This window comes from Rhamphochromis longiceps, linkage group LG3, assembly GCF_057381845.1.
Source record: "Rhamphochromis longiceps isolate RC_006_pf linkage group LG3, R_longiceps_female_GT1.1, whole genome shotgun sequence".
NCBI classification, from domain to species: Eukaryota; Metazoa; Chordata; class Actinopteri; order Cichliformes; family Cichlidae; genus Rhamphochromis; species Rhamphochromis longiceps.
This window is the reverse complement of record NC_140559.1, coordinates 25,110,882-25,179,619: the sequence shown is the minus strand read 5'-3', so window position 1 is coordinate 25,179,619 and position 68,738 is coordinate 25,110,882. Positions and strand designations below refer to the sequence as shown.

Below are 68,738 nucleotides of genomic sequence, written 5' to 3'. Positions count from 1 at the left end.
CATCAGGTCTACGCAGCCTGCAACTACTGTGATTGTTCAGTATTCCTCATGTGCATTGATCGTTACTTTTTCCCTACAGTTGAACCATAACAGCCCTAAAAGGACTCAGAAAAGTCAGCAAATTCAGCGATTGACGAAACTATGGATGTAAGAGGATGTACAAAGAATTGGAAAAACTTGAGAGACAAATGTGTTTATCCCCAAAGAAAACTGACCACAACAAAGACAGGGACCCAGAAGAGGAACAATCCCCATCTCTAACTTATGTACAGTGGGGCAAAAAAGTATTTAGTCAGCCACCGATTGTGCAAGTTCCCCCACTTAAAATGATGACAGAGGTCAGTAATTTGCACCAGAGGTACACTTCAACTGTGAGAGACAGAATGTGAAAAAAGAATCCATGAATTCACATGGTAGGATTTGTAAAGAATTTATTCGTAAATTAGGGTGGAAAATAGGTATTTGGTCACCTCAAACAAGGAAAATCTCTGGCTCTCACAGACCTGTAACGTCTTCTGTAAGAAGCTTTTCTGTCCCCCACTCGTTACCTCTATGAATGGCACCTGTTTGAACTCATCATCTGTATAAAAGACACCTGTCCACAGCCTCAAACAGTCAGACTCCAAACTCCGCCATGGCCAAGACCAAAGAGCTTTCGAAGGACACCAGGAAAAGTATTGTAGACCTGCACCAGACTGGGAAGAGTGAATTTACAATAGGCAAGGAGCTTGGTGTGAAAAAATCAACTGTGGGAGCAATCATCAGAAAATGGAAGACATACAAGACCACTGATAATCTCCCTCGATCTGGGGCTCCATGCAAGATCTCATCCCGTGGGGTCAAAATGATCATGAGAACGGTGAGCAAAGATCCCAGAACCACATGGGGGGACCTGGTGAATGACCTGCAGAGAGCTGGGACCAAAGTAACAAAGGTCACCATCAGTAACACACTACAACGGCAGGGAATCAAATCCCGCAGTGCCAGACGTGTTCCGCTGCTGAAGCCAGTGCATGTCCAGGCCCGTCTGAAGTTTGCCAGAGAGCACATGGATGATACAGCAGAGGATTGGGAGAATGTCATGTGGTCAGATGAAACCAAAGTAGAACTTTTTGGTATAAACTCAACTCGTCGTGTTTGGAGGAAGAAGAATACTGAGTTGCATCCCAAGAACACCATACCTACTGTGAAGCATGGGGGTGGAAACATCATGCTATGGGGCTGTTTTTCTGCCAAGGGGACAGGACGACTGATCCGTGTTAAGGACAGAATGAATGGGGCCATGTATCGTGAGATTTTGAGCCAAAACCTCCTTCCATCAGTGAGAACTTTGAAGATGAAACGAGGCTGGGTCTTCCAACATGACAATGATCCAAAACACACCGCCCGGGCAACAAAGGAGTGGCTCCGTAAGAAGCATTTGAAAGTCCTGGAGTGGCCTAGCCAGTCTCCAGACCTCAACCCCATAGAAAATCTGTGGCGGGAGTTGAAAGTCCGTGTTGCTCGGCGACAGCCCCAAAACATCACTGCTCTCGAGAAGATCTGCATGGAGGAATGGGCCAAAATACCAGCTACTGTGTGTGCAAACCTGGTATAGACCCATAGTAAACGTTTGACCTCTGTTATTGCCAACAAAGGTTATGTTACAAAGTATTGAGTTGTATTTTTGTTATTGACCAAATACTTATTTTCCACCCTGATTTACGAATAAATTCTTTACAAATCCTACCATGTGGATTCATGGATTTTTTTTTCACATTCTGTCTCTCACAGTTGAAGTGTACCTCTGGTGCAAATTACTGACCTCTGTCATCATTTTAGGTGGGGGAACTTGCACAATCGGTGGCTGACTAAATACTTTTTTGCCCCACTGCAGCTTACCTAAATTACCCCTCAAGCTCCACAAGGATTCTCAGCAGAAGTCTAAAACAGGCCTTAGAAGTTTAAGTCTGTATTGTGCTTGAAGCTAGTTGTTTGGTAACGTTAGTGGACTAAATTCAAATTCAAATTAAAATTCAAATTTTATTTGTCACACACACACACAACCATACATAGTATGACATGGGGGTGAAATGCTTGTAGCTGTACAATGCCCGACCATTAAATGACAGAAGAAAAGTTTTACAATATTTACAATTTACTACAAAAATTTACAAATTAACTTAGGAATTTACAGTAAAGAATGTGCAAATAGCAGAAGAGATTATAAAGATAAGGATTATAAATTATAGGAATTATAGGATTATAGGAAATGTGTGGTGGTGCGTGTGGTGACGTGTGTGAGAGTCCAGTCTTATAGTGACGTGTTTGGGAGAGTCCAGTCCTACACCTGGTTCAGGCCCCGAATAGCCTGGGGGAAGAAGCTCCTCCTCATTCTCTCTGTTTTGGCCTTAAGGGAGCGGAAGCGCTTCCCAGACCTCAACAGTGAGAAGAGTCCATTGTTGGGATGGGAGAGGTCCATCATAATCTTCCTAGCTTTGGACTTGCACCGCTTGGTGTAGATGGACAGCAGGTCAGGGAGCTCTGATTGAATGATGCGTTCGGCTGAGCGCACCACCCTTTGCAGATCTCGTCTGTCCTGCTTGGTGCTGTTCCCAAACCAGGTGCAGATGTTTGCCGTCAGGACGCTCTCGATGGTGCAGGAGTAGAAGTTCTTGAGCACCTTCAGTGGCAGATGGAGGTCTCTAAGTCTTCTGAGGAAGAAGAGACGCTGACGGGCTTTCTTAACCAGGGAGTTGATGTGACAGGACCATGACAGGTCCTGAGTGATGTGGACACCCAGGTATCGGAAACTGTCCACTCTCTCCACTGGCGTGCCACTGATGATGAGGGGTTTGTAATTCCTCGCCTGCTTTGTAGTGAAGTCCACGATCAGCTCCTTAGTCTTGCTGATGTTTAGGAGGAGGTTATTCTCCTGGCACCAGGTCTCCAGGTTCCTAATCTCCTCCAGGTAGGCCGTCTCGATGTTGTCGGAGATCAGGCCCACAACAAATTTCTAAGCTAGCGTTAGTTAGTGTTGCTAACTGTCGACTGTCATAGACTTTGTTAATCTTATACTAGACAAATTTACACATTATGACAGCACAAGGGTTAGTAAGAAAAAGTCAACTAGAAGCTATAACAATTCTACAAGTAACTCTTACTATTTACGAATGATTGCTATATAGAGTAAATACACAAATAGAAACATCTTTGTATGTACATAAAGTACATTGGGGTGGCAATATGTAGTCCTTTGTGTTTGCATTTGTGTACAGTACAGTCTAGTTTGACTGCTGTCAGGATGAAGAATCTGTGATAGTGTGCGATGAACATCACATTGTTTGGATTTTCACGGAAAACTTCATGCTAAGCCCTTCACAGTTAAAAAAGAAAAGAAAATGATTTTAATACATGAAAAAGTTACATAAGTGTTTCTGTGTCTACTTACGTTTTATTTAATTCATTTAGCTAATTATGTTTTGTGTCTCTTCTTTGTTGCTTTCATCTTTTGTGTTTTTTGTCTCATTTTGAAGTAAGGCCTTGGTTTACATCAGTTTGCATTTGTTGCGTGTCTGTTTTCTGTGAAGTTAGTTTTCGTCTGTTTGTGGTTGATTATTTTGTTTTCAGTCATTTTATTGTTTCTACAGTTGCATGCATCTTCCTGTTTCTGTCAGCACAAGTAGTTCTGGATCATTTTCTTTATATTTGTTGTTTTTCCAGAGCATTCTGTGTTACTTTGAAGCAGTCTGTTGGAGTGCATTTATCCTTTATTGCCTGATAGTGTTACAGCCAGCGCAGGGCCTGCTGTGAATTGGCCTGTCTGGATGTGTCCTGGCTGCTCTTTTGTCTTCTTAGCTGCTACTTTTAACATTTTGGAGGCCAGGTACAGGAGAGCTCCAGTATCAGAAACCCTTTACTTTGTAGCTTGTGAGCTATGCGTTTTGACTCTTGCTTCATGGAGAAGAAGGGATAATAAAAGTTTGATATTTTGATATATTTGTCCCTTTTCCCCCCCAATCCAGCGCCCTTTTTGTTACTTCCACCACCTAACAACAGGCCTATGGAGTAGGTGACAGTGATACGGATAAATAAGAAATAAATTCAAATATGAAAGACGGTAACTCGTAGAAATATGGATCAAAATCTGGTCCCCAGTTATAAATTCAAACCTCTCTGTCAAAAAGGATTCTTACCACAACAACATGCACACATACACACATGTGTTAATGCTCTCCAGCTGCTTTGAGGAGGAGATATGGGATAAACACAGCAGCTCATGTCAAACAAAACCTACATTAGCATCTTATTACAGGTGAAAGTACTCACACTGGGCGGAGATCCTAAAAACACAATCAGAAATGGCACCAGAACTTTTACAGCCTCTCCCATGTGTGTGAAAACAAATCATACTTTTTTATGAAATCCAATATTTATCATTTTAAACACAAGAAGCATACCTTGACTTTTCTGAACCAGAGTGAGTCCTATTAAGTCAACGGACATTGAATGAGTCCTTATAAGGAGTAATAGCCATTTTATTTTAGCTATTATTATTTTGTCATTAACGACTCAGATCAAGGTACTTCTGGCATCCTCAAAACAATGTCAATTATTTCAGGGGAAACTATAAAAATAGGCTACAAGTATCTAGGTTATTATATACCCAGTGCACCAATAGAGACCACTGACAAAGACCAAAGGAAGAATTGGTTCTTGAAAAAGTGGGTTAACGTCAAATATGGACCCAACGTCAAATGTTTTTGAAGAAAACTGTTTTTTGAGGCTAATTTGAATGTAATTTAATGTGTCTGTAGGGATGGACTAGATTTTTGCATACTAATCTAATTATGGGGCAATCCTTTTGTGGAGTCGTACTCTGGGAGGTCACAGCTCCAAAATAAGACGTGAGAAAAGTGGGAAAGCAAAGTGAGAAAAGCCCAATAGACACAAAGAGGGAAGAAAAATGACCGATGGGGAGTAATTCATCTCCTTTTATCAATCTTGACAGCACAACAGAGCGACTTTTACCCTACTGAAACAATACGACTAGTTAGAGCACTGCAGGACATGCCATTAATTAAAAGAAGAGAAAGCTATCCAACTATAACGTCAATACGCTTTATAAATGAAAGGTTATTCATCTAGTTTGAGTTTTAGACTAGCTCAGAATTGATAAATTAAGAAATTGTGGAGGCAAAGTATTATTAGCATTCGTATGTGAGAAGCCTTGCGATATAAAAACCATCAAAAAATGACAGTGCAGTCTAGTACCTTTTTAGTGTTAGCTTAAAAACTAAAGCTAAGCTAAAACTTATACAACTATAAAATAATCAAGCCTCAAAGCCAGTGATAACCAAATAGGATATGTATCATGAATAAAGTTTAAGTTCATATTTAAAGAGTATAAGCAAAATAAAAAGCTTGAGCTGTGCTTAGAGTATCACACAAATATTGGTCTCAGAAAAAAAGATTTGCTAACCTAGCTTCCTACTTTAATAAAAATTTGTCTTTATTTCTCCTTCTTTATCCCACATAAATTAAGTATCACGTATAATAACAGACATATTTTATACATATTCACCACATACAGATAGAAATCGAGCAGATTCACCAACTAAAGTTAGGAATCATCTTCACTGTTATGTAGCATTACGATGTTTACCAGTTAGCTACATTTTGATTACTTTAAATGTTTATGTAGCTTATTTAACTGTTATAGTGTATTCAGGTGGCTCAGAATAATCTTTTTAGCTAAAATAATTCACAAATTTACTACGTTTTTTTGAAGTGCCTTAACCTAACCAAGTAGTTTTTATAATATAAACATGAGGCCTTGATTATACTGTACAGGACATGGACAGTTAGAGACGCAGTAGCCCTTCTTGTCAATTTATGTTGTAAATTTATGTTGCATGTAGCACCTTGGTCCTGGAGGAACGTTGTTTCGCTTCACTGTGTACTAACTGTATATAGTTGAAGTGACAATAAAGCCAACTTGACTTGACTTAAGGGCAGGTTTGCCTCAAGTATGCCTCCTGGGGCACATGGGCAGCTGACACATTGTAATATGAAGTCTGCATGGTCACAGAAAATTGGCAGTCCTGCTTGTGTCCTTCTTGGGCCCAAGCAGACACTAGTGGACTTGTAGATTCAAAGTATAATCAAGGCTTAAACAGGTTTTTAAAAAATAAAAATAAAAACACTAATAACATTAGTGTTTTTATGTTACCATACTAGGACCTCAGTTTATGCTCACATAACCACAGACTGAAATGAAAGTAAAAGCGAGGTGGAAATTAACTAACTTGAAAACACAAAGGTCTCATAATGCATTTCTTTTTCTCCCGGTTCTCACCAGCCACCACAGTCCCAAGCTAGCGTGTCAGAGCATGATGCTAAAGGACATCGCACACATAACTGGGAGACACAGGAGAAATTTGATGAAGCTGCATTATAAAACGTGTTGGGATAAACACACATAGTTTTTGCAGCACCACCAAACTTCTTTTATGCTCCAGTAGCTACCTGGTGGTCTGGTGAGCAGATTTCAACAAGAACTTGTTTGTGAGAAACATCTCCCATCCTCCCAGACAGATTTGGAGGCCCTCAATGTGTTGCTATACCTCGCTGTGCATCAGTCCGAGCAGGACAAAAGCACTGGCGCCGTGACAAACGATTCAACAAACTGGTGACCTGCTGCTTTCACATTGATTAATGCACACACACACTTGTTCCCATGCTGTCTGCATGTTCTGAATGTTAATCACCATCCTTCATCCTCTGTTTGTCAGTCTGATGTTCACCGTACTCTGTAGAACTGGAAAGGAATTTAAAAGACTTCCAAAATCCAACAAAATTGTTCTCTGATGTTCCACAAGGCTCCATTTCTGGACCTCTGCTTCTTCTTTCAAAGGAATACAAGTATTTTTTTCTAGACTGAAGTAGTTAGGCACTGTATGGGTACATATCACCAAATATGAATTGTATTTATCAAAAACTATTTACCAATGTTCCCTTGCTTATCATTAAAATTTTAATGTTTATTTTTGATTGCAAGTCTTTACTTATGGTCTATTCTCTTTGTTATGCTAACTGTTATTATTACACATATGTATGTTTATATACATACATACATGCATATATGTATGTGTGTGTTCTTTAAATGGTAAATGGCCTGTATTTATATAGCGCTTTACTAGTCCCTAAGGACCCCAAAGCGCTTTACATATCCAGTCATCCACCCATTCACGCACACATTCACACACTGGTGATGGCAAGCTACATTGTAGCCACAGCCACCCTGGGGCGCACTTTAATTGTAGAGAAGAAATCTGCTGTTCTTTAACAAAACGTAAAACTCAAATTACAGGAAAAATAAACAGCAAAACAGAAAAATTAAGTAAAATTAACTTAAAAAAGCTTTTTTTTTTAAACTTTTATTAGTAACTGAGTATAAATGAAGGGAACAGTTAATGTAGCTTTCATATAAATTCTTATAATCCTATCCACTTTTACTGAAACATGTTTATTTGCTTATAATCTTTTGTCACTTTAAAAAAAATGCTTTGTTAAACTATCTGAGGCTGAAAAATTTAATTGGCTATTTACTTGGAGCATTTAATTGCATTTTTATTGTGCTCTCTTTTATAGTGTGGTAAAGTATTCTGTTGTTATTGTGCTGCTACTTTATCGGCACACATTCTTTGGCGGTTTCACTCCCTGCTGGTCTGGTTTTATTTTCATTCATCGCCACAGCAGAACAGTAAAGTCTCAGAAACATACGGTACCCAATAGCTTAAATTAAACCAAATTTGGGGGTCGTTTGTTTTTTGCCTGCATCTTAAACTGTATGACATATGCATAATATACTCTACATGCAAAATGACTGGAATCTGCTCTGGAGTCCTAGAACGCCTGCTTTTAGGAACAAAGAAACACATGTTAGAGATTTCTGTCTTGTTGCTGTCGACACCTTTTGCTGCTCAGCTTCCTGTCACAAAGACAAGCTTGTTAACAAAAAGGGCACACACACAAACAGCGCAAACTGTAAGCAGAAGGTTTGATAATAAAAATATCTTTAATCTCTTTAGTATCTACAAAAATCACTTTCTATACAGAATATTTTAAATAGAAAGCAGAAAGCCAAAGAGTTAAACGTCTTCATCAAAAAATAGTAAATAAGTCTTAACATATTGCTTATAATCTTAATTTTCAGCCTATTTCAGACCTTTAATTACAAGAGTTTCGTCATTTCAAAGTACTGGTAAGTTTCAAGTAAATATTTCTAAAATGGACAAAAAACAACAATGTGCCCTTTAAGTTGGATATTTAATGAAAAAGTTACGTGATTTTGATAAAATCTATGTAGTTGTACAACAGCACACATGGTTCCTCAGTAAGGCTTCATGATACCAGTTTGACTAAAGTGCATTGATTACGAATAAGGCAATGCTGGCAATTCGTACCAGTAAGAGAGAAAGCAAGAAAAAAAAATCAGTGGTGAGAGGCAGTGGTTCAAATATAATAACACAGAGAAAAGCTGTTAATAAGAAAAAAGCTACCATCAGAGTTTATGTTAAAAAGCTAATGCATTAAACAAAAACATCAAATCACAAAGATCACCCACTAACTTCAAACTGATTTTTTTCCAGACTTTAAAAAGTCGGCGGCTGCTTCTGTTTCTTTTGGTTGATGTAAACCTGCTGAAATAAAAAAAAAAAAGGCCTCTGGTGTTCCACAAGGCTCAATTATTGGATGTATGTGTTTGGACTGGCACTCTAAAACGACTGGATAGCTAAATATGAAATATGGCACAGATAACAGCAGGGAGCTTTTCTGTCCAGAGACCGTTGTTATTTAATATTGTTATTTATTACATTTTGGTTTTCTTAAGTCATGCTACAATCCCTTGATTAGCAAAGAAATGTCAAATATGTGGGGGAAAAGACTTCATAATTAAACTTAAAGATGTTTCTGTAGATAACCAAATTAAACCTTGAAGCAAAAATGTAGCACTTATTTTACAGGACACCATCACAGAACCTTCCTTTTTGATAAATGAACAAGCAGTGATATAGTTAAATTATTAAAATAATCTCGACTCAAAACAGTCTTGGTTAGGATGGCCCGTACCACTACTGAAAACGACCAGGTGAAGTCAGGAGGTTGAACAGGCTTTGCATCAGTCGCTCCAGGTATGACTCAAAACTAGCTGAGGAAGTCTATATTGACATAAAAGCGTGCAAATTGAGTAAACATGCCAGAAAATGAGCATCGATTGTTTGGAAATCTTTTCTGTACACGCTCATAAATCTTAGAGTCCATGTGTTTTGGGGAGGTGGTGTTGTTCTACAATGATGAAGGGTTTCTCCACACGATTACGACAAATGTTTCATGGGAAGCAATGTGGAGGGCAGATGTGAATCTAGAGTTTTGCTCCCTTCATCATTGAGATGTGAGCACATTTCCAGATTTACATGCAAAGTGGCGACACTTGCGGCTTGTAACTTCTTTTGGTTTGGGGGTTTTATGGGAAGCGCCATTTCAAGCTCTGACTTTGACACGATGCTCAGTCGTCCCTTAAATTCGAAAGACCAGCCGATTGATTTGAACTTTTCCCGTGTGACTTTGGCACAATTTATCCTCGTGCTGCTCTGCTCTCAATTCATGTCTGGAAGGATTTGTCTTGCTGTCATTTCTTATGGTTTTATTGTGCACCAAGCTCTTTGAATGCCCATTTACAGGACAACTGTTTATTTATTGTTTTAGGCAGGCTCTCTAATGTGGCTCCTTCTCTGTGTTTGCGATCATTCGGTCATGAACATACTTTGATCTGTTTTACATTTCTGACTGTAAACTCAAACTCTCAAAGTTTGAGTCAAAGTTTAGGGAAAAAACAGAAGTCACTTAACAAAGAAATTTGAGTATGAAGATTTTGTGGAAAGGGGGATATGATTCAGAGGTGGAGGATTTTATGAGATTCGAGCCTCGACGGAAGCTGCTGAGTGACTCCGACTCCAAATTCAGTCTGTTTGCAATTATGACTAAACCGGCTGGAAGGCAGAGAGTCAGTTTGGTTGAAGGAGACGTGCATTCCTGCGGGGCGGCGAACATCGGAGGAGCCGGGTCACGCCAAGGTGAACGAGACGGGGAGAACCAGGCGTCGTGCCCGTCGAGTGTCTCCTCTGATAGCTCACAGAAAACACTTTGTTTACCCCGTGAGGGAAACCCAAACCAGCTCTCCTTGTTCCCTGGGAGGTCAGAGGTCAGGGCAAGTCAAGATTATGAGGCTGATGCGAACAATCGGCCTCCAAACATTTTCCTGTATTGCCAACATCTGTGGCTCTGGGGTGAGGAAACTCTATTGATTCATTCAATCAGTCACTGAGTTCAAATCAAGTCCAATACAGCGTGATGACGCTTTCACAACTTTTGACCCAATTGCATGAAAGTAAAATGCAAGAAAAAAAAAGTAGTTTGGAGAGTTGTTGGCAGTTTGGCTGCCTTTCAGGTGATTCCACTCTGTTTTGTTAGGTTTCCTCTTTGAACTTGAGATTCAAAATTAGTGCTGTCAGCGTTAATCGCAGCAAATCTCCGTTAGCGAGTTAGCGCGGATCACCCCGTGCATGGGGCTGCACAGCGGCAACGCATTAGCGCGGTTAGCTCATTAACGCGTTAGCAAATTGTAGATCTAATGCTCTCGATTTAACAGGTCAGTATTATCAGTCATTACGACTCAAAAATGTAGTTCCTCTAATGTCCACTAGAGGCTGGCTCCAAAAATAAGTCAGTAACTGAAACCCTGGTTTAGTTAATAGCAACTGAGCAGGGGTGACTTTTTTTTATTAAATTAAATAAATATTTAAATGAGCTGTGTTGACTCCGGACTGTGTTGACTGTATATGGCTGCTGTGCAGTTAAATGTCCATATCGGCTAACAAGTCTGTGGTCTAGTTGTGGTGAATAAAATTTGAATATTTCATTAGCCTTTTAGCATTAATTAGCAGGTTGTGTTCTCTGTACAGCCTACGGATGAAGAGTGCTCGGTAAACTTGCTTGTGATAACGCTTCACTACAAATATGGAACACCAAAAAAACAACATGGCAGTCTTTAAATGTTAGCATTTAGTAACTGTTAGCTACCAGTTAATCTGCGTGAGGCGTAAACACTTTTTCATGTCCATGTCCTTGAATTTGAATTTCAGCATTATTCATTCTGACTGCAAAGGGTTACACTCATCAGCAATGATAACTTGGATTTCAGAGGATTAAGGCCCCCGTGTAAACTTGTTTGTCTTAAATTTTATCGAGGTGTATCCAGCTGAGTCCAGCTGTTTTTATGTGGATGCTCCTTTAGATGATCTAAATCTGTGGCAGATCTTGGGTTGCCGAGTCTTAGAGTCTTAGTCTACATGCCCCGCTCAGCCATATCGGAGGTACCTGAATATTTTGTGGTTTAAAGTTTGCGCATGTATATAAAATACAGATCCTGATTGTTTTTTATGATAAGAAAGACTTTTACATTTCATGGTTTTTGAGTCATTCACATTCACACATTGCCTCAGATTTCAAAGTGTGAGAAAAACATGCTGGAAGTTGATTAGTGGACTATTTAAAAAAAAAATATAGAGGTCTTGAAGAGTACTTGGTATATGAAACTACAACTCTCACAGCAATCATTTTATATCCCCAGACTTGGAACTGTAACATTTTTAGGCCAATTGGAGACGGCTGAGCAGACGGCCCATGATGATTTGAGTTGTGGTGACCCACATGTTGTAAACATCGTGAAGCTCTAATCTAATTTATGTATAAAATGATCTTGTGCTCTTCAGGTTTCAGATGTGGACGTGATCTGGATCTATAAATGCTCCCTTTGTGTTTCTCTTGAGGTAAAAAGTCTCACTTTTCGCGAACTCTCTTTTACATCTCCGTTTGCCTCCAGCTCTTTTTCTCTCCCTCTGTTCGACTCTCAGTCCACCAGAGACTTGAGGTCAGGCAGTCCTCTCAGCTTCAAGTCCAGCAGCATCTGACCGTAGGCTTTGCCCTGAGGAGAGACAGGAAATGTGAAAGTGTGCATGCTTCCACCTTGGAGTCGTTGAGCTTTACGGCTGTGCGAGGTGTTAAAAGAGTTTCTTTGATGTGCAGCAGAGAGAAAAAGAAACTTTACCAATGCCTCTGATAAACAATGAGGGGGAAAGAAAAAGCAGAAACAAGGGAGGAGAAAAGCTTTGATGATAAAGGACACGACCTTAAGTATGACGAGAGGTTTTCCCACCTTTTAGAGGGCCTGGAGCTGCTCTGCTGTCTCTACCTTACACCAGGGTTGTCAGACTCATCTTAAGCCATCGTTTACACGTACATTTTGATTTTAAGTGAGCCGGACCAGTGAAAATACGCTTTCTGTCATAACTGCATATTTAATCCCTGAGATATCCCAATATTAAAAAAGAGCCGGAATTTCAACCGCATGCATCAACCGATTTCTATATGATGAAGAAACACTGCTGTAGAAAAGAAATCTGTGTTCTAGAAGACATTAAAGTGTTAAAAGTGCAAGGTTTGGTTTTTAATTGATTGGGTTTACATCAGTGGGCGACGGAGGTCTTTGAACACAGTGATCAGAGCTTGGTGGAGACACGAAGTCACACAGAGTGTTGTTGTTAATTTGATATAAAGTCAGAAGATATTGCAGTAAATTTACTGGGTCTGTGTCATGATAGCAGCAGAAATATGTTGTCATACACAGTCATTTCAAACACTGGATCTGTTTTCCATCTTCTATTCTGAATAAACACGAGTTTATGACATTAGTAAATCATTGCATTCTGTTTTGAATTTACATTTTACACAGACTCAACCTTCTCTTTTGCCATAGACATACTCTTATAATTGTGAATGCTCATATTATATACTTGCAAATGGTCCCCAACCCCCGGGCCACGAACTGGCACTGGTCCATGAGTCGTTTGGTGCCAGGCCGTGAGAGGTGAAGCTCGGGCTGAAATGTATGGTTTTCAGGGTTTTTAATCATTAACTCGGTTTCCCTGGGTCTTTTCCCGTGTTGTAGTTGTGTGTCTTATTTTGAAAGAAATATTTATGCGTTACCATAGTGACCAGAGAGAATTGAAGGGCAGAGGGGAGGATGTTGCAGGAACTTAAATATTGGTTTTTGATCACAATTTCATGTACCCACCATGAGAACGTCCCTGTACTGACTCGGGATATGTGCGCCTGATCGGCCCTAAAATCCTCTGGGTGCTGATTGGTTAAATTCAGAGGAGGCTACCCTTCCCCGAGCTTGGTTCTGTTGGTGGTCATTTCCTTTTAAAAGGGGGTTCCTTCTCCCCACTGCTATCAAGTGTTGCTCAAAGAGGATCTCCTGATTGACGAGGTTCTCTCTAATCAATGAATCTTGTGGACTGCTGCTGCGAAACAATATAATATGAATGATATTTAAAACACTGGATCAAAAATAGGAGCTAGAAATGGATCAGTGGGGTGGTGCAGATATTTTGAGGGGAATATTACATCTCTGATGAAGTGCAGAGACAAAGAGAGAGCTAAAGCAGGATGAAGAAGGAAAAGCATTTGTTTTTAAAGTTTGATACTGCAGTTGAAACACAAACAGCAGACTAAAGGAACACCTCAGGCCATGGATTTGCTCTTGTATATTTACATTACACCATAGTTTGGAGATGTTCTTATATGAATGAGGGGCAGCCAATCCAAACTGAGTTGGCCTAAAGAGGGAGGAGCATAAAATGGATTCAGACAGAGGATGAACTGAAGGGTTCAAAACAATCCTTGTCTCTCACCCTGGACATGTGAGTCATACAAACATACCCTGAGATTGAGCTTTTTAATAATTGGTGTAAATCTCATGAGTGTGTTTTTATTTTTATTTTGTTAGTAATAAAAAAACAATACAGGTTCCTTCACAGCCAACTGAATGACGATGCAGAAGAAAAGAGATTTCATGTTGTTCTGGTGAAGAAACGTGAGAACCGCGATGGTTTTCAGGTGCATACAGACTGAAATTAAGACCCACTTTGAACCAGCTGCCCCCTTCCTCGCCCATTACATGAGATCTGGAGAGACTGAACTTTCTCATTAAACTTTTACAGGCAGTGAATGGCTGAAGAGGGAGAGGAGAGGTGGTGGAAGGTGGGGATATTTCTTTCTTTAAACCAACTGCTTCAGGGGTTCGGCCGAGGATCTGATTCAGGTTAAAGTAGAAGGTTTAATGTCATTAAGTGCCCTCACAGATCCAGGAAGGGTCTGTATGTATAGATGTGTGTGTGTGTGTGGCCATGTGATACCTGGGGGTCACTGCGCAGAGAGGCCACTCCTCCACCTCCCAGTGAGCTCTGCAGGACAAAGTTAAGGCCGTGGATTCCTGGCAGAGTGTATCTGTGAATGACAAGGAAGAAAAAACTAAAAAAAAACCACACTCATAACCATGGTAACCAACACTTTAAAACCACACACACGGTCAACCATATGTCTTAAAAACACACACACACACACACACACACACACACACACACACACACACACACACACACACACACACACACACACACACACACACACACACACACACACACACACACACACACACACACACCATGTGCTGGTTTGGCAGTTTATTGCACACGTTAATGTACCAAGCGGGCTTTTGATGTGTGAGCAGTTAAACGTGTGGTTTACTAGTAAAGTGTGTGTGTGTGCGTGCCTCTGTCTGTAAGCAGTTAACTGTGTGTGTGCATGTGTGTGTGAGTGTGTGTGTGTGCATGGCCTCCCACTGGGTTGACGAGTGCCGGAGGTGCACTAATGAAGCGTCTGCGGCGGCAGGGAGGCGTTTCAGGGTGCGAGAGGAGACGCAGGTCAGCGAGCTTTATGGCCTCCATCTCTTCATTACGCTAATCGCTAACACACCGCGCGCTGAGTCACCGCTCAAACATGTCCGCCGTGGCCCTATACATGCTCAGGTACAGCCACGCCCACTAAGCTAGTGCTGCTCGTCTCGTCAAGGAAATTCAACAACCTCCAGCCAATCCAATGATAATAATTACAAAATATACAATAAATATAATAAATACCAAAAACCTGCAGTTCCTCTAACTGTCACTCTGGGCTCGCTCCTAAATTGAGTCAATCCATAGAGCCATATTAAAAATGTCCAGATTTTAACACGGGAGTAGTGAATCAGGTTCATAACATCAGAGGTCAAATGGTGGCAACCGCAGCATTAGCTTGATACCTTAGTTTAACTTCTGGTGAATAGCACCCTCTCTGGCCACAAGTGGTAATGACAGTAGATCAGAATAGCTACTTTCAGCTGTTCCTTTATTAACGACTTAATAGAAGAGCCAGAGTAGGCGTATCCACATGTTTGAGCTGGCAGATGTTTATTTGAGGCAGGATTTTGTTTTATTTGAGGTTTGAGGTTAACCCCAGGTTTTTTTTTCTACAAAGGTGGTGTTGCTTCTTACTGGATTACATCACCATGGCAACTTATGCTGCTAATTGAATGGGCTAACAAACAATTTTACAATAACTTTGCTGTTCTGTAAGTATTATTATATAAATTGGGACACCTATTTGTGCTTGTGGAGGTTGCAGGTAGACTGAGCATACATTAGAATTAGGGCTGTGCAATATGACCAAAATCTTATATCCCGATATAAGAATTCTATCGTCCGATAACGATATAAATCACAAAAATTTTACATTTTCTGAAAATTCTGTGAATCTCGGGCAGCTCGACCTGCGTGAAGTGTTTCCAGCTGCGCATAGTGTACCTGGAGTCGAGTGTTTTAACCGATGCATGAAACTATACATTTTTAGACATAAGTTGTAACGGCCGCCGTTTTCATTGTCAGTATTCATTACACGGCGTCCTGCGGGGAAAAGCCTGTTCTAACGTTTGAGTCTAAGGTTTATTTTTTAGCACCTGGCGGCTCTTTTTTACTTCTCATCCGTAAATAATCTGCTCTTTCACGTGATTCAGTTTAGTTTGGAAAGTCTCAACAGGATCTTGAGCTTTATTGTGAAAGGTTTATGTGGAAAATAAACAAGTGGACGTGCGATGGTTTTACCGTCGTTGTTGCTAACGACAACGCATAAAAAACAGGCGCTTGTCTGTCTGTAGTGTGGTTATATTAAATATAAGAGAAAGAGAGAACTTCAAGAAATTAATAGAGCCACTACAGTGACCATCAGTGCCTTCAAATTGCATAAACTTTATTAATATAACAGCTCTTTTTTTCAGCCATACGGCACCTTTAACACTAAACTACTGTACAGAGCTTTTCCTCCAAGGTCTTCAAGGTCAACTTCCTGATTTATTGGAGGAAAAGTGACAAAAAAAAGATTGTCTATATCTCATCACATTTGACCTCTAACCTCTCTTTGAAGGTCAATAGGTTGATCTGAAGGTTAGAGTGATAATAATGTTATATAAAGCTATTTAGATCTATGTTCCTTACTGTCATTGTAGGCATATAAAGAATGTGTAATAAAGAATAAACATGTGGATTCTAAATATCATGTCACTTTTGACCTCCGACCTCTTTTTCAAGGTCAAATAAGTTCAAACTTTTACATCTTTTATCTTTAAAACTATGCTAAATATCTACGTTGTTTTTTTTCCAAAATTGACAACCTTTAGGAAATGATGCTGGTATTGGGCATTGTAAATTTCACATCACAGTTTGCATCCAAATATGACATCACATTTGACCTCTGACCTCATTTTTACATTTCACATCTGCCTTTTTTTCAAGTTGACCCCAAAAACAGCTGTCATTCATTACCTACTGTTTAGAAAGTTGAATATATACAACGTATATCGATATACTACAAAATCTATATTTGAATTCATGATTTCAGGTTTTTACCCTGGTAAATAGATACATGTCTTCCTGCTTATTTGAGCTGCTTGCGTTTAACTTGACTTTTATCTGCTTTAACAAAGGAATTTCTCAGCTTTGGGGTAAACAGAGTGTATCTTATCTTACACAAATTGTGTCTGCTACTAATCTAACAGGCAGCGGATAAACTGTTTATAATCTTGCAGAAAACTCGTCTCTTTGTGAGGAGTAAATAAAAACACTGAACCTTGAGATTCTTCTGTTTGGAGACAACCTGGTCATCCACCGCCTCCGGCTATCAAACACCAAAGCCCTGGTTTCTATTACGTCTCCTCTGCTGTGTCATTACAGGGTGATTACCTCGAGGAGGAGGGCTCTGACAGTGAGCTGTGTTCATGGTGTTGTATCTCAGTTTTAGTGGAAGTCATGCTCCTGGTTTCCATCAGTATGTTGTGGGCTTTTTTTCATGACTACAGCATGAGGGTTTCGGCCACAGCCATCCTTCAGTGTCTTCAGCACTCTGTTAAATCTTTGTCAGTGTGGTATTTGTGGGGTTTGAAAACGGAGCCGAAGGCCTGGTGATGATGTTTTAAGTAGGATTTTAGGTTTCCTCTTGTTATCCCGGCAGACACAACACAATGAACAGCTGTGGAGCATTACCAAATCAAAAAGCAACTGATCGGAAAGGCACAAAGCACTTTAGCTCATTTACCTAGCAACTGTTTTCATTTTCAACAAATCAGTACATTGTTAAATCTCCTTTTGTTTTGTTATTTTAAATCCTACACATTTAAAAGACTGACTTCCCTTAAAATGGAAAGGGAAAAACTCCCTTTTAACAGGATGAATCAGGCTCAGGGCCATCTGTCGCAAAATATTGTGGAAGAGAGTCAGAGATTAATAATAACTAATAATTAAAAGCAGAGAGGTGTATATACACATAGTGAGTGAGAAAGGTGACTGGAAAGGAAAAACTCAATGCATCATGGGAATCCCCCGGCAGCCTACGTCTATTGCAACATAACTAAGGGAGGATTCAGGGTCACCTGGTCCAGCCCTAACTATATGCTTTAGCAAAAAGGAAAGTTTTAAGCCTAATCTTAAAAGTAGAGATAGTGTCTGTCTCCCGAATCCAAACTGGAAGCTGGTTCCACAGAAGAGGGGCCTGAAAACTGAAGGCTCTCCCTCGCATTCTACTTTTAAATACTCCAGGAACAACAAGTAGGCCTGCAGAGCGAGAGCGAAGTGCTCTAATAGGGTGATATGGTACTACAAGGTCATTAAGATAAGATGGGACCTGATCATTCAAGAGATCATCCACCACTGTAGTCTTTTACTGACGTCCAGGTCTTTTTGCGTTGCTGAGTTCACCGGTGCTTTCTTTCTTTCTCAGGATTGACCAAACTGTAGATTTGCCACTCCTAATATTGTAGCAACTTCTCTGATGTTTTTTTTCCTGTTTTTGCAAATTAATTATGACTTGTTTCACCTGCATGGGCAGCTCCTTTAAACATTTGTTGTCTGTTCACAGCAAAATCTTCCAAATGAAAGCATCACACCTCAAATCAACTCCAGGCCTTTAATCTTCTTAATGGATAATGACATAACGAAGGAATTACCCACAGCTACCCATGAAATAGCCTTCGAGCCAACTGTCCACTGACTTTTGATCCCTTTAAAAAGAGGGTGGTTAAGGAGCTGAAACTTCTAAACTCTTCATCATCTGTAAATGTGGACACCCTCAAATGAATTGGAATATGTTTCAGTAAACAGGTAAAAAACCCACAAAACTTGTGTCAGTATCCAAATATAAATTGAATTAACTGTAGACCATATACTATGATGTATATTTTATCATTATTACCTCTTGAACAAAAGCTGAACATCTGCATCTTGATATTTTAGTTATATTTACATGTTGGAAACTGTATTCTAGTCTACTGACTGATTTAAAATAGTGGTGCACAGAGGCAAAAGTAAAATAAGGACCTGAGTGTATCTTTATTCCTCTGTGACTCTCACAACAAACAGCCTTTTCCCCTCCTGCTCACCGTGTGACGGCATTCTTCACTCCTGGCTTGATGAGGTGGGAGAAGTATTCCTCCACCACAGAAGAAGTCAGGTGTTTCTTCAGATAGGGGAAGTAGAGTGGATGGCGAGCTACGACTCCTACAGAGACAGAGATGCACAGATGTGGCGATTTTAATTTCTCTGGGATTAAAACAATCACTCGTGTTTTGCTCATTAAAATACAAAATCAAAAACAGGGCTTTACTATACTATGCCTGAATATTTTTCCAAACAAAGAGTGCTTAGAGCAGTAAACTGTAAACGGTTACTGTAAACCTTCGTCTTTATAATTGGCCTCCTTTTCGTCTTTCCTTTGAACACTGAACGACGTCACTGACCCTTTGAAGACATTTGAGTCTTGTTAAGGATTTTCTAAAGAACTCTCTAAACAACAAATGGGCTCACTTGGAAGATTTTAATGAAGCACGAATAACATCTCCAACAATAACCTGCTGAACCTTCAAGGACTTCTCAATCAGACTCCAAACTGACACACACAGAGATTCCTGGCCTCTCATTGGCTGTAATTTTGAGACAGTCAGATTTGTGTGGTGAACTGGAGGTTAGACAGGATTTAATTTAGTTTGAATCAGTGTTGTATATTTCTGAATATCATTCCTGAGGTTTATTTGTTCTCACCAATGTTAGCAGAGTCTCCTTTGTCGCCGCTCCTCGCGTACGCCAGCTCATCCAGTCTGTAGCTGTGTGGTCCACTGGGCAGGTCTGGGCAAAGAACAAAAAAAACAAAAATGCCTTCAAATTTCTTTCCTTGGCTTCTGATAAAACGCAGAAACCAGCTCAACGTCAGCATTTCAACTGAGGACTAAGCCTTCAAGTGACAATTAAAGAGCCTCAAGGGCTCCTCGACAAACCCTTGGACCTGTTAAAAGAGCTAACCTTTTCATGGACCTTTCAAATACCTGCAAAGACCTTTGATATGTTTTAATGACCTTAAATCCATTGTTGCATATATTTATGTTGAATGGTATTGTTATATGTAGTTTTTGTAATTGTTTAAACTGGAACAGCAGTTCTCCAGGTTTTCCCAAGGTTTTTCAAAGTTTTGGACTTTGGTTTGCTTTGGCTGCTTTTTTATTCATTTTCAGTACGGTCTTTGTATGTTTATCAGCCTGTTGCAAAAAACAAAACAAACCTAATTCGTTCCAGTTTATTTCGTTGATTCTATGAAAAACACCAACAATAACACGGGTTATAGACATGAAATAGTATTCTTGCACCAGCAAGGTGACTTCCAAGTGCTATTCACTGAAAACCTAGCATTTCTTGCTTTTGCTTTGCATTTGTAAAAAAAAAGTCAAGGAAGCTGGACAAAGAAAATTGTCCAGTATGGACAAAAGAAGAAGTGACAGACCTAAAAAACTAAATACCGCAGATAAACAGTATCAGAGAGTCATATCCTTTGAAAACAGTCCATTAAAGATCTGACACAGGACCTGACAGTCATCTGGACCATCAGTTGATCAATCTACTGTTAACTGAAGGCCCAGTTAACAGTAGATTGCCCAAATGGTCTCAGTGGAAGTGTGGCAGCCATTTTTAATGAAAAAAGTCTGAGGTGTGCTAGATTACCCTAGAACTGGACTGAAAATCAGTTGCAACAGGTCCTATGACGTGATGAATCCAAATTTGAAATGTTTGATTCAAATCGCTGTCAGTATGTACAGATGAGATCAAGAGAGAGGTTCAACAGTCTGTTGTACCTTTGTACAAGTGGAAAACACTGTGCAGGTAACAGATTGTAATGGTTTAGGGCTGCAGTTCAGTTGGAGATCTTGTTAAAATTGATGGAACTATGAACGCAGAAATGTGCCACCAGATTCTGATTCACCGTGCAGTACAAGCTGGAAAGCGTCTAATTGGTTACAACTTCATTTTTCAGTGTAACAATGATCCCAAACACACTGTCAATGGAGTAAAAGCACACCCTGGATAGAAAAACACACAGTAAAACATAATCAGTCATGGATTGTCAAGACCACAACATTATTGAAACAGTGTGACCCAGTCTAATGAATGAAAGGTGGCCAACATCCAAGAGTTTTGAACCTTCTTCAAGAAGGTTGGAGGATTATTCCTGAAGACAACTTAAAGAAATGACAAGAAAGCTTGGCTAAGAGAGCTCAGGCTGTGTTGAAGAATAAATTTGGTCATACCAAATATTGACTTTCAAGCTCATTAGAATTGTACAAACTCAGTTCTTGAACCTTGCTATGAACAGCTCCCACACTATTGAAGAACTTGTAAGTCCGTCTTAAGGACAGCTTTAAACCTCTAAACTCTCATTAATCATCCTAGTGCCTACATCTACAATATTACTACAACCACTCTGTAACTGACAGAAACCAACAACTCTGACTCTGCTTTAGCTGTCCATGTTGCCACCAATGATTTAAAAAAAAAAAAAAAGGACTCTCAAAGATGAGTGTCGGGAACTTGTGGATAGTCTGCAGGACACTGGAAAGAATTATGTCTGCTGTTTTAAAGATCTGATGTTCAGCCAGACAAACTGTACCTGTAACACTCAAAACACTCACTCTGTTAATTATGACCACGTACCTAAAATCACATTAAACCCATGAAATATGATTTTGTCCAATCTTTAATTTGTGTTTGCTAAAGTGACTTTGAAGTATTTCTTTCTGCCCACATGTTCTAATCAGTAATTAATAATAGGCAGATAAATTGCAACTAAACTCAGTCAGTGACTGATTTCTAAATGGAACCATATGAATAAATATTAAAACCAGAAACTGTCTTCTGGCTCTTCACTTGTTTTGGTCTTTGTAACTGGAGACTCTTCTCAGTCAGGAATTTATAAGAGTGTGTTTTTGTAAATAACGTTTCTCGGCTTCAGTTTGTATCTTGTCACAGCTTCGCACGAGTGTCCTAAATTCTGCTGTGATTGCTGTCCAGGGCCATGTGAAGGAAGCTCTGGTTGAAAGGGTGAAAGGATAAAAAGTGGCACAGCTTGTACTTCTTAGGAATCCCAGATTCAGACAGCCTCACAAACACAGAGCAGCAATCCTGCATAGCTGAACTGTTTCTCACAACCTCATGACTGATCTGAAAGTCTATTAACTTTTGCAGTTTGTTGAGGTTTTTTAACGAGATTTTTTTAAATACTTAAATCTTGATTGTGTTAAGTGGGCTTTGGTTTGTTGGTGTGGAGTGGTTTGTGAATCCAATGTTAAAGCATTTTGAATGTTCATTGCTTTGGCCAACACAGGGTGACTCCTCTGGTTCCAAACAGAAGTGCAATGGTACAGAAATCTATGAGGGAAATACTGTACTCACCTGATCTGTGACCTCTGTGAGCACCTAATGACTTTAAGGCAGTGGTCCCCAACCTCCGGGCCTCGGACCGGTACCGGTCCGTGAGTCGTTTGGTAACGGGCCACGAGAGTTGAGGCTCAGGCGTGAAATGTATGGTTTTCAGGGTTTTTATCGGTTTTCAGCGTTATTTTGTTATCGTTTTTATCGTTAACTTGGTTTTCCTGGCTTTTTTCACGTGTGTTATGAATAAATCTTCTTTTTTTCGGTACCGGTACTAGTTTTATTTTGTTGTATTTATCCGCGACACCTTAAAGGCCGGTCCGTGAAAATATTGTCGGGCACAAACCGGTCCGTGGCGCAAAAAAAAACCCCTGCATTTCCATGAAATGACGTCACTTCCAGTTTCAGGCAGGTAATGGCGGACATGCGACTGTTCGCGCTGACGTCTATTCCAACGTAGGAAGTGTTAGGAGACCTGAGCAACTCAGCACTTCCTTTGGCAGATCCGGATCTCATTATTTAAGTCTGGTTAAGTGAATAACAAAGAAGATCAGTCTTCTAAGTCCTCATCACTAGAATGGTGTGCATATGGAGACAAAACATTATGAAGCTCTGATTAATCAAGGTGGCATTTCAGTGGTAGCCATTCATTGCTGATGGCAGGTTAGGCTGATGATTTAGTTTGAACTGTATCTTGAAATATTGACTAAATAGAAGTTGTGGCTTAGACAACCAAGTGGCTCACCTGGCTAATTTCGTACCAAAATAATCCTTATTCAAAAGATCTGTTATGTTTTGTTGCTATTTTGTTGTTATTTGGATGCCCCCCCAAAAAATCTTAGCCATTATTTACATATACAGAAAATATAATGCAGGGTGTTGTTAACAGAGATATATGCCAATTCTAACTTGGTGATTGGCATATAAACATCTGGAAGTTGTTTGGACTCGTTCAAGGTCCAGAATATTCTAGTCATGATGCTTGGAGTTACACTTCTAAACAAACCATGGATCCTCCTCAAGGACTGGTTGAGCCCTCAAGGATCCCACTAACCTCAATAGCCCATTCATCCTCGCCGCATTGGTTGCTTCATGCGTCAATGTGACAGCATCACACAGCCACTTTCTTTTGTCCATTTGTAATCTTTTGCAGAACTTATGTGGAAATCTCCCTCTGTGAGTTTTGTGCTAACTGAGAAGGCCTGTACAGGTGGACTTGCTCACATAGTCTGGCTTCAGGCTGGTCTAATTTGAAAAAGCTGTGACGAAGGTGGCAAACATGCCAGGTTGGAAACCGTTCGTGAGGGTGAGAAAGGTGAGCATAAATGAGCCTTGGGAGTCTTAAGGCTGAATTTTCTCAGAAACAGAAACAAATGTGGAAAAAGTCTAAACACACTCACTGGTAAACTGGCCGATCAAGGCAGTAAAAATCTTACTCAAATTCGACATAAGATGACCTCAAAAAGTACCCTGAAGGACCTCTAAGTTCTTTCTTCTTGAACTTTTACATGTAAAAGTTCTCAAACTATCACTACAACCTCTTAAAGATAACCAAGAACTCTAAACATTCAACCATACTTTAATAATAAAGTAAATTAACCACTAAAAACAACAGGAAAGCCTGCTCTCTGATTGGCTGACAAGTGAATCAGATATTGTAGTTTTTACAATACCTGATTCACTTGTTTGTGTACACCAGAGCTCACAATGTGTGATCACAACGTGTGGTTATCAGGTAATTATAACAAATGCTGCTTCAGTAACCGGTATAAGTAACCAAAAACTGGTATTAATCTCTCTGGTGCTGTAATTAAAGTGCATGTTTGTTTACCTGCATCAGGTACATCCTCTACTGAAGTAGGAGGGGCTTCATCCTGCACAGGTGTGTCTGGTTCCTCCTCTGACAGAGACTCCACCAGCTCTCCACCGATGTGAATGTCCACCTACCAGGACATCAAAACTTACAGATGTAACGACTCTATAGACCCAATCTTTTTTAATATATTGTGACTTTATTAAAAAACATTTATTATGTATTTAAATATTAGTAAAACCAGTTACAGTATTACCTTTTATCTTTATATAACTGTACTTGACATAATATCAATATATACAGTTTTATAGGTATTTATCTTTATAGTCACTTTATATAAAGGTTTTGTAATGTTAAAGCTTTATAACACATCCAGTTTACAGCTTTTGTGAAACAGCTTCATATACATTAACTTTAGTATGTGTTAGGGCTGTGCGATAGGACCAAAGTCTCATATCCCGATATAAGATATCTATCGTCCGATAACGATATAAATCACAAAAATGTAACACTTTCTGTAAATTCTGTGAATCTCGGGCAGCTCGACCTGCATTAAGTGTTTCCAGCTGCGCGTCATGTAGCTGGAGTCGAGTGTTTTAACCGATGCATGAAACGATACATTTTTAGACATAAGTTGTAAAGGCCGCCGTTTTCTTTGTGAGTATTTATTACACGGCGTGCTGCGGGGAAAAGCCTGTTCTAACGTTTGAGTCTAAGGTTTATTTTTTAGCACCTGGCGGCTCTTTTTTAATTCTCATCCGTAAACACTCTGCATCTTTCACGTGATTCAGTTTATTTTGAAAAGTCTCAACAGGATCTTGAGCTTTATTGTGAAAGGTTTATGTGGAACAAGCGGACACGCGGTGGTTTTACCATCGTTGTTGCTAACAACAACGCATAAAAACAGGTGCTTGTCTGTCTGTAGTGTGGTTATATTAAATATAAGAGAAAGAGAGAACTTTACGAAATTAATATAGCCACTACAGTCACCATCAAAACGATGAAAAAATATTGCTGTAAACAGTTTATTTTGCGACACCACGAAAGAAACGATAGCGTAAAATGAAAAGATAGATGTTTTTATATCGTCATCCGATATATATCGTTATATCGAACAGCCCTAGGATATGCATCTTTTATATAAAGTCTTTACATTCTTCATTTTTTATATTCGACAGACTAAACCTGAACATTATTTCCAGATAATGAGGCTTCTCTTTTAGCTTTGAGTCATCAAGTTACTCCTTAAAATAACATCATCCTTTTATTTTTATGATCACACTCACCTTCAGCTGAGATTTGGGATGCAAGAAGAAAAATGGCTTTAGGACAGGAGACCTGGAAGCCACAAAAATGGAATAAACAACAGGAAACCTCACGTGACAAGAGATGGTGTATGGGGACGGTGTATTTTCTCCACATGTAGGTAAAAAAGAAAAAGAAAAAAGAAAATAAAAAGCAGAAATTGGAAAAACATTTTTTAAACTCACACTCTGGGTCGTCCGCCCACAATGCCGGTGAGTCCGGGAGCTATGAATGTGAAAAAATGAGAGAAAAAGAAATGAAAAGCTGACAGTTTTAAGGAAAGTTGTAGCAGGTGCAGCGCCTCCTTCCTGTCCTAATTCGAGTTCAGCAACACTGACAGTGTGAATCATCAGCTTCCCGGGAGTCACACAGAGTTCACACTGAACTGGACCTGCCACCATAAACAAAAACATCTTCTGCTTCATGAGGTCACGACCTCCTTATCTGCAGGCGGGAGACTCCCGCTTCACAGTGGAAGGCACATCCGTATATGTGCCTTCCATCACAGCACAGAGCTCAGCTGTGTGAGTCCAGCTAATGTAATAACACACGCATTACAACATTAAACAAGCACATGAAGCATGACGGTTTAAGGGAATGTGGTTCACATGCTCAGAATATTAACGATTCAGATTCAGCACACTTACATAATTTTCCCTGAAAGCTGAAAACTGTGCTGAGACTGCTGTTCAGTGGTTGGTTGTTATTATTGATAAGTGGATGTACTCTGACATACCTACATAATTCATTTGTTCAATTTATTTCTGTTTAACAGCCTGTTTCTCACCTCAGGTTTTTGCTCCATGTGTTCTCTTAGGATCATTTATCATTTCAAATATTTTTCAGATAAACCCTTCTGACCGTGCCAACGTGAAATCCTGGACTTTCCTCTGATTTATGGGTGGATTTATGCTTTTCTTTGACTCAGTTTTGGACTGTTTTTAACTTTCTTTTCATAAAATGAGAATTCAATACCTGGTGTATTTCCTACTCATTGTGACTAATTTGTCATATGTCATATGTAATGTCATATGAACCCTCGCCTTCAAAATAAAGTGCTTTGCTGAAGTAACCAACATTATTTAAAAGGTTTTATTTCAAAGCTCCATAGTTACCATTTCCAGTTTATGTCACACCTTCCCAAGTACTGTTCCTGCTTAGCGAGTAGGTGGTGAGTGTTTGCTCAAATGAAAATATGAACAACCGCAGCAATTTCCTGCAGAGCAAAGCAATCACAAGTGAAGCACCTTCTTTGCACCTGCCAGCAAACTCCATTAACCAACTGGTCTGTGTATCAGTTTTACTGGACAACAGTCTGTTGGTTGTCATAGTTTTCAACAAGTCTCACACACATACACGTCTCATGAGCGATCACACTCCACTATTCTTCAGCAAACCTCTCAAGCTTGATGGCCTTCTGACCGACAGATTTTCAGTGAGATTGAAGACAGGGCTCTGTGGAGGTCAGTCAGAAACGTCCAGTTTGGTCTTCTGGAGTTAAGCCATTTACCAGGAGAAGCAAATGTTTTGGGTCACTGGCGTGTTAGAAGACAGATCAACAACCCACACTTTCAAAATCTTCACATATACTTTTATCTTCGTGGTTCCTTCCAGCTTGACACAATGAAGCATCCTTACGACATAATACTTGTGTCACTGCGCTTCACTGTACTTTGGGTTGCACGTCTCTTCCTTCTTTCTCAAAACATAAGGAGCACCAGGTTAGTCTCATATGACCAGTTTATGCTCTTCCAGCAAGCCTAATGTTTCTCCAGGTTGTCTTTTTTTCTTCTCACTGGCCATTCCTGTGCTGAGTTCAAGTGACTGTCATCTTTACTACAGTTGCAGACGTGGTTCTGTGTTCTGGGGTCTTTAGACAGTTTTCAGTTTTCTTTTAAGAGTCTTTCAAATCTTTTGCTTCCAACCTCTGCTAAGCTTGTTATGAGCGGTGTAGCTCTCACGCCAGTTCTTGAACACGTTGTACATCCATCTCCTGCTTTATGAGCATCAACAATTCTTTTGGTCAAGTCTGGATTCATTTCTTTTATTTTAGGTTTTACTAATGTTTTCAACCCTCAGTTTTAACTAGAGATGGCACGATACCACTTTTTTATGTCCGATACCGATATCATAAATTTGGATATCTGCTGATATCGATATGAATCCGATAGTTCATCTTGTAATCAACAAAACTGTTTTCTTTTATATCTTTCTGCATTTTGTATAAGTTCATACTCAAGTTTAAAAAACAAAACAAAACACTAAAGCTATTTTGTTATACCTATATGCAAAAAATACACTGCACCCAAAATATTTCATAGTTCAGCAACACTGATCTATGTAATAAACCTAAACCTACACCATCCTCCCTATTCTGGTATTTTAAAAAGTACTTAGTGGAAATATTAAACAACCTAACTAACAGGGTGCCCAACTCCAGCAAAAATAATAGGGAACCACCCCTCACGCTCCACCTCATGATGCTTAATCGACGTAATCAACCTTAATTTAATGCAGTGTAAAAAAAAAAAGCACAGAAATCAATTATTTTTCAAGAAATATTAAATAGATTCAACATCTTTCTTCAACAGAATTGCAGACTGCACAGATGGTACCTTCCCAAAGGAAAAAGTACTATAGCTTACTAGGGTATATTAGACTTAACAGTTACTATATACAGTAATTGACTTCTATACATTTTACATCAGATAAGAACTTTGGGTGTAAGATTCAGATAATTATTTATTAAAAGCTCGACATTTTAAATGAGAATAAGAAAGAAAAGTATGTCTTTGTGCCCCCTTTTCCCTGTTCATGCCCTATCGGCCCCCCTGGCTAAACTTTGCTAGATCCGCCCCTGCACAGTTACAGCGTCAGCTACGTAGAAAAAGATCCTCGAGTAGAAAGTAATATTAAATAAATTCTAACAACAGCTTATCAAGCTTAAACGTGCTGCTGTTGTTCAGCCGCTGGTTTCCTCTTTCTGGCACAAAGTGGGCCAAAAACAAAGAAGAGAGACGGAGTCGCGACAGAAAAGCCGATCAGCTGATCATTAAGCAGTTTCATGACTGAAGTAGCAGCAAGAAGAGGCAGTCGCTCCATATATCGGTTGTTAAGCTTAACGCAGGAATGCTTTACAAACATTCAGAGATGAACTTACGCACTTGCTTTACTTCTCTCTGGGATAACTTTCTCGGAGATGAAATGCTGGTTTGGTAGCGATGCTCCAAATACACACAGCCGCTCTATCACGTGATGCACACTGCTCCGACGTGCTACGGTTATGAGCTGAGTTATGCCATGGTGCAAGTTTTGTGAGGTGCTTTTGTGATACTTAATGGATCGGATTAAAATTTTTATTTCGCTCCGATATCCGAGCCAGTAATTTAGTTCAGTATCGGACCGATACCGATACGTAATATCAGATTGGTCCATCTCTAGTTTTAACTTTATTTAAAAAGCTCTGAGTCTGGCAAAGTCTTGCACAGCAGTGGCAACAAAAAGTTTGTTTTTTCAGAGCCTTAAAACATAGAAACTGTTTATGCTTTCTAAAGAAAAACAGCATATTTAAAAATGTTATATTGAAAACACTTCTGAGATTTTCAATAGCTGCACCAGTGGCATCAATTTTAAGCTCCTACATCACATGGTTCTCGAGTTATCGCATCAGGCCTTTACAGCTGAGGGGTAGGATGCATATGGGAGAACTTTGATGAAAGATAATCATGTTGTCCTTATGTAAGCAGCTGCTGCTACATGCTCAGATCAATTAACATAAGTTTCTAACGATACGATCTCTATATTTTCTATGGTAAGACGTAATAAGGTCAGTAAGACAAGCAAAGAAGTGTATCCCAGTTTTCTCAGGCCGCACTAACAGCAAGAAAGAATACGGACTGTGTTTGAATTTGTAATTAAATATTTTACTAACAGTGGTAATCTTATCCATTAAACAAGCCTCCAGTGTGGATGCATTATTCACTACTGTATAGACAACTCTGTTCTCCTTCTAATAACCATGAAAAGACACTTATATAAGCAGCTGCTACCACATCCAGATGTCCTCAGATCTCATCGTAAAGGTCTTTGCGTACTATGAACAAGTTTAGAGAGTTTAAAGAGGAGATAACGGGGTTAGTCGTACCCATGCCGGTCCCCGCAGGAGCCACTTCTCTGGAGAAAAGCTCCAGAGCTTTCTTCTGTTTGTGGTGGACGGCCAACCAGATCACAGCCTCCCGGGAGTCCTGGAAAAAGACAAGAAACGTAAATTTAATGATCAATGGAGATAGTCTAAGAGGTGAAAGTGGTGAAAGGAGTCAAAATAAGAGGCATGAAACAGGCTTTACTGCGACCCTTCACCTACTTGTGGTAAAGGAGATGTGAAGGTTGGATGTAGAACAGCGGGATTGTGTCAAGTTGAAGCGGGTGATAGAAGGGGGCATTTAGAGACTTGAAACAAGCTTAACTGCAACCCTTAACCCTTAGGAAGGGAAAGGATGCAGAGAAACAAAAGAAGGAAAACTAAGATGAAGGAAATCCATTGATCAGTAAACACTAAAAAAAAAAAAATGAGGGGGGTTGTACCAAAAGAAACAGAGAAGACGTCCAGCAGCTTGTTCAGCTTCTGTTCTTATGTGAGATCTTAACGGAGGCACGCAGGTCTGCCGAGGCTCCTGGATCTGAGCCCACTCTGAGCCATGTACACTACAACTCTGAGGGGTTTCTGTTCTCATGTCTGCCATGACGTTTTTTCCTCCAGCAACTCCAGTTTCTACTGCTTTGTATAAAATACAAGGTTCCTGTTTCCTGCAGAGAATCTTCATCTTATTATTCAATTTTATGAAAAAATAAAAGTCAGCTGACAGGGCAGAGCTTTGAATATAAAGCAAGGACACAGCCACACTAAGTGTTTTTATATTCTATGTAATTTTTTTCCTGTTATGTCTTATTAAGTCTATGTTTTATTTATCTAAAACAGTGGTCCCCAACGCCCGCGCCCGGTCTGTGAGTCGTTTGGTACCAGGCCGCGAGAGTTCAGGCTCGGGTGTGAAATTTATGGTTTTCCGGGTTTTTATCAGTTTTTATTGTTATTTTTTATCGTTTCTATCGTTAACTCAGTTTCCCTGAGTCTTTTCCTGTATTTTATGAATTAATCTTCTTTTTTTGGTACCAGTACTGGTTTTATTTTGTTGTATTTATTGGCGACATCTTAAAGGCTGGGTCGTGAAAATATTGTAGAAGGTATACTGGTCCGGGGCACATAAAAGGTTTGGGACGGCTGATCTAAGATATTATCATTTCATTTTTTAAATATTTTTTAAAAAATGTGTCAAGTTAACATGAGAGTGATGGAGACTGACCTGCTGTTGGAGCCTCAAGTGGACATTAGAGGAACTGCAGCTTTTTTAGTCTGTTACCTTATAGCGAGCATTGGCACCGTATGTGTCTTCAGCTCCGAGGACCTGGATGTTAACCGAGCTGAAATCTTCCAGTCCCAACTGTTTAAACATCTTCTTTGTCCTAACCCCACACACACACACACACACAGCAGTTAATGTTTAAATCCACACAGTTCAGAGTACACGGAGCTGTGATTCTTGTTCCCACCGTTTGATGATGCTCTCTGCCGTTCTTCTGGCCTTCTTCGCTGCTCTCGGCCCGGTGACCGGACACACGGCGGTCGCCCTGAACCCGTCCATGTAAGTCGCACAAACCTGTAAGGAGGATGGTGAAGGTGACAGGACCCAAACTCTAAATTACAGTAAAATATTATTTAAAAAGTTGACCTGTGTGGCACTCGATATTCCACATTATCGACATATTATATCAAAATAAGAATCAAATACAGTTTGTTTTTTTTACCTTGTAGTCATGTGACGGGGCGAAGCCCTGCGCCCCAGTTACTCTGACAGCTCCCCCCTCATCACCTGAAAACACAAACAAAAACAACTTCACAACATCAAAATGTCATGTGTTAATAAAACAATGTAATGTAATTACTTTAATGGTATTGGAATGGTTGATTGGAAAATTGGAAAAATTGAAGAATTATTTAATTTTTACATTTCTAAGAAAAACATACATTTACAAACATTTCTTAATTAAAAATTCTTTTTGTTTTGTTTTGTTTCTTGCTTTTATCATTTTAATTTATTGTATTTTTGTTTAAAATATTTATTGCATATTTTTTATTTTATTGCATTATATTTAAATTTTATCAATCTTTTAATTTCATGTCATTTAATTTTAGTTTGTTTAATTTTTATTTATTTTTTATTAATCTCATTTAAAAATCTATAATTGTTTATAAAAAACTTTGTAGATTATTAAATTAAACGTAGTTTAATTTTAAATTTGTACATTCTTTCTATTCTAGTTTCTTACTATTATTTCCCATATTTTTAAAAAACATTTTAGAATTTCTCTCAGCATAGTCTTAAGATCACGGAGGAGAATTCAGGAGAAAAGCATTTACTCTAGGAGAGCTGGAGAGTGCCATAGGAGGCCCTTAACCTTTCAGAGAACTGGTATCTGCTGCTTTCTGCTTTGAGGAACAGAGCAACAAAAGGACTTCCAGAAGGACACTGGTGTGAATGTCTCTGACCAAACAACCAGAAACAAACTTCATGAGTGTTGCCTGAGAACCTGACATCCTTTAGTTTGCCTGATACTCAGTGTCCAACAAGGTTGGCATTTGCCATAGAATACCAGAATTGTCAGGTCCATCAATGGCCTCCTGTGCTTTCCACAGAGAGCAGGTTCACCCTGAGCACATGTGACAGAAGAGAGAGGCTCTGGAGAAATCATGGAGGCCGCTATGCTGCCTGTAACATCATTCAGGATGACAGGTTTGGTGGTGGGTCATTGATGGCCTGCATGGAGACACACAGACACCTACAGGCTAGGCAACGGCACCCTGAGTGCCATTAGCTATCAGGCTTAAATCCCCGGACCCACTGTCAGACCCTACACTGGCACACTGGTGCACTGAGCCTTGGGTTCCTCCAGGTGCATGACAATGCCCAGTCTCATGTGGTGAGGGTGTGCAGGCAGTTCCTGAAGGACGAAGGAACTGCCTGCACAGGGGGGCCATCAAACTACTGAATACCATTTTGAGTTGTTGCAATGAAAAACAACTCTGGCAAAATGGGCTAAGCTGCCACATTATCTTACTTTGATTTCCAAGGTGCCCTTAAATTCAGCCCCCTGTAGTTTGATCATTTTCATCAAATTGTTGATGTGGCATCTCTTCTTTCCTGACACATTTCCCAGTATAGATGTTGTATAGACTCTCGGTGAGAATTGATGTGTTTTCAAGGGTTTCCTTTAATGTTTTCCAGTTACTTCGTAGTTTTTTCATGCTTGACCTTTAAGCTGCTTTGTGTTTTAATAAATAGTTCATTGACCTCGCTGAACTTAAATATACAGACAGGAGGGAGACGCTTCTGCCTCTCATCCCCCATCTTTCAACGCCATCTTTCACCTCCTCATATCTCCCTCTGTACACTGAAAACATCACGCAGCACTTTGTTCACCCCTGTTTGAACCGGACTGCAGACTTACCACCGGTCCACTCTCCTGACTCCTTCATGTTAGAAAATAAACAGCCGATGAGGGCAGCGGGTCTTCGAGTGGTCAAACGGCTCTCGGGAGTTCAGCCGGAGCTCAATTAGACTGAAATATTTACATTTTTAGCAACAGTGAGAGCCAAAAGTTCATTTCCCCCTCTGAAGTGGGACACTGTACAGGAGCCGATCCACTTACTGCTACCACACATCTGAACCAAGTATGCATTACAGCAGACTTTTCTCTCAGTTCAGGAATCCCATTCATTGGATTTTACAGACATATATAGAATAATTACAGGGAAAAAGAAAGCAGTTTGATAAAATTGGAAACTATAAATTTGATTTCCATTAAATGAAGAAAAAAATATTGAATGAGCTCATATTTATAGATTTTAGTGCTCCCTTTACCGTTTATTTGTTCCAGCGACTGTAAATAAAGTTTCCATGATGCAAATAGTAAGCACAACATTGCATCCACCTAGTTAACCTTACTGACCTCATCTGACACTTGGCATGTCACCACTTCCTCCAAGTGATAAAACAGAAAAACAAAAAAAAAAAAAAAATAGACAACAACAGGTTTTCTGTACTTAAACTTTACTTTTAGCGAAATGTGCATTGACACGGAAAACTACAACCAGAGTAACCAGATGGAGTACTCACAACCTCAGCTCAAGCTCTCCTTGTTAATTCGTTTAAAAGCAAAAAGAGTTTCTTAATTAAGTTTCTTAATCATGGTCAAAATGTTATACACCTCTCATTAACTATGGTCTCCAGCTTGGCTGTGAGCACCTACATTTTTCTAGTCATTTTAAAGCGTCAGATATTGAAGAAATGGGGAAACAAGCAGTTTGTTGGCGATAGGTCAATATTTTTTCAAATAACATCCCTCACTTTTTGTATTTTGCTAGGGAAATGGGAAAAAGATGCAGCAATTTATCACGACGTGCAAATACACCTGGAATATGTGCACAATTATAACAAACTTGAAAGTCAATATTTAGAATGACTTGATTCGTCAGCACAACCTGAAATGTCTTAGACAAGCTTTCTTGTAAATTCCTTAATTATAAGATTGGAATAGTCTTCAGGCTTGTTGAAGACCATTCAGAGCTCTTTTTCTGTTGGCTGCCTTTTCTTCAGTTCTCTGTCAAGATGATCCCACACCACTTTAATAATGGTGATGTCCGGGCTCTCTGGAGGCCAACCTATGACTGATAGTGCTCTAATACGGGAAACTTAAGATACTAAAGGGCCAGACCCATCTCTCAGGCCTGTCTTTTTTTAAACTCATTATTTTTAGATACAGTTTATCTGTTTTGTCTTCCACTTCTCCAGCTTCCTCAGTGTTTAAGGACAAAATACACACCAAGCTGAGATGTGCCAAGATTAGACTAGGTAAAAAAAATAAAAAAGATTGAAAAATAATTTTTTCTTTTTCTTTATATAACCACATCTATAAGGACCAGGTTCAGTCTCAGCAAGTTGGATGGAGAACTACTGCTCACAAACACTGACGTAAAAGCATACAAGGAAAGAAAACTCTCACTGAATTGCTTTAATACTGAAGAAGATGTAAAAACATGGAAATTTCCAGGCAAATTCTGAACTGTATTTTTTTCCCCCTTAATCTCAGTTGGATTTATGGATGTTTATCTGTGCTGGTATCCACAGAATGTGTCTATGAGATCAGTTATGACTAGGAGAAAAAAGTAGTATGTCAAACAGTCCATGTTTTGGGTGTTTTTATGCATAAAAACAATAAAAATATAAGTTATTTGTTCACACCTAAACTTTCCCTGTCTCCTACATCCCAAAACTGAGTTATGTTGAGTTATGTTTTTGAAATATTCAAGATTTTCTTCAAACGTATACAGTGTACATGATTCTAGTTAGTTTTTCAAGCAGAGGAGTAGGAGTGTAAAAGAAATCCCCCAAATTTGGGCACATCAGTGTTTTCTCTCAAATAAAATCAAAATGGAAAAAATTTAATTACTCAAATCGGGCAAAGCGGAGGTTTTTATCAGAGAAGCAGAGTTCAGTGGGAGTTCAGGCAATGGTTCTGGAGTTCACCCGAAGGTTAGACACTGTAGCACAGCTCGAGATGGGTTCACTCTGGGTTGATTGATATTAAGGAGAATAATTTGCTAATGATGAGCTGACGAACAGTTTATTGGAGGTTCAGCGGAGGGTGTTGGGTTCAATCAAGGGTCGAGTCAAAGCTCCAGATGGGTTTGTTTGAGGAGTTCTTGAGGGTTATGAAAACAGTCAAAAGTTCAGCTGCCGGTCATGTCCTCAACAGTATGTGTGAGGTTGTGTTTGTGTGCAGTACCTGGTACCTCCTGGATCACCACCTGGCTGAAGTCGCAGATGACGTCTGGCAGCAGGTATCGCCGTGGGTCTCCGATCTCGTATACCAGTTGCTCGGCGACAGTGCCAAAGGAAACGAGGCCGCCGGTTTTGGGCGGTTTGGAGAGAACGAAGGAGCCGTCGCTGGAACATTCGACCACCGGGAAACCCATGTTGTCCCTGAGACCCAAATCAAAGGCCAGGCTTTGACTTTCTACTGAAATTGTTTCCGTTTTTAGATTTTCACTTTGTTGTTGCTCTGAATGACAACAGTATGGAAGGTCTTCAGTGTAGAAAAGACATTTTAGGAACTCCTTAAGGTTTCACGCCTCGTCTTGATGTGAAGGTTTTTAAGCATTTATAGTCCATAAGCCTGGAAGAACTTTAAAGACAACACATTTGTTTAATACTATAAAGCAACTGGGTTTTTTTTAAGTTTAGATACTTTACAGTTTCTAAACAACAATAACTTAAATTCCTAAGGCAAAGATTGAAAGAAGGTTTGGCAACCTGCTTTAGTACTTACTAACAGCCTCTTTGGCAGACATCACTGCCTTAATGTTGTTGAATTTTCATGTGTTATTCATCCAGTATGTTCCTACCTCCTTGAGATTTTTGGGGTCTATCTCACTGTGCTTATTTGAGAGATCTGATTTCCGTGTCCTTGAACATTAGCAACCATGGAAATAAACCATGGAAAAACCTCCTGAGGTAGTCCGCTGTGGATTTGGAGGGTTTTCCAGCTTCTGATTTATGACACACTGATGTCTGCTTCAAGGATCTGCTGACCTTTAATTCAATGCATTCTTGCCTCTGATGGTGAAATATTTCTTTTGCCGCTGGCTGCGACACAAGCCCAAAGCATGATGGGTTTAAACGGTTGAAGAGGATTTTCTCTTCATGAAACTATGTGCACATCACTGCTAATTGTGGCTTAAAAGTTCTGTTTTACCTTCAATCAGTTTAATTCTATTTATATAGAATAACAGTTCCCACAGGAGCTTTATATGTTAGGGTAAAGACCCCACAATAATGCAGAGAAAAACCCAACAATCCAATGACCCCCTACGAGCAAACACTTGGAGACAGCAGGAAGGAAAAACTCCCTTCCATAGTGAGGATAATTTGACTTTAATGATTTATACAGACAGAACAGTTAAGAGTCATTTTACCCTTAAGCTCTTCCGCTGACATTGCACAAATTTAGTCTGTGATCAATGTTGGAGTCTAAAAGGAGCTCAAGGCTACTAACTGTTAAGATTAACAACCTGCAGCCCTGACAAGCTAATAAAAAATTAAGCTGCTTTTTTTTAACTGTAAGCTGAAAACAACAAACTAAACTTAATTTAAATGTCAGAAAAATATTTGATCTTTAACTTCATAGCTTTTGAATATCTACCCATTTCCAATTGTTCACATTAAGTGAGAGAGTGGACCAGTGACCAGTGAAGGTTCATTACAAACTGAGAAGCAGAAAGGCTTAACTCAGGGGTGTCAAACATAGGGCCCCGGGACCAGAATCGGCCCCGCAAAGACTCAGATCTGGTCCCACCACACGACTATAAAATATATGAAGGAGGGCATACTTTTTGGGGGTTTTAACTGTATTTTTAACCCTGGCTTTTTTTGTTGCAAATTTGCATTATAATATTTCTTTTTGTTTTTTCTGCAGTATATAAAATTGGTGAATCTCAAAAATAAAACTATAAAGACACTCAAATTAAATTTTCTGTTGTTGGAAACTTTTTTTGCAACTTTTTTGTATTTACACTTTTGAGGTATAAGCCTCTTAAATTTCTCTAACTAGCAATATAAGTTAAAAAAACAAAAACAATTTTCAATTTTATTGTGGTTTATTGTACTTTTTTGCAATTTATGTAGTTATTATGGACTTAATGCAGACATATTATTACAATTTGGGCTATAATGGTTGTATGATGTATAGCAACTTGAAATGCTGCCAAAAATGTCACTACAGCATGTAAAAATATGAAGATAAGCTCTGGCAGACTTGGTTCTATGGTAGGTCTTAAAGGGTTAACACACAGGGTTCACAGGGTATTCTGCTGATCATACTACATCAGTGCAGTCTATAAACAAAAGAAATATTCCTGCTTTTCACTGTCTACAATAGAAGCCCATGAATCAACAAAACCTTTATTTTTTATAACTGCAGACCATGTGAGCAGTGAACTACCAGAATTTTCGGTGTAATTTTACACCAAAATTGTAATTGGTGTAATTTGGTGTAATTTATAATGTAGAAAAACTGCTGAAATTCATATTAACATATTAAATGTGTAGTTAAATGTCTCTGACAGAGAGTGAAGTTTCACACGACCTAAGATCACTTAAGATCAAAGTGGGCTGTATATGTATATGTGTATCTCTACTTCCAAGCTGTTTAGGTAATATCATGCTGAAAGTTATCAAAGAGTTGTCAAAGTCTACGACTGAAACTGGATCTATTCTGAAACTGTTCTCAAAACTTTCATTCACAGTTTGTACTCTGAAAAGTAAAAACTTACCGTTTACTCATTTAAACCTTTTAAAGTGAAGAAAATAATTCAAACATTGACTCTCTGACCCCGTGAGCTGTATTCACAGATCTGGTTTGAAAAGTGTGTTGAAAACCATAAAATTCTTACCAATCGGGAACTTTATGCCAGTCTGTGAAGATGCCTCCTGTGCTCTGAGCGCCGCACTCGATCAGGTGACCCGCGAGACTGGAACACAGAAAACAACGACTATATACCAAAATGATCTGAAGTTCAGAGACGGTTTAAACAGTATTTTCATCGCAAGCAAATATCATAAAAAACAATTTCAAGAATCATTTCTTTATCTTCGAACGTTTGTTCAGAATAGAAAATTTAATCACCAAATTTAAATTTTATTCAGTTATATCGTGATTGTTTTTGTTGTCAACCTTATTTAGCTTTGTTCTAATTTGTGTTGTGTTTGTAACCTATATTATTAAATATTCAAATATTTCAGAGTTATTTTTGTTTTAATGCATTAAATTGTAATTGAATTTATTTATAGGTTTTTGAAACATTATTTTACATTTTTGTAGTTTTTTCAGTATTTTTTGGAACAAGTATAACTTTCTTCTTGCTTTTAAATATTTAAATATTTAAATATTTTACGGCCTTTTAAAACATCATTTATCTTTTTCACTTTTTAAAAAATTATTTGATTTTCATTTTTTAAAAATAGTTTGGACTTCCTCAAATGTTATTGTTATATTTTATATTAATTAATAATAGTAAAATATAATTGTATTAACTGCATCATAAAAAAATTATAACATTATTTAAATTGTATTTATTTGCAAAAGCTTAATTGTAATTTATTCAGCTTCACTGTTTGTGGCTTTTAACAGTTTGGAGTCTTAATTTAAATTTTTGTTTTATTGCAACTTTTTGGTATTTTATTTGTTAACTTTAATCTTAATTCAAGGTTTTAACTACAGTTTTTGACTCACACCTAACATAGTGTCACAAATACCGCTGTCTGTGCGTGTGTGTGTGTGTGTGCGTGTCTGTGTGTGTGCGTGTCTGTGTGTGTGCGTGCGTGTCTGTGTCTGTGTGTGTCTGTGTGTGTGCGTGTCTGTCTGTGTGTGTGCGTGTCTGTGTCTGTGCGTGTCTGTGTCTGTGCGTGTCTGTGTGTGTGTGTGTGCGTGTGTGTGTCTGTGTGTGTCCATGCGTGTCTGTGTGTGTGCGTGTCTGTGTGTGTGTGTGCGTGTCTGTGTGTGTGCGTGCGTGTCTGTGTGTGTGTGTGCGTGTCTGTGTGTGTGTGTGCGTGTCTGTGTGTGTGCGTGCGTGTACCTTCCGGCTGCCAGCAGGTCGTAGTCGTTTCTCTCCCATCCAAACTGCAGCAGATAAGAAACACACACAGACATCACGTCTCTGGCGGCGACTCAAGCAAACACACGAACAGATTGTTGGTAGAAGGTAAATAAATAAGTGTGTTTGAATCAAGTCTGCCTCAAGTGGCCACTAACAGAACTGCATCTGTTTGCACGCCTGCTCGTTCCTGACCCTCGCTGTGGCTCTCATGGTGTCCAAAAGGGAAAGAAAAAACAAAAACGTGCAGCAGGATGACAAAGTGTGATCCCTTCTTGGAGAAATGCTGGAAGAATTTCAATAAATGTTAGAAATTAAAAACCTACAGCGTGCATGAGCGGCCCCAGGGCCACGGCGCTGTCCACACAGCGTCCCGTCACCACGATGTCCGCTCCGAGATCAAGGCAGCGGCGGATAGGGACGGCCCTGGAAATGGAGACATGGCAGAGGCTTTCAGCAGCTGTTTGGGCTGCAGCTGAAATCTGTAACACGAAGCAGGGCGTCCGTACCCGAGGTAGGCATTCATGCTGTGCAGGGTTTTAGGCAGCTGCTGTCTGCCACTGCCGTCCGGCATCTTTACGTCAGGCAGGCTGCTCCTCTGAGAGAAGAGAAGAAGAAAGGAGAGGATTAAACGTCTAATCAATCACACTAAATAGGGAGTGATGATGTCAGAGGCGCATTACATGAGGCATGAGGTCATCACCGGTCACCACGGCGACCTTGAGTTCAAGGCCGGCCTTCTTGGTTACTTCCTGTATGGCTTCAGCGCAGGCCAGAGGGTTCACGCCACCCGCATTACTGACCACGCGGATACCTGATGAGAGAGGAGGTTGCCGTTGATCACGAGATCACCTGTTGCTATGGAAACACACTTCCCGCTGTGCTGTTTACTCACCTTTCCTGTGGATGTCATTGATGAAGGGAGCCAGAGCAACCTGGACAAAGTCTGGAGCGTAACCGAGGTTCTGCAGGAGCAAGAGTCAGATGTTAATGCAGAGGTGGGGAGAGAGGTGAAGCAGCGCTGCTCCCTGCTGGCACAGAGCTGCAACAGCAGGCAGAAAACCCTCCTACAAACCCCATTTCTCCTCTTAGAGCTGGGGTGTGCAACTCCAGGCTTCGAGGGCCGGTGTCCTGCAGGTTTTAGATATCACCCTGGGTCAACACACCTGAATCAATTGACTGGTTCATTACCAGGCCTCTGGAGACTGCTTGAAGGATTACAGCTACTGTAGTGTACTGTGTGTGAATGTGTGTGTGAATGTGTGTGTGAATGTGTGTGTGAATGGGTGGATGACTGGATATGTAAAGCGCTTTGGGGTCCTTAGGGACTAGTAAGGCGCTATATAAATACAGACAATTTACCATTTATTTACCATTTAGTCAGAAGCCTTGCAGAATAAACTCCGCCTCACATCCCAAAGTCAAACAAACACTGTTTGACTTTTTAACTGAGAGTTAAAAACTGTCTAAATTCTTTCATCTTTAATAAAATGATCAGTGTTGCTGCTCTACCAAGTGTAACAATCAAGTTTAACATCCAGGCATCAATGAAAACAAAATGTATTAAACGTAAGGAAGTTAGAAGTTAAAAGGAAGTTAGCTCGCTAGTTTCCACCTAAGCATGACATATCATGTTCTGACCTAGAGATTTCTGAAAAACGTACAGCTCTGTCATCACTTCCAACATTAAATAAGACAGAAAACTAAACAGCAGTGACGTTTGTAGGGTTACTGAAGTTGGACTGGCTGGTAAATAATGATGTCCTACGTGATCACTAGCGACACAGCTATGTTAGCATAATATAAACAGTGAGGCTGGAGGATGAATGCTAACTTTTTTCCACTCAATAAAAGCCAACGTGAGGGTTCCCGATGGTTAGTGAGAAATGCAATCGCATGGCAGGATGCTGTAAACGGACCAAACTTCAGTCCGGAGAACAACTGAGAAAATCCATCCACAATACAGCAGTATCTTTATTTAGATACACAGAAAATGACGGAAAGTCATTAATATACTGCAACAACATGAGAATAGAGCAGCTGCCAGAGAATTCAACATTAATGAATCAATGGTACAGAAGCAAGAAGAATGAGCTGAGTAAAGTTTGACTTTTCTGACTGTTTTGTTTCCCTTAATGTGCCTTATGTATGAAAACAGACCCGCTCATCGACAGTGCATCTTATAATCCAGTGCGCCTTATGGTCCGAAAAATACGGTAAGTTGATCATTTTACAATAAATCTGCAAACCACACACGTTTTGTTTGGACTCCATAGACAACTTACCGATTGTGAGTCAGTGGCTATTTTCAATGTGAACTTTTACAAAAATTAAATGTAGAATTTTTAAGCTACAAAAAACTAAATAAAAAATCTTCCCTGAAGTTTTTAACACAAGCAGCTGCATGAATATTTTAGCACTGTGTGTATATGTTTGTAAAGATGTTCATTTAAATTCTTCTGTTATTTGTTTTTATATTTCTGCATCTCTGCAGGTGGTAAAAACTTGGTTGTGGAAATGCAGGAACTCACTGGCATTTTGGTTTTGGCAGCGGTGAGCAGAGACATGGTGATCTCACTGAGGTAGTCAAACACCAGAAAGTCCAGCTTCCCGCTGTGGATCAGCTGAGGCACTGAAAGCACAGGAGAAGAGGCTCAGCAGCAAAGCACGAATACTTCGATGACAGAATGAGTGAAACAGCTCACTCTGAGGCTCCTCTTAAACCCTCCGAAACCAGCTGACGTTTCTGTTTTTTAATACAAACGTCACAGATTCAATTTCCTGCAGTGGTGATTTTTTAAATACACAGCAGTTTAAGGTAGGAATGTCTTTATTTAGGTAAAAGAAACCCCCCAAATCATCTCCCTGCCCCTTAATATGCACCTGTGCTGCTCCTACGTCAAGTAACGATTTAAAACAGCACCGGGAAGGATGACAACAATACCCCGTCAGCCTTTTACGACTGGTAATAAAAAGTATAAAGGTTTAGTATAAAGTATAGTATAAACGTGCATACTCTGTGCAGCAATTTGGTGAGGGAAAATGTTAAATGTGCTTAATTATTACATTTTACTTACTTACTTGACAACAAACGAAAGGCATCCATCACCATCTACGTAAAACCAAAAACTGCAACAATAATAACAATAAAAGCAATAACGTTTTACCCTTTTTTTTAGCTACATCTACACGGCGTTATCGTGATGGATGGTGACGTGATGGCCTACCTGAGGTGGCCGTGTCCCCCCAGAACCCGGAGGCACAGCCGATCCGGACCGGCTCCCTGCGGCTGTAGCCCGCGTAGCCCCGGGTTCTGGGTCTGTTTCGGTGCTCCGGGCTGGATGACAGCGCAGCTGAGGAGCGCGGGCGCAAGAAGTTTCCACTAACACTGAAACTGACGCTCCCTTTTGCGCCTCTGCCACAAGAGAGCCGCCTGAAGGGCGCAGGCGCGGCTCGGAGTAACTGCGGAAAGTTGGACATCGTGAAAAAAAATTATTTATGGAGCTAAAGTGCGAGAAAACTGAGAAATCCACCCAGACAAGTTCAAGGTGCACCGGTACAACTATGAAAACAGTCCGACAGGAAACGCGTCACAGTTTTTCCGCTCATTCCGGATGATTTCCTGTTTATTTTGGATGCAAGAAAAGAAACAGCTTTACTGTGGTTCGGAAAGGAAAACACAACTCTTTGTAATTTTTTATTATATTTAATTAATTAAACAAATGTAACAAGTAAGTAAATAAAAGAAAACTTAAATTTACAATAGTACACACACATATATATATATATATATATATATATATATATATATATATATATATATATATATATATATATATATATATATATATATATATATATATATATGTCTACAGCAGTATTTTTATTTAGATACACAGAAAATGACGGAAAATATTCAAACTTTGAAACTGTGTCAATATAAAATAATATTTTGAATCTATTACAAAATGTCCAATATTTCATTAATGATACGTGCAAGTGTCATTAATGAAACTTTCTATGACACACAATCTTTTTATTATTATTTATTACATTCGGGTAGTGTATGTTTATGCCAAGTAAATCCAACTCAAGTTTTTAAAAAAAGTTATTTAGCAATGCTTGATGCAATTTGAGTACATTTCACTCAAATAAGAAATACAAGTTTTATTTAGGTTTCTATAGCAGCATCTGCCCTTCTGTTAATATTACTCAGGGTGATGTGACTTTGACACCCGATGCAACGTTGTTTAGAGAACATGTCATGTAACATCAGTCTAAATTGGAAATTTTAATGCATGACAGTTTTCCTGCTCTGTGCAGAAACAGCAGAGGAAGAACCAGACGGCTGGGTACACTCAGCCGAACTGCTGACTCCACTGCCACACAGTGCTCTTTAGTATCAACCGTCCGGTAGTGCATTTTGTATCAGAAAAAAAATCAGGATCCCAGCAAATCTCAACACCAGCACTCCTGTTATGGCCACAATCATGTGGAAAGCTCTTTGCCTTGATTGGTCAACCCGCCCCTTGTTCCCGCCCACCTCCCCTGGCCCCGGAGGAATCAGAGTGTGAAGTACAGACAGGCAGCAGAAAGAAATAAGTAATATGCAGATGCCCATGTTGGAGAAAAATGGTATTGCAGGAAAATTTGGCCAGTACAAGTGTTCTACCCCCATCCACCCAAGCCCACCACCCAAACACACACAGTGATGATGTTTCTAATCTTGATCCCATGAGATTCTCGCAGATGCCTGTATGTGATGGGGTGAACATTAGCCAGATAGCACTCCAAACAGGTCAGGAGATGAAACATAACCTGTACAGGTAATGTAATGCTGGAGAAATACTGCCCTAACACAAACAGTGTGTTATTACCATTATATTTGTACACATTATTGAGGACTCTAACAAAGACTCCAAAAATCTCTAAAATCATCAAGTTGTAGGTGAAGAAGTCAATTCAATTCAATTCAGTTTTCTTTATTGTCCCACAAGGGGAAATTAGTTTAGCAGCAGGAGGATAAGAACAACAGAACAATACTATAAAAGAGACCTGGAGTCTTTTAGTCCTCCTCGGAGGTACTCTAAAACGGCGGCCGGAAGGCAACAACTCAAACTCACTGTGAAGTGGATGGTTCACACAATTAATAATAGAATGAGCCTTTCTAAGCACGTTTCTATTGTAAATGGCCAAAAGTCCATCTTGCCAGCGCCCTGAAAAATGCTAGTGGTTTTTACCAGAAGTCCCAACCGATTCTTATTCTTCACCGTCAGGTTACCAAACCAGGCAGTGATACAAAAAGACATCACAGATTCGATAAAACTTCTATAAAACAAAGACAACATCTCAGATGAGACATTAAAAGATCTCATTTTGCTTAAAAAGAACAGTCTTTGTTGAACTTTTTTAGTAGTGGCATCAGCATGAGATTCAAAACACAGTTTATGGTCAAGTACCACACCTAGATATTTATAACTCTCAACGATCCCAATATCGGCAGTTTTAATGATAGTGGGTGATGAGCTATAAGAGGACTTCCTAAAATCAATAATCATGTCTTTAGTTTTTGACACATTAAGTGAGAGGAAGGACTCATCACACCAATTCACAAAATCATCTACAACCTGTCCATGGCCTGACTCATCCCCCACTAGAAGACTGACGATCACTGTGTCGTCAGCAAACTTCAGGATGTGTCTGTTTGTGAAATTGCTGCGACACTCATTTGTGTACAGAATGAACAGAAGGGGGGAGAGGCAGCAACCCTGGGGTGATCCAGTAGAGGAGGAGAGCACATCAGAAAAGACATTATTCACCCTCACACATTGTGACCTATTAGTCAGAAAGTCTGTCACCCAGCCGACCAGACTAGTGTCAAGCTTGAAATGATTGTAAAGGCTGTCAGCAAGTAAGAGGGGTTGAATTGTATTAAATGCAGATGAAAAGTCAGCAAATAATAATCTTTTTTTTTTTTTTTTTTTTAAGTGACATCAGAAACAGCAGCATGTGACATCACGTGATGGCGGAGCTTCAGTTCATCCTTTGTCATCTTTTTTTTTTTTTTTTTTTTTTTTTTTAATAGGACAGGGGGAAAGAATGAAAGAAAGAGGTGGAGAGAAAGAAAGAAAACCAAAGGGGAGAAGAAGCAAATAATAATCTTGCATGGGTGTGGGGGGCCTCAAGATGCTTATACAAGAGATGCAGGAGTCTGAGTCTGAGTGGCTCATTGTCATCCCTGCAGGTGTAGAGCGCTGACGGCGCAAATGCTAGAAACCCAGGTAGAGGATGAGGATGTAGAGCAGTAAGAGGAGGAGGATGCTGCCGACGGTGTAAATTGTATGCATTACTATGCTGGATGCTGAGTGTTGGCATGCAAAGTCAGAAGAAATGGAGGTGTTGATGGAGGTGTACGAAAAAAGAGGTGGAGTAAAACTGAGGGAGGACGAGGAGTCGATGGATATGACCTATAGAAGACAAGTAGTAATATACCTATACCTATTTTTGCCCCCCCACACCCCGGGGGCATTTTCCCCACGTGCACGTGCGCGAGAACGGACTTTTTGCATGTGCGTGTGTGTCCAGAGGTCATATGAGTTCACATGTGTTTAATAGAGTATTATTTAATGAAACCATTATGTGTTTTAATTAAACTCTTTTTAAAGGATTGTATAGGTCTCAGAGTTCTGTTATTTAGACATAGATGATTTAATTTAACTACTTTAGGGGTATTTTAACTAGTTAGGAGCCTTTTGCATTTTCTTCAGTGCTATTTAGGATCAAATAACAGGTATCCCTTTAGAAATAAACAGTGATACTTCTAAAAACCGTGTATTCCCACGCAGCATTTAATTTAGCTAGTTTAGGAAGATTTCACTTTTCTAATAGTTTCACAGGCTAGTAGTTTTTTTAAATAGAGCACCACAAACAACATGTATCCCTTTAGAAATAAACTGTGATACTTCTAAAAGTACATATTCACACTAGAGCTGTATCAACCTCAATGGGGCTTTAATGCAACTAGTCTTATAATTATCTACTAGTCTGCAACAGTTAGACTCGCTGATTACACATAGATGATTTAACTACTTTAGGGGCATTTCACTTTTCTAAAAGTTTCACAGGCCAATAGTTTTAAATAGAGCACCGCAAACAACATGTATTTCTTTTAGAAATAAGCTGTGATACTTCTAAAAAACACATATTCCCACACTCTGTAACAGTTAGGCTCCCAACAGTCTGCAAAAGAAGTCATGAAGCAAACAAAAGAGGCTCCTTATCAAGAGCATCCCAGCCCAAAGGTGTTTTCTCACAAACAGTTAATGGCTTTAATGCAACTAGTCTTATCATGTCAGAGGCCAGCAGAAACCATGACCAACAGAGTCTCCAAAGACTTTCCACCTTTCTTCCTTACATCACACTCTTTTATCTCTACATCTCAGAGGTCAACTGAAAGTAGCCCCACCTATATAAAAACACCCCATCAGACACACAGTATTTTCCTCAGCACTTCACAACTGCCGCAAGGTATAGCGTTTTAACTTTTTATTTTTTCACTTGAATGTGCGTTGGAGTCGACTTTGCTACCCGCACAGAGCGTTTCTGACAGTCGGGCGCTGCTTATACAATAGAGAAAAGCAACAATACAGAGTGTTTCTCTGCTCCAAGAAATCCGAGGGCCTTTCACAAGGTAAGCATGTCTGTTATACCCAGGGCATAAATGTCTGTATGTCAGTGCTAATTATTCAAAACCTGTTTAAAACGTGACACATATTTTGTCCGAAAACATTTCCTCTAAATTTGCAAAGTTACTGATTTAAAAAATATATATTTTCGAATTTTTAGTTGCATGTCAAACATATGATAGACTCTTGAGCATATTTATATAGCTAAATTCACAATGGTATAACCGTGCTAAATAAAAGAGGCCCAAGCACCAAGGCACTCTAATGCAAACCTCTAAACTGTATGTTGATAAGTACATGAAGCGTACCTCTACCTCTACAGCTGAAAACAGTTTGTATCAGCACTCTGAGGGTCTGCTGAATTGTTTTTAATACGGCACTTTTTGACGAACAGCAGATGATGAAATCCTCTTTATTGTAGAAACTGTCCCTAAGCTATTGTTGCTCATACTTACTGAGGTCCCTAGTGAGAATGGAATGCTACTGAACTGGGACACAGTATGGTGGTGGAATAAGAGTTTCCACAAATATTTTTGATGCATTCTGTAGAGGAATAAAAGTCTGGGGACAAATGAGTGACTTGTCCATAACTCCGGCCAAGGTCACTGATGTATTTGTTAATGTAAAAAATATCAGTGCATTATATTGATGCTCATGACTATGTCACTCCAATTTTTACACTTTGCAAAATGCATTCACTAGGGCATTGGACATTTTATTATGTTGGTTGTAGCCATACGGTGGTCTCCACTCTTTAAATGAAATGCAGATTTGAATAATTATTTATTACTATTGTGGCTGTGATGGCCATGTTGCCATTTGCGATATCAGGATAAACGTAAAACTCCAAAACAATCCACAAATAGAGTTTAGCTAAGTCGAGAGAATCTGACTGTATTATATATACATGGAAACTAAAGGAAAGCAAACAAAAAACCTGTGACATCCTTGTTTTTGATTTATTTCAATAAGCCCGAAAGATATATATTAAATATATATATTTTTAACCATTCTTCCAGAAGAGTGTTTTTGAGTCAGGCCATTTGGACTATTGCCTTGCGTGCAGTCTCCGCCCAAATCCCTAAGGCGTTCTAACAGGTTGAGGTCAGGACTGTGCCAGTGAAGTTTGTCCACACCAAACTTGCTCATCCATGTCTTTATGGACCGTGCTTTGTGTTTTGTGCACTCATCCACAGTCATGGTGGAACAAGAAGGGGCCAAACTGTTCCCACAAAGATTTGGGCATGTTTTTGTATGCTCAAGTATTAAGAGTTCCCTTCACTGGAGCTAAGGGATGAGCCCAACTCCTGAAAACCCCAAGACTTCTCTATTGGATTGCCAGATAGAAAAGCATAATTTGTCACTCCAGAGAACACACCTCTGGCCATCTACTAGACACCACTTGATCCCGCAGTTTGCATTGCTCTTGATGATGTAATCTTGGATGCACCTGGAACCACTAAATGATAAGATGGCACGTACCACATTTGAATTAGAGCTCATGGTTTTGTGACATGCAAAGAACCCCCAGCTTTAATTAATTGTCACACACACACACACACATTTTTCAACATATATTTGGACAGGACACCGGTATATGAGAGTTTGAAGAAACAGGAAACGGACACATCCTCATTTATTAAGAAGAAATAAGTAGACTACAGATAAGGTTTGACTGTTTTAAGGTATTCATAGTGTCTAATATTAATTCTAATATTCTATTTAACCTTTTGTAAAACAGTTACCAAATTTCTGGTGACCCGTGTAGAGCTATGGGTAGCTTTAGATTGGGTCCGGAGTTATTTGGGTGACAGGAAGCAGTTTGTGAAATTAAATGGTGGTTGCTCCTTATGTATGGACATTGCTTGTGGTGTACCCCAAGGGTCAGTATTAGGTCCAAAATTCTTCAACTTGTACATTAACGACATCTGTAAAGTGTCCAAAGTATTAAAAATGGTTCTCTTTGTTGACAATACAAACATTTTTTGCTCTGGTGATGATCTGCAGAATTTATTGGAGGATATGACTGAATAAATCTAAACTTATGTTATTCGGAAATAGTAGTTTAAATACAAATGCTAAGATTCAAATAAATGGTGCCGATATTGAAAGAGTCAGTGAAAATAAATTTCTGGGGGTAATAATAGATGACAAACTTAACTGGAGAGCTCACGTAAGATGTATTCATTCCAAAGTATCACAGAGCATTGCAGTCCTAAACAAGGCAAAACAGGTATTCGACAGAACATCACTTCATATACTACATACTATCATATACTATACTGTTCACTGGTTTCACCATACTTAAGCTATTGTCACGGCTGGCGGGTTGAGCCGTGTGGTGTGGAGGAAAAGGAGGACCCAAAATGCAGACAGCTGACTGATGATATGAGTGAGAGTTTATTTACAGGTGACAGTGGCAGGAACAGACAACGAATCATGAGACATACTAACGGAAATCTAAACTAAAACTAAAGAGCAACTAGAAATCCTCAGGACACGGGGTGAAAGGCAGAGAGACGCAGACTGACGGAGGATACCAAAAACGCAGAGATACACGGATGAATGCAGATGAACGCAGACGAGCCGACAACGAACACAGACCGACACCCACTAAATATACACACACAAGGTAATCAGGTAATCACACACAGGAGGGAAGAACAGCTGATCTGAATACACATGAGGACCAGAGGAGACAAGCTAAACACAATGACAACAGACACAGACTTTCAGAACAAAACAGGAAATCTAGGACCCAAACCGGACACAAGGGGGGAGGACACAGAATAACTAGAACAGAGGAAAATAATCACAAAACACAAAACGCTGGGTCAACGACCCAGGACCATGACAGCTATTGCGCAGAGGTCTGGGGCAATAACTATAAAACCACATTACATTCACTTTTTACTCTTCAGAAAAAAAAGCACTTCGAATCATCCACAATGCAGGTTATAGGGAACATACAAACTCACTATTTTTGCAGTCTGAAATATTGAAAATTGACGATCTAGTGAAATTCCAAACAGCACAAATTCTATTCAAAGCAAAAAACAAAGAACTGCCAGGTAATATTCTGAGTATGTTTTTTTTGAAAGAAGGATGTTATAACTTAAGGGGTTTTTGTAACTTGAAAACAGGGAAGGTGCGTACTACAAGAAAAGGCTTTTGTGTTTCTGTGAAACTGTGGAACAGTCTGAATATGGAATTAAAGCAATGTCCAAACATAAAACTGTTCAAAAAGAGTTATAAAAATATGATCTTCTCAAACTATAAAGAAAAGGAAAATATTGAAATTAAGTGAATGTCTCTATTTAAAAAAATCTATAAAAAATTCATGATGTGATATTATAGTATATAGTATATCAGATATCTGTTCACTATTTTTATTACAAATTATATCAGTAAGGAAGCTGACTAAATATTAACTAATAATTTATGGCAAAGGGGTGGGATTAAATAAGTGTTTCCTTCTCACCTCTCCCTTTCAACATGTAAATTAATAAGAACGGTAGCTATATTGAAATGTATTGGTTTTTTTGTATAGTATTTTGTTTTCTCTCTTTTCTTTTCTAAATGTATCTGTATATTGTTTACATGCTTGAAATAAATTACCAATCAATCAATCAATCAATCAAATACCTAAATACCTGGAATTCGCAGCAATGGACAGTGCACAAGAGAGTACAGACAGGGTGGAGTAGTTGGAGACAAGTGTCCAGGGTGATTGGTGTTGTGACAAAAGGATGTTAGCAATAGTGAAATGGAAGATTTACAATCTCATAGTGGGATCTCCTATGATGCATGTTGTGGAGATGGTGGAACTAAGAAAAAGACATGAAGCTGAGCTGGAGGTGAGATTTTTGTTGGGAGTGACAAGGATGGATAAGATTAGAAAAGAATATATCAGAGGGACAGTTAAGGTTAGAGGTAAAGTTAGAGAGGCAAGGCTAAGACGGTCTGGACATTTGCAGATGAGGAGTAATGGATAATGTCAAATGTGGAGGTGTCAGGCAGGAGGAAAAGGGAAAGACTAAAGAAAAGATTCATGGATGTAATGCAGGGCACACAGAAGGTTGGGAAAACAGAGGAGGATACTGGTGATAGGATGAAATGGAGGCAGATTATCCACTGTGGCGACCATTAAGGGGAGGAGCTAATAGACTTAAAAGAAATCTATTAAGAGTTTTTCTTGCAGAAGCACAAATATATTTTGTGAGACTCTGTTAAAAACTTCATCACTGCAACCGTATCGAATAACTTACAGCATGTTTTAGTTTTCACACAACATGACATTATTTACTATTTTTGCTGTCTTCCATAGGTCATGTTCATCAACACTTCCTCCTCTCTCTCATCCTTAAATTCCTCCGTTAACTCGTTTGAGTCAACATGCCATAATTCAACAGTCTTTACCATCTACACCTCCATGACCATCCTCCTCTTCCTTCCACTCTACATCTTCATCCTCTACATGGGCTTCCAACAGTGGTGTCAGAAATCTGCACATGCAGGGGCAACAATGACCAACTCCAACTTCTTCACCTACAACATGATGTGGGTGGAGAGTTTTGGAGCTTTAGGATTGGTCTTCTATACCGTGGGTGGTTATACCAATAACATAATAATGATCACTGTAGGGATTTTTATGTTTACCATCCTTTTTCCTGTAGAGACTTTGTTTCATGTCCTGACCTGTCTGGAGCGCTACCTGGCTGTTGTTCACCCCATCACCTATATGCATCTACGAGAATCACATGGTGTCAGGATTAGAAACATCTGTGCTGTTTGTGCGTGGCTGCAGTGTGTTGCATGGTTGGGGATACGTTTCTTGCTTGGGTCTCAATATTTAAAAATGCTACTTCTGTCCTACTTGGGTGTCTGCATGGTTGTTGTTGTTTTTTGTTGCCTATCTGTTCTTCATGTTCTGAGTCGACCAAGACCAGGGGATGTGGGCAAACACAAGGAACAGTTTGACCAACCAAAGCTCAAGGCTTTCCGCATGATCATGGTGATAACAGGAGTGCTCCTGCTGAGATTTGCTGGGTTGATTTTTTTGTTTGTATTGCAATATTTTTCATTGAAAGAATTGTGCGTTTTGACTGAATTAGCAGTTTGGTTGAGTGTACCCAGCCGCCTCGTTCTTCCTCTGCTGTTTCTGCACAAAGTAGGAAAACTGGCATGTTGTAGGAAAAAAAAAAGAATAAAATAAAAAAAATCACGATATAAGAGGCACCTGTGAAGTAACTGAAGTTTCTATGGCTCATTGATGTTTTAGTGTTTTAAATGTACTGTATCTCCTCAGAGATAGTTTATGTTGCTAATTATCATTTTGGTACATGGAACCAACATAACTATCAGTAATACCAGCTGGATTAGTTTAGTTTAGAAAGTTTTAGTCTGCTTCTTGTTGTGTACTATGATATTACATTACGATACTAACTTCAGAAAGATGACATAAAGAGTTGAGCATTTTTTTTGACATGCATAGGAGCCAAAACCATTCAAGAATATTCCACTTCTTTGCCTTTAATAAACTCCTGGGTTGCTTTGGCTTCATCTTTTGGATCATTGTGTCACAGCGGGGTGTGCCAGTATTTTGCAAAGGACTCAAGAGCAGATACTGTAGGAGACAGAACTTAACTTAAACCAAAAGCGAGCCTTTATTTGGGCTGATGAAAAACAACAACATTAACATTAAGGTAAAATCAGAAACCACTGCTAAACTGAGAATAGGCTATGAGAACTATGAAACTCTGACAAAACTATGAAAGCTATGACGAGACTATGGTTTGGCATAACAGACGACTTCACAATGAGTGAGCAAAAACACACAGACTAAATACACACAAGGGGTAATCAGGGGAAGTGGAAACACATGAGGAAACAGCTGACACAAATGAACCTAATGACGTCACAGGGAAAGTGAACCTAAATACAATGACAAAGATGCACCAAACTCTTTCAAAATAAAGCAGGAAACACTAAGAACATACAATATTCTAAGAATAAAACTAAAATACGCAAAACACTGGGTCGCAGACCCAGTACCGTGATGCATTGTCCATCTGTTTTATGAAACACCGCCCAGTCAGTGTGACTACATTGTCTCTGAACACATCAGAATTAATTTGGCTCATTTTGTCCAATGTCACATCATCATTAAACACTAGTGTCCCAACACCAATGACAGCCCTGTATGCCTAAGCAATGACACTGCCTCCGCCGTGTTTTACAACTGATGTAAAGGTATGCTTTGGATCATGAGCTGTTCCACACCTTCTCCATACCTTTTTTTTTTGCCATTGATCTTGGTCTCATTTGTCCAAAGAATGTTTTTCCAGAACTGTGCTGGGTCTTATTTAAATAATCTAGGCTTTCTATTCTTGAGGCCAGTGGCGGTCCTAGCCTGCCCCCCCCCCACACACACGCATACACACACATAAAACATATTAAGGATTGTACATTAACATAAAACTGTTGTCGAAATTCACCAGAGAAGCACACACACATGAAGAGAGGGAGAGTATGCATTGTATGCAAACGGCTACCAAACAGCCATCATAATTCGTCATACATTGAGAACAGGACAAATCAACAACTGACAATCACTAATTAATATTAAAATCTGTAACATAATGTATTGTTTGGAGTTTAGTCTGTTACTGTTACTGTTTTTACCATTTCTTCTTGGAGCAACTGTAATCCATATTATTTTCTTAGGGTTTAATAAAGTATTCTGATTCTGGTTGTTTCAGGATGACCTGCCATTATAAAGTGACACATCTGCTTACCTGCATCTTTTGCTCGTTTCTCCTCCTCTTCTTTTCTATTTTTTCTAAACTGAGCACCTGATGGCTTTGAACTTTTCTTGTCCATCTTCCATTGGTTTTAATTTTGCACTCCAGTATGAACACAAATCCACCAACCCGAGAATCACCACAGCATAACCTAATAGACCTACACCTTAGTTCACAGATTCACTTTGTCTAAGGTTTATTTCTGGGATTTCACACAACCCAGGATTCAAATCATGAATACATAATGGGCTTGGATTTACAACATTATGAATGAAATGTGCTCTATTTGGAGGGAGCAGGTCTTCCTCCCCTTTCCACGGGTTGTGTGTGAGACATTAAATCATCAAAATATAAAATATAAATTTTAAATTGTTATTGATCCCTTTACCCCTGGTCCTAAAGTGTATATTTATTTTCTTACTCTTCTTATATTTATTGTTTGTTTACTTGCACTGCTGTAACTGGAGCCTCGTCGTCTCGTCTCTCTCTATAGTGTACTGCATGCAGTGGAGATGACAATAAAGTTTACTTTGACTTCAGCAGCAAGCAGGCGCACCGAGAGTGTTGTTCACTTGGTTGACTGTTGTGAGGGGATTTCTCTTCACCGTGAAAATAACTGGATTTTTTTAATGTTTGATGGCCCAAATTTGAGCACTACACCAAATACCGGGTATGAGTTTATTATGTGACACCTCTCAAAACACAAATATATCCACACTTACAACCACTAAATGATTGTCTTGTGGCCAGGGATGCACATCGCATTTGAATAAGATGTCATTAGTGCAAAGCCCACACTTTTTTCCAATCTGGCTTCCATAGAGCTCACTCTACTGAAACTACACTTGTTGGAGTCTCCGGTGACATCGTGATGAGATGTGATGCAGGAGAATGCTCTGTTTTGCTGATGTTGGATCTGACATCTGCCTATGACACTGTTGACCTTCATAGTTTGCTAAATAGGCTGAGACACTGGGTGGGTACATCTAGGTCTTCTTTGAACTGGTTCACATCTTATTTGTGTGAACGATCCTTACTGTTGCGTGATGTAGAAACAGTGGATTTATTATTTACTGGATTGTGGATTGTTTTGTCACTGGGATAGACTGAAGAGACGGTATTCTATATTCAAATCCATCCTCACCCTGAGCCACTAAATGTTCTTTACTTGGCCACTGGCACATATAAAATTTAAATTTGCAGTCAGAGCTCTTTCAGCATGCAAAGAACTGCTGCTTCTGTTTATTTAGAATTTTTCCAGACACACCTATTTGAACAAGCTATTATTGTTACAGGACAGTGGTCTATGGCAGTGTATGGGAAAAAAACAGAAAGAGACATGCCAAGAAACAAACAAAAATTCTGCAATCAAGATTTGATGAATAATTATTTTTGATAGCGTGAAAATGACAGATGTGACGACAACTGTGTTTGCAGTTTCACACAGTTTGTATTGGCTCTGTTTTTTTGCTAAAAGCACAACCACACACCTCATCTTTCACAGGGGAGACATGATCATGTGATGGACCTCAGGTGTGTGTCAGCCTCCCCTGACACCGCACCCTGAATGCACTTCTCCACTCCTCCCCTGCAGCTAAGCCACAAACCACACCCCACCATAGATAGGCTTCATTACCAGTGTTTTGCTTGACTGTTTTATGTACCATGAAAAATACTAAAGATGTACAGGTCCAACAGTTTCTTTGATTTGATTTTTGATTTTGATTTTATTGATTAGCATTCAAATTCAAATCTCAGTGAAAACAGTGAAAAAAAAACCAAACAAACAGTGAAAACAGAACAAAAATCTACCATAAAGAAAGAAAGCATGAGACAAGGCTAATCAAAAGGTATTGGCTGAAGCATTTGCTTATTACGCCAACCCTTTTCACAAAATATCTTTTTGTATGCAGCTCCTGTACACAGGGCTTGAAGAAAATAATAAAACAAAGCAAAAACCAACCAACCAAACAAACAAACAAACAAACAAACAAACAAAAACAAAGAAAAAAAACTTTCCACCTTAGATAAGTAACTACATCAAAGCAAAAGAATCAAGAGGTTGTTTTTTTTTCTCCTTTTTGCTCTTTTCATTCTTGATTTATATATTTTTCTATTACTCTATTTTTAAACATGTTTTTAAACAAGGAAAATGAACTACACCTTTTTAAATCACTGTCATAACTATTCCACAGGTTAACTCCTCTAACAGAAACACATCGCTGCTTTATATTTGTCCTTATCTTGTTTTTTTTAAAGAAATCTGTTCCCCTTAAGTCATATTGACTCTCTCTGACTTTGAACAGCTTCTGAGTACTGGGGCAAAGCAAGTTATTTTGTGCTTTATACATTATCTGTGCCATTTTATATTCAACTAAATCATAAAATTTCAGGGTATTCAGATTAATAAACAAAATGTTAGTTGGTTCTATATAGTTTGATTGGTTTATAATTCTTATAGCTTTTTTTTGTAACTTGAAAATATGAAGAGTGTTCGTTTTATATGCATTACCCCATATCTCCAGACAGTAAGTCATATATGGAAGCAACAGAGTACAATAGAGTGTGTATAATGATTTTTTGTTCAGGACATGCTTTGTTTTATAGAGAATAGCAATGGTTTTTGACATTTTTGTTTTCACGTGGTTTATATGAGACTTCCAACTCAGCTTATCATCAATTATCACTCCAAGAAATTTATTTTCGTACACTCTTTCAATTTCAATTCCATTAACCCTTATTTTAGATACATTTTTCATTTGTCTAGTGCCAAAAATAATCAATTTTGTTTTCTTTATATTTAATGATAACTTATTTACATCAAACCAGTTTTTTAATATATTTAACTCCTTTTCCGCTGTAGTCAGAAGCTGTTCTAAGTTTTTACCTGAGCAGTACAGAGTGGTATCATCAGCAAACAATACACATTTTAACAGTTTGGAAACACTACATATGTCATTTATATATAATATAAATAATTTAGGGCCCAGCACAGAGCCCTGAGGAACACCACAAGTTACCTTCAACTGCTTAGATTTTACATTATTGAATTCGACATATTGATATCTTTCATCCAGGTAACTTTTCATCCACTTGTATGCTATCCCTCTTATGCCATATCTCTCTAGTTTATTCATTAATATAGAATGATCAATTGTATCAAACGCCTTTTTTAAGTCTATAAAAACACCAACAGTATATTCCTTATTATCTATTGCATTAGATATCCCTTCAACAAGTTCCATCACTGCCATTGAAGTGGACCTTTTCACTCTAAAGCCATATTGGTTATCACTTAGGAGATTATGCTTCTCAATATATTTATCAAGTCTATTAACAAATAACTTTCCTAAAATTTTTGAGAACTGTGGGAGTAGTGATATTGGCCTATAATTGGTAAACTGACATCTCTCTCCGTTTTTATGGATTGGAATAACTTTTGCTATTTTCATTTGTGAGGGAAACACACCAGTTTGAAAGGACAGATTACAAATGTATGCGAAAGGTTGCACTATATATTCTATAATACTTTTAACTAATATCATGTCAATACCAAAACAGTCAGTGGACTTTTTATTTTTAAATGTCTTCACAATGTTAATTATTTCTCTATGAGTTACAGCACCAATAAACATGGAGGACATGTAACCCACATAAAAATAAAAAGAACTGCGTCTATAACTAAATTGGAACCTTAAATTCCAACCGGAGCGTGTCCGTGAAGGCATCGTGCGTCATGACGCATGCCACGCCGCGAGGCTGCACATGCCTGTTGTGACCAATCACATTCGCGAGGCACCGATATATGCCTTCCGGGTTGTCGCCTCGAAACGACGCGGGGGAGAGGCGTTAGCGGATGGAAGCAACAGGTACGTGGGGCGAGCGCTTTTCGCTGTTTACTATCTTGACTTGTTTTGAATTAATTGTGGATTGCGTTCAACAGTATTTTGATACCGCCGTGGGTAGATGCGTGGGGCTCGTATGTGACATCGCACGTAGTGAATGGTGAGTGAGTCTGAATGTTTGTTTGTATTTGTAACCTGTATCAGTATGCCAGTGCTATTAGCTGATGGGATGGCTGAGGCTTACTGCATTACTACTGCTCTCACTTTATGTGGCTGTAGTTTTGTTATTTGAGATTGTCATTTGTTTTAATTCATTACAATGGTTGGATATGTATTTGTTGTATTTTCTCATGGATTTTATGTGTACACTGGAACTAAAGCTAGCTTGGGAAGTTTAGATGAATTTTGCTAATAGTGGTTTTGTGATTATAGTGCAGGCTAGTGGTGCCCTGGAGAGACCACAGCGACACCACTACTTTGGATGGCGAGCTAGGCCCAACGAGCCAGAACCCCAGCTACAACTTCCTGCGGTCTGGTAGGAGGCTGCTGCGGCCTACACTCTCCCCTCTTGGTTTAGTCCCCTAAATCTCACTTCTGAGATTTCAGCTTTGGAATCTTAGTGCTGATCATCCTACTTCAAATTTCAACCTGTCTAGACTGTCATACGCGTTGGACTTATATCACTCATGAAATAAACTTTATGGACATTGTTGCCAGAGGTTGGACGAGGTTCCTGCACTGCCGTGCAGCGGATATTTTACAAGCTTGAATTGTTTTATTTTTTCCTTGTCTGCAGATTTTGTAAATATTGGTGTTTGGTAATTGCACTTTATTTTCACTATAAATAACAATTGTAATCACAATATCTGTGGTTGTACGTTTATTGTACTTCACTCACCTCCTAGAGCCGAATCTGATATCTTCTGAATTAGCCCAACTATTCATAACCAACTTAAATTATTTTAGCTTATGTACTTGCTACAGACACATTCTGAGTAATATGTTTATTTAGGTTGTTATTATTTCTTGACTCTGGAATTTCTTTTGCTAAATTAAAGCCAACATTTACAAAGAAATCATTAAATTCATTTGCAATGTCTTTAGTTTTATCAAGCACAATATCTTTATCTTTTTTGAAATAGTCTGGATAATTCTTATTTTTTTGAGCCCTTTTTGATTATACTGTTTAATATCCTCCATGTTTCTTGTGTGTTACTTCTACTTTGCTCCAATAATTTGTGGTAATATTCTTTCTTACTTGTTCTTATAATATTTACTAATCTATTTTTATATAACTTGTACTTTATTTCAGCATCTTTTGTCCTCTGTTTTATGAATCTCTTATATAGATTATTTTCTTTTTACATGCATCTTCTATCCCCTTTGTGATCCATGGCTTATTTGATCTGTGATGCTTTCTAGTGATTTTCATTAAAGGACAGTGTTTTTCATATAGTGAAATTACAGTTGATAAGAATGCATCATACGCACTATTTGAATCTTCATTTGCAAAAACCTCATTCCAATTGTGTTCCTTTAAGTCCACCTGGAGGGCAGCAATGGCTCTTGTTGTTCTATGTCGTATCATATCAAATATTTGATTCTTTTGTTTAGTTTTAATCCCAAAATAATTTTGAAAAATTGCAAAAACAGGAAGATGATCGCTTATATCAGTTATAAGAAGTCCACCTACTATTTCATGGTCAATTTTATTTGTGAATATATTATCTATCAATGTAGCTGTATCAATTGTTATTCTACTTGGTTTTATAATTACAGGGAAAAGGGAATTACTCTACATTGTATTAATGAAATCTGTTGTTTTCTGATGTCCATTTGGGTTTAGCAAATCTATATTAAAATCACCACAAATTATTTGCACTTTTTTATCATTTAGGTTGCTAAACATGGCAGCAAGTTTTTCATTGAATATCTCAAGGCATGATCCTGGTGTCCTATAGATGCAACTTATAATTATATTGTTAGCTTTTTCAACATGAATTTCAATAGTGACACATTCCAATATGTTATCTATGGTGCTTGACATGCATTCAATCAGACTACATTTCAAAACTTTATCTACATATAAAGCAACACCGCATCCTTTTTTATTCACCCTGTTCATTGTAAATAATTCATATCCTCCCAGTCCCATTTCACTAACTTTCTCATTATCGAGCCATGTTTCTGATATTGCAATTATGTTAAACTTTTTTAACTTACTTAAACATTCTGTAATTTTAGAAATTTTTTTATACAGGCTTCTACTATTGAAATGTATGACCGACAATGCATTTGCCATATTAATATTCACATTGAATTGGTCATCTGTATAGTACTCACAAGTATTATTGGTGTTATTGTAGAAGTGGGTATCTGGGTCAATGTTACTTTCAGGGTCATTCATGTTGTGCTCTGCATAGTTAAACGTTTTGAAGTTCGTTTTCTCAGCGTGTGTGGCAAAATAACCACCTTGACAGTCCTTTTCATAATCAAAGTCTTCCTCTTCAATATCTCCGAATGGAAACCTATAATCTGTGTCCAAACTTGTCATTTATGTGTTTTTGTTGTTGTTGTTTCCATTGTTTTTGAGCCATAAGGCCAGAAACACTTTCCATACCCATTGTTCATTATCCAATCGTCACTTTTCCAATAGATTCCATAACAGATTCCTGATTATTTATATTGCTCTAAGTCTTTGAGTTCTCTTATCATCACAACTTTCGCTTCTTCGGGATTGCCATTTAGTCTTATCATTACTTTGCAGTTCCTCGTCCATGTCGCTTGTATCTTATTTTGTTTTCTCAGGCTGCGTGCCTGTCTTGCAATTTTGTTGAGTGATGGTAACATTAATGTTCTTGGAAACTATTCATGTAAAGTAACTTAAAGGCAGTAAAGTCTACTGACACCAGCAGACTTTGAATACAAACTTTTTAAATGATCTGCTCTAAGGACAGCTACAGTGTTTCGACCTTTAAGAACACCTGCATAGAGCAGGAAAACTATTATATTTTAGGAAGAAAATGGATTCAGGATGAAGGATTGGGTAAAAACATAAATGACATAAAGACAGGAAATGTTAGTTAATAATGTGTTATTTACAAAAGTTTATTTTTTAATAACTAACCTCGTATTGTGAATGAATAATCTCAGTTGTTCTCCTGACTGAAGTTTAGCCTGTGTATAGCATCCTGCTATGCGATTGCATTTGTCCCTAACCACCAGAATCCCTCACGTTACTTTTATCGAGTGGAAAAAAAGTTGGCGTTCATCCTCCAGCTTCAATGTGCTAATGTTATGCTAACATAACTATGTCGCTAGCAATCGCGTAGCACAACATTACATATCAGGTAGTCCAACTTCAGTAACCCTGCAAACGCCACTGCTGTTTAGTTTTCTGTCTTCATCTATGTTGGAAGTGGTAGCAGAGCTGTACGTTTTAATTAGTTTCAAAAATCTCTCAGTCAGAACATGGTATATCATGTTTAGGGGGAAACTAGCGAGCTAACTTCCTATTAACTTCTAACTCCATTAAATTTAATAAATTCTGTTTTCATGGATACCTGGATGTTAAACTTAATTGTTACACCTGGTAAAGCAGCAAGCTCTGACAATCCATCAAGCAGTGCACCTTACCAAAGTTGTACTAAAACATTTTTTAACAGATTTCTGCACGCCAAAATCAGTTCGAGGTCAGTAAGCACAACCAGAATTCATACATAAGGCACACCTCGAGTTTTGAGAAAATTAAAGGATTTTAAGTGTGCCTTATAGTGTGGAAAATACGTTATACAGAAGTCTGTGAAGGTTCTCAGTCATCCAGGTCATCGTAGTCAAAGGAGCTTGCAAAGAAAAGCGTCTGGACTTCTTTAAGTTGCTTCTTTAAGCAACTTAAAGAAGTCCAGACGCTTTTCTTTGCAAGCTCCGTTATACAGAAGAAAAGAATATATCGCAATTTATATCGTTACCGCAAGTGCTTCGAATTATACCGCGATATGGATTTTTAGGCCATATTGCCCAGCCCTAATGGACATGTTGGTCTTTTTCACAGGACTTGTGTCATGGAGGCTTATATGCATCCTCAGAGATGGTATGCCAACATCATCACGGTCATATGCAAATGCCCCACATTCCTCTCGCAACATCTTCCTCGCAGCCGCTCGCTGATTTTCGTCCAGATGCTGGGGATCCACTGGTGGGTCCCATGACTTTGGTCTCTGTTGGTTTTCTTGTGTCTGTGTGTTACTCGGGTTGTGTGACTTTAGCTCTTTACCGTTTTTGTTCTCTCGTGTCAGCTTGTTTACTTTAGTCTGGATGCCAGCTGCGTATACAGTCTTTACTGGTTTAAGGTATCCAATCACTTTATGGCTCTCCAGATAAATGGTGTGGTCTGTAGTGTAAGTCACAGGGATGGGCACATATGGTACTTTTCTGTCTGGGATTTTCTCCAATACGTCATTGAATATTATGCCCTCTGGTGGTGGGTCAGCCCCATCAGGCAGAAAGAGTATGTCTTGGCCCCGGGCATGTGAACCAACGTGTGCCCGTAAATAAACTGTGGTGACTTGGTTTGCTGACAAAGGAACTCTTCTTATGCCAGTCCTAACCACACCTGTCTCTGGGCATTCACTGCTGTTCTGCACAAGCTTGACAACATTATGTGCAGTGCATACAGTTATTTGAAATGCTTTACTCACATAGTGTGCTAGCTGTTTTCTTCCTCCTTTGTTTTTACATCTTCCTGATTCACGATAGCTTCAATGACATTGTAGCCAATGATGGGATTGCTGGCCACAGCCGGGTCACTGGATACAAGTACTGGGACTTGCAGCTCATTGGTTGGAGACAAATCGCTGCCTAGTCTGAAGCTGACTTCTATCCAGCCAATGTAGGGAATGGGTGTGTCATTTGCTTTAAACACTTTGAGCGTCTCATTGTCTAGCAGTTCTGAAACGGGTCTGACAACCGTGTGAGGGAGATGGTTTTGTCGCCAGTTTTCATTTACTATACTGGACTGTGCCCCTGAATCCCATAACACCTTGGCTGGGTGATTGTCCATAAAACAGTATATCTGTTTCCTACCAGGCTTACTAGCCATGACTTTCGTTGAGGGGGTAGATAGTGAACCTCAGTTACCGCTGATGGGACACTAGCTGCAGTTTCTTTGGAAGAGATCGGTGAGCTTGGCTGTTTGTTATGGGACCATGGGCTTTGGACTACTGTTGGTCCTATCTCAGTAGTCCAAAGCCCACGGTCCCGATGAAAGTCTCGGTGCTCGGCATCCACGGGAGTAGTGGCCCTCTCTGTTATGGTTATGTCGTTTAGGGGGGACAGTAGCTGATACTTGATAGAGTCACTGAGCAACCCAGTTTCAATGGAGCGGAGGAATTTGCGCTGCATGGTGGCTCTGCTATACAGTTCATCTGTCTCCTCATTTGCCGCTTTCCATAACAACTTCTCTTTAAGTTCAATGGCACGAAATACAAAGTTTAAGGCAGTCTCTTTGGGCTCTTGGGAGATATTGAGGAGCTGATGGTAAAGCTCAGTGGGGCTGTCTACCCTATATTGTCCCTTTAATATGGTGAGCCAATCTGGCGAATCAGGCTGAGATAGAATAACTTATCCTTCTGCCCATGCTCTCCAATCTGCCCACAGATTTTAAACTCCCTCTTCAGTGTTACCTCTTGAAGACTTCGCATCGCCTCTGGTCGGGCTCTGGGTGAGTAATCTGCAATATGAAATGGAGTAGCACATGCGGTGTTCTCAAGATCTTTCTTTGCCCAGACTCTGTGCCATGGGGTTCCCTTTCTGACTGACACTCTCCTTTGCTTAGTCTCTGGATGTATACAGCAATGTCTTTATAACACTGTTTTACTTGATCCTCTTCCTCACTTTTCTCCACATCATCAAACATGCCCTCTGCCAACCTGATGAGTGTTCTCTTGGTCTTGCTGTGAGACTCTGCGCTGTCCTGGCCAGAACATTTCAGTCGCCTGCAGACGTCCACAAGATGCTCTCTCTCCAACTGCCACAAGACTTCACTCACTTCATCACGCAATGGTTGCAGAGATTCCATTTCTTTTGATTCAAGGTTCGTCTCTTGGGAAAGAAGGTGGTTGGTGATGGTGTTGACTCACTAGCGCTGCCTCACCAAAATATGTTACACCGCTGAAATGATGGGCCAACTCATCTCCCGTGCAACATTTTTTACAGAAAACTGTAAAGACAGAAAAAGATGTCATTAATCATTTCTTTCGGCGCGCGGACCGTACGCTGCCTATTCACCACTAGGGATGGATACCGGTATCCGGTTCTGACATAAACGGTAGTAACCAGACCGAAAAGCAGCGCACATTTCGATGCTTTATTTCTGTGCTTTTTTTTTCCTGAGATGTCACACACTTTGGATTCTAGCCAATCATTTTACCTTTGCAAGTGTAGTAGGTGGGTCCAGGTACGTACGTTCTTTTAGAGCAGAGCTACAGATTAAAAATGCCCAAGGCGAAAGTCTGGCTGTACTTCACAGCAAAAAATGCAAACTCAGCAGCCTGCAACAAGTGCTTTAAGCTGATACTGTGCAAAGGAGGTAACTCCTCAAATCTGATGAAACACCTGGCGACGTACAGCATTTTGTTAAAAGCCGAGAAATGCGCCGTATTTGATAGCTTGCTGCGAGACCTCACACCGAGCACATCTACTGCAGGTGTGGTGCCTGTTATCAGACAGGGAGTTAGCAACATCCCCCAAAAACCCGAAGAGGGGAGTCCTGGCCCCTAGCCCTGCCAGTGTAGCAGAAATGATGACGGATGATGATGGCAGCAGCAGCCGTTCTTCTCTGCGTGAGTAGCTTAATGTTGTCCATGTGTAATTTACTTTGAGTAGGCTAACGACGTTATTACATTAATGCATGTAAGGTGAACTAGCAAACATCATCATAGCTACATGCGGCTGTCTTCTTGTTTGATGGCAGATACTCCCTTCACCCTGGCCAAAAAGGCTAAAATGACCAAAGAAAAAGTGGAAAACAGTTAAACATGAGAGGTTCTTGGACAAAGTTTGTGTTTTTTCCATTGTTTAAGCACTGCTTCCAGCCAAGAGTGATACCATATATGCCCTGTAGCTGCAGAAAAGGCTAACATTGTTGTCTTTTTACAAAAAAAACAGCTGAACATGAGAGGTTTTTGGACCAGTTTTGTGTTCTCCATTCTTTAAGCAGCGGTTCGAGCACTGGTTCGAGCACCGTTTAAGCACCTGCACCGTTTCAAAAGTACCGGTTTGGTACTGGTATCGGATAAAACCTAAACGATACCCAGCCCTATTCACCACTGACAGTACTTCTTCTAGTTTAGCGTCAGCTACTGATGCGTACAAGACTGAGCGCCCTCTGCTGGTGGAACTTGTATAACAGCAAAGCTGACATTACAGTGGACTTACTAAAAGAAAGTGTCTCTGAGCATAAAATAAAATGGGGGGCTACTATCTTCATGTCTCTGTGTTTAACAACGTGCCACACTGTCATTAGGAACCGCTACATCTATCACTACAGCCGTCTTCTTCTGTTCGTCTACCACCACTATGTCCGGTTGGTTAGCCACCATTTTGTCCGTCTGTATCTTGAAGTCCCACAGGATCTTCGCTCGGTCATTCTCCACCACCCTTGGGGTCATCTCCCATTTTGACCTCAGGACTTCCAGGCTATATTCGGCACAGATGTTTCTGTATACAGTCGTGGCCAATAGTTTTGAGAATGACACAAATATTAGTTTTCACAAAGTTTGCTGCTAAACTGCTTTTAGATCTTTGTCTCAGTTGTTTCTGTGATGTACTGAAATATAATTACAAGCACTTCATACGTTTTAAAGTCTTTTATTGACAATTACACGACATTTATGCAAAGAGTCCGTATTTACAGTGTCGGCCCTTCTTTTTCAGGACCTCTGCAATTTGACTGGGCATGCTCTCAATCAACTTCTGGGCCAAATCCTGACTGATAGCAACCCATTCTGTCATAATCACTTCTTTGAGTTTATCAGAATTAGTGGGTTTTTGTTTGTCCACCCGCCTCTTGAGGATTGACCACAAGTTCTCAATGGGATTAAGATCTGGGGAGTTTCCAGCCCATGGACCCAAAATTTCAACGTTTTGTTCCACGAGCCACTTAGTTATCACCTTTGCCTTATGGCACGGTGCTCCACCGTGCTGGAAAATGTATTTTTCTTCACCAAACTGTTGTTGGATTGTTGGAAGAAGTTGCTGTTGGAGGGTGTTTTGGTACCATTCTTTATTCATGGCTGTGCTTTTGTGCAAAATTGTGAGTGAGCCCACTTCCTTGGATGAGAAGCAACCCCACATAGAATGGTCTCAGGATATTTTACTGTTGGCATGACACAGGACTGATGGTAGCGCTCACCTTTTCTTCTCCGGACAAGCCTTTTTCCAGATACCCCAAACCATCGGAAAGAGGCTTCATCGGAGAATATGTGTCATGATCCTGGGTCATGTATACCCAGCATTGTTAGTTTTTGTGTGTTTTGTATTTTGTTCTTTATGTTCCTTATTTGATTTCCCCTTGTGACTTTACCCCTTCTGTGTATCTGTGAGCCCTCGTCTCCCCTCCTTGTGTTTTATTCCATGTTTCCTCAGCCCGTTATGTCTGTGCTGTCCCAGTGTTCTCTACTCCCCTCCTGTCTGCACCTCTGTGTACTTCCTGTTTTACTTTGACAGTCTCCCGTCAGTGTTGTGTTTACTCCTGCCGTGTCTCGTTATGATTATCAGTTTTTAAATTTAACCCTAACCGTTGTGCGTGTTTGACAGCGAATGCGCACCTGCGGACCACTTATGTGCAGCCCTGGTTATTTAGCTCGTCATATTGCAGCCACAGAAATTCTTTTGTCCATGAAACCATAAAGCTGCACTTTCTTTTTGCCTTATATTCTGATTTGTCATAACTTCTCCGTTTTGTGGTAAGCTTTTCTTTGGCTGTCACTTCTTCACCCTGACCTGTCTTATTTGGCCCAGCAGAACTAAAATATATATCTGTCTGTGAAGGTTCTCAGTCATCCAGGTCATCGTAGTCAAATATATATCCTGCTGCTTTTACACACGCACTCACATAAGCTCAGCGATTCTCTGCGCGATCAACCTCTCACATGTTTAAGCTTGCTGCGGGAGATTTCACTTGTCATGTTTGCATAGTAAGCTAACGATTAATAAGACGATGTCAGAGGAATTGGTGCACAAATTATCATCACTCACAGATCAGTGCTGTCGCTCTCTATACACAGTTCGCACGATTGCAAAGTGAAAGCAAAAAAAAAAGCGCAAAAAAACAAGCGCAAATTCAAACGCGATTTCAATATGTCACATATTGACAGTGGCTCACCGATGCCAATGACATAATTACCCAGCTACATTTCTGAAAGAATGCAAAAGCATTGACATATATTTTTCCTTCCTACAATAGCCCGACGGGCAGGGCAGAGATAGATTTTGGTAGCCCGACTGAAAAAATCGCTAGCCCCGGGACGTCGGGCTAGCGATATTGCAAGCCCTGTATCTGATTGAAGAATCACTCATCTTTGGAAAAGAGAGTTTATTACAGAGAAATGTCTCTTTCCAAAATAAAAGCTATACTATCCGCTTCTTCTGGGCTATATTCTCAGCAGCATATTAAACATATAAGGAGAATCATGTGCTAACAGCTGTCTAAATGACTCGGCTAAAGTTAGTAGCATGCTTGCTTGTTTTTTTTCTGCTTCCACTTGTCTTTGCACTAGGATGATGTCGGCGTAAATGTGCAGTCATATTCGTTGTGTTCCCACTAGTGCTTTCAGGTTAATCTCGTTGAAATGACCTTAAAGCCACAACACGGCAAATCTCCGTTAACGAGCTACCGCCGATCGCCCCGTGCGTGGGGCTAGACAGCCAACACGTTAACGAGCTAACTGCGCTAACACACTAGTTCCCACCCATGTAATTGAGCATTGCATGGCACATCCAACATACTGTTTTACTTTAGTCCATGACTCGCTTACCTTCAGGGTCATACGTCACATGAAAACCAAAATAATTCCAAATGCCAGATCTGAATGAGGGTGGGCGAGGTCCATGTTGCAAGGAGAGCTTAACTTCTGTCTCGCTAGCTTGCCCTGCGCTCTTCCTTCTGACGATGCTGTCTGTGTTGAGTGCTCAGTGAATCTGCATTCAACTACTCCGCCTAGGCTGCACTGTCGAGCCTAGGCGGAGTAGTCGAACGCAGATTCACTGAGCGCTCAACACAGACAGCATCGTCAGAAGGAAAGTTGATAAAATAAATTACAAATGTTGTATTGTTCAATACATATGCGTACCGAACCGAAAGCACTGTATCGAACGGTTCAATATCGATACGAATATCGTTGCACCCCTAGTATTTATGTCCGTGTCTCTCTCAGTTCTGTGTTGTGTTCTCCCTCATTCATGGCTGTGTGTTTCTCTGTGTAATACTTTATAGTGTCCCAGTTTAGTTTGTATGGCTTTGCTCTCCAGAAATAAAGCTTTGAGTTCATTCCTGCCTCCGTGAGTTTGCGAGTGCGTCCTTATCCTGCCTGCACGCTTTATCACAATATGACTTTGCCCCAGTCCTCAGACATAATGATCTCCAGCCTTGTGCTCATCAACATTCTCACCTGAGTTAACAAGACGATTACTGAAATGGTCTCAGCAGGTCCTTTAATGACAGAAATAAAAAGCAGTGGAAAGGGATGTTTTGGGATTAAGTTAATTTTCATGGCAAAGAAGGACTATGCAATTCATCTGATCACTGGATCATTCTGGAGTATATGCAAATCGCTATTATAAAAACTTAAGCAGCAACTTTTCAAATTTCCAATATTTATGTAATTCTCAACACTTTTGACCATGACTGTATGCCCAGGCTTCTAGCATCTTGCACCCTGCTGTTATGTGCTGGACAGCCAATACGCCAAATCACATCTAAACACAAATTACTGGTTTTCATGCACTGTGGGGTGAAACCCTGAAAATTTGACTGGACATTATTTTGAATTTTCCCCCATTAAACCAGAGTTTAAAAAAAAAATTATTAAATTGAATTGAGTTTGTTCATACTGTAAGATTACTTTGATTATAAAGAAAATGGTAATAAGGTACATGAATTATTTAAAGGCTGGATGGTTTAAAAGGTTATAAAACAGGTTATTTTAAAACTGCATTCCTCTTGTTTGCTTTGTCCATTTAACACATTAATTCAATAATGTCATGGCATCATACTAAATAGAGTAGTGTTGGCTTGCCATTG

At 39.5% G+C, this 68,738-nt stretch overlaps 2 protein-coding genes and 1 pseudogene across 4 annotated transcripts; 1 reads left to right on the top strand and 2 right to left on the bottom strand.

Annotated features, from left to right (window-relative positions):
• Nucleotides 1-8,678: 8,678 nt before the first annotated feature.
• On the bottom strand, nt 8,679-42,852 carry LOC146673638 (uncharacterized). 3 transcript variants are annotated; one of them, XM_085390875.1, is made up of 20 exons: nt 42,334-42,849; nt 41,638-41,738; nt 40,002-40,071; nt 39,790-39,920; nt 39,616-39,704; nt 39,433-39,532; nt 39,089-39,132; nt 37,907-38,005; nt 35,242-35,438; nt 31,204-31,268; nt 30,949-31,055; nt 30,759-30,861; nt 29,486-29,585; nt 25,527-25,566; nt 25,323-25,374; nt 24,055-24,166; nt 19,569-19,652; nt 18,911-19,028; nt 14,304-14,394; nt 8,679-12,028 (listed from the first exon to the last, which is right to left on the bottom strand). In XM_085390875.1, exons 1-20 carry the CDS (start codon nt 42,584-42,586, stop codon nt 11,954-11,956), a joined length of 2,031 nt encoding a protein of 676 aa, XP_085247001.1. In that variant the 5' UTR covers nt 42,587-42,849; the 3' UTR covers nt 8,679-11,953. The 3 variants fall into 3 exon arrangements, with proteins under 3 accessions (XP_085247001.1, XP_085247011.1, XP_085247019.1); XM_085390885.1 differs by having other exon boundaries at nt 37,907-37,984; nt 42,334-42,847; XM_085390893.1 differs by lacking the exon at nt 8,679-12,028 and adding an exon at nt 12,051-14,200 and having other exon boundaries at nt 37,907-37,984; nt 42,334-42,852.
• Nucleotides 42,853-43,378: 526 nt separating this feature from the next.
• On the bottom strand, nt 43,379-47,991 carry LOC146673637 (uncharacterized; annotated as a pseudogene).
• Nucleotides 47,992-50,594: 2,603 nt separating this feature from the next.
• LOC146673636 (uncharacterized) lies at nt 50,595-52,006 on the top strand. The gene is made up of 2 exons (XM_085400983.1): nt 50,595-50,648; nt 51,119-52,006. The coding sequence occupies exons 1-2, from the start codon at nt 50,595-50,597 to the stop codon at nt 52,004-52,006; spliced, it is 942 nt and encodes a 313-aa protein (XP_085257109.1).
• Nucleotides 52,007-68,738: the final 16,732 nt, after the last annotated feature.

Excerpts from the sequence above, each read along its gene's own strand:
- LOC146673638 (XM_085390893.1), bottom strand. The coding sequence starts at position 42,586 with ATGTCCAACTTTCCGCAGTTACTCCGAGCCGCGCCTGCGCCCTTCAGG. Across the intron at positions 31,269-35,241 it reads GGTGATCCAGGAGGTACCAG|GTGATGAGGGGGGAGCTGTC; the intron begins GTACTGCACACA and ends TTGTGTTTTCAG. Across the intron at positions 25,567-29,485 it reads TCCTGCGGGGACCGGCATGG|CTCCCGGACTCACCGGCATT; the intron begins GTACGACTAACC and ends TCACATTCATAG.
- LOC146673636 (XM_085400983.1), top strand. The coding sequence starts at position 50,595 with ATGCATGTTGTGGAGATGGTGGAACTAAGAAAAAGACATGAAGCTGAG. Across the intron at positions 50,649-51,118 it reads GACATGAAGCTGAGCTGGAG|GTCATGTTCATCAACACTTC; the intron begins GTGAGATTTTTG and ends TGTCTTCCATAG.